Here is a 72,089-nt window from a genome sequence, read left to right as displayed (position 1 = left end):
CTCTATGAGTTTGGGGATAAATATATGACCATGAAACCATCACTATCAGCAAGGCCGTTAACATTTCCATCATCTCCCAAAGTTCCCTCGCACCCCTTTATCATTATTATTGTGTGTGGGATAAAAACACTTAATATAAGATCTACCCTGTAGCCAATTTTATATATACAATACATACTGTTAGCTCCAGGCACCATGCTGTACATTAGATCTCCAGAACTTACCCTGTATAACTGAAACTTTGTACCTTTTTTTTTCACACACACACACTGTATTTTATTTTTACAAGAGATAAATAGACTGACACCAAGCATTGTAAATGGATGACCACAACAAAAGCAACAATGATTGCAATTACCAAACATGAAACACACTCATACTGTCATAATATTGACATTCAGTTCCCTGGAGGATCTTGACAAATATAAATGACATAAACAGGAAAGCCTAGTGGTTAGGAGTATGGCCAGGAACCAGACCAACCGGGTTCAGATCTTGGGTGTGCCACCTACCAGCTGTGTGATCTTTGGCAAAGTGCTTAAGCTCTCTGTGTCACAGCTTCTTCTTCGATAAAATGGGGCTAACAACAGAACCTTATAGGGTTGTCATGAGAATTCAATGAGCTGATATTTGTAGAGCAAGTAGAAAGCGCCTGGCATGCACAGATGTATGTTAACACATGTAAGAGCTCACCATCCGGTGGAGAACATACAGAGCTCTCATCAGGTCAGCCTGTGTTCGGTGATGTAATATCAAGGTAAACAGGGCACAGTGGGAGGACAGGAAGGAGCAGTTCCTCTGGCGGTGGAAAGCTAAGATAGGCTTCACAGGAAAGAGATAATTTGGGTTGGGCTTTCAAGTATGAGTAAGACTTTAACAGAAATAAAAGGGAAGGGATGATGTTCCAGGCCTATTAAACGAGGTGCTCTGTGGTCCCGAGGCATGAGAAGGCGGGGGCCATTCTGAGAGAGGACCACAAGATTAGAATGAGAGGACACCATGAGGAGACCAGACGAGGGTCTGTGAGTGGGGTGAGAGGAGGAGAAGAACAGCAGCCACAGATGGAGAATGAGGGAAGGCCGGGGCTGGGTTTGGAGGGGGTCTTGAATGCCAGGCTATAGTGAGCATTACAGCTTTGCAATCCTGGAGGAGACCAGAACAGAGCAGAAAAAAGACAGTCTGTCTCCAAAACATAGGTACATCAGGAGGGGATCAGAATGGAAGGGAAAGTACTTTGTAAATTACAAAACACAAGCAATAGTGATTTATTAGGAGGACGGCCTGATTAAAAACTAGCAGCAGCAACCACGTTGCTTAGACACGGTCACTATTCTTGTTAGATGCATAAAATCTCGGGAGTCTGGGGCACGGGGATTAGAAGTGATCAGGCTCACTCATGCCAGAACCTGTTTTCTCCCCACCAGGGCAGTTTCTGCTCTAGCCAGGTGTTTTCAATGCCCGTCACCTCCAACCAGTCTTTCCCGGGGTTTCCAAAGGAAGCAGCTCTGCAGAGACTTTGGCAACTCCCAGTGTCTCCCCCGTCACTGGCACCCTCAGCTCTGTCATGGTGAACCCACGGCGTTTATCTGATCATCCGGCCAAGGGCCTCCTTCGGGCTCAGGACGTCCTGGTCCCCGAACCTGTGATGAGCTCCGGTTTCCCTTTGCCCTCCCCTGCGTTGGATGGTGCTTCTCCTCCTGGTTGTTTCCTGGGGCCTTTACCTCCCGTGTTGGCTGGGACTGTGCTCTCCCGACCCAGGGCCCGTTCAGATTTCTGCCTTTTCACAACCGTATTCTTGCCTCTGGTCCCAGGATTTCCAATGACCTGTTGCTGCCCACTCCCAGGAGTGACATGTAGGACAAGAATGAATTACCCTGTGTGTCTGCTTTGAAAAATTTTCTCAGCCAACCACCTTCTACTGGTTATTTTTCTCATTAGAGAGAGGGAGGGAGGAAGGACCAAGAATCTATTTCACTTGCTTAAACGAATTGTATGGTTGGTTAACTCTACATAGAATGGGGAAAAAAAAAGATTAATTATACCCTTTAGTAGCATCAGACCTGTTCCTTTTTGTTGTCATTCTCCTACCCATGAGAAGAAAAAGATGTTGGAATAAATGGCTCTTGCTAAGAGGGTGGAAGTGGTGGTGTATAGTTTGGCTCTGAAAACTAAGGAAAACCTCCTCCCCTCCATGCACCGCCCCCCCCAAAAAAAATCCTTCCCTCTAAACAAGGTTGGTATATGAACATGCCTGAAGATCATGAAGATGCCATGTACCAAGTCTTAGAAATAAATATTTCCAAGTACCCCTAAAGCAGTATCTTTTTGTCCTCCCAATAAAGAGCAGCCTCCCTCCCCTATCTGAAAGATAGCACTCTCCACAGCATATATCAAGTACAATCCCTTTTCAACCAAACACGTCAAGACACTATCCCAAGCCTTCTTAGACCAAATTCACTTGCAGCCATTAAATCGAATTTTCATGTACATAAAGAAAACTATATCAGTTGTAAAAAAAGAAAACACACAAAACAAGGCAAGAATATCAAGACTGAGGAAGGGAGGAAAGAAAGAGAGAAAGAAAGAGAAAGAAAGCTTCGATTTCCCTGATGTCACAGCCCACGCCCAACAAATTCAATTATTTATGTGTTTAGAAAATGCCAACATCTTCAATTCCTTAAGTCTCACAGCAAACCCTTTTATACAGTTAGACTCTGTATCTTTCAAAGTTTTATGTAAGGGTGGTGTCCAGTCCATGGGTGATTTGAGTCTTTGCTTTTCTGACCTTCACCCAGGCAGAGGGCAAAGAGGCGGCGAGAGGAAATACAACATACGTGATGGCAGGGAAGGATGATTTAGTCTTAAGTTAATGAGATAGGATAACCTATTAAGAAATTAATTGTGACCCGCTTTCACTGCAGCAGATACCTCAGTAAAGGACAACAGGTCATCTCCTTCCCCCACAAAGTCCCCCACCATCCACTTTCCCTATTTCCATCCCCGGGGATGGTTTTAGTTGACTTTGTTTCTGCAGATCTACGAGTGTCTCAAACTCTAACGTGAATAAAAATCACCTGAGGGGGGCTTCCCTGGTGGCGCAGTGGTTGAGAGCCCGCCTGCTGATGCAGGGGACACGGGTTCGTGCCCCGGTCCGGGAAGATCCCACATGCCGCAGAGCGGCTGGGCCCGTGAGCCATGGCCGCTGAGCGCCTGCGTGTCCGGAGCCTGTGCTCCGCAACGGGAGAGGCCACAGCAGTGAGAGGCCCGCGTACCGCGAAAAAAAAAAAAAAATCACCTGAGGGGCTTGTTACAATTTCGGGATGCCTCTCTGGACCTACCAATTAAAATTTCTGGGGATGGAGCCTGGAAGCCACATTTTAAACAAATTCCCTAGGAAATTCTGATCCAGGGGGTCAACACTCCTTGAAAAACACTAGGTCAAAAGAGACATTAAAACTGGAATACGTGGGTGTGGGAAGCAGGCAAGCTGAGGCTTCAGAGGAAAGAACCAGACCCCAGAAGCCTCCTCTCCTGGTTAGGGAGGTTGGTTTTTATCACACAGGAAGGCAAGGGCCACGTCAGGGTTTAAGCAGGGCTGTGACACAGTAAGAATGCCTCTCCCTTAAACTTCAGCTCAAAGCTCATGTGTCACCCTCTCCAAGAAGGCCTTTCCTGCCCCACCCCCAATCCGAGGCCAGCAGAGCTTCCCGCTCCTCTATGCACCCTTCTAACTCACCACCGACCTCCTTGTATGGACACTGTCCATTTACTTGTGTCACTGTTCTAATCCCCTCTCTGCCAGTAAGCTTCTGCAGGCAGGAAGTGACTTGCGCACAGTGCCTGGCACACGGTAGGTGTCCTATAAATGTTTAATCAAGCAGACTATTATTGCATGGCATGTACCACCATGTCACCACCAGATGATGATGTTTCACAAAGAAAGCGACTTCACTGCCCCCCATTCCTTGCTCACATGGCCTAGAATGCTTCCTTTCTAGCTGAAACTGGGCCCTATTTTTAAACCCCTCATTTATTAGAGGGTATTAGTCTTATAGGAGTCAGAATGAAACACCAGATGCCTGGAATTTTGGTCATGTTGTCACGGGGTTAGCTCGTTTATAATTTTTATATTTCAGAAAGAACTCGTAATTCTCCAAAGTTCACGTGTGCAGGCCAAGCCCCTGAAAGGAATTGAAGGCACAGGAAAACGTACCAATAGGTGATTACAGCACGAAAGCACATGGTGTCCAGAGTCTTTTAAATCCTAAAAGCAAAACACCTGATTTCTATTCTGGACCACGCCCCACTCCCAAACCTCCAGCACCAAGCACCTGTTTCAATCTGGCCAGCACCTCCCGCTCAAGGGCAGATGGAAGGAAGAGGCCATGAGGATTTTAAATCCTGAAATTATGTTATAAAGCAGACAAGAAACATTCCAGGAACTGGGAGTTGTAAAGATCACACCTGTGAGATCTCCCTTATGAGACGCTCCTTCGTTCTCAGCCAGAAAAACTGATATCAAGTGGGTGGAAACATGAGACAAAACTTTGACGAGCTAGTACTTTCTCCCGGCTTACCTGCGGCCTCCTGTGTGCGTGCAACTGCGTCCCCTTCAAGAGGTGTCCACTTCACCCTGCAGCCTGGGTTCTTCCAGTTCGCTTTCATCCTCGAGGACAGCTCCGTGCTCTACGGACCTTCCAATCAGCGTGGGGTCTTGGGGGCACATTAATCCTGAGGCTTGGGGAACCCTCAGCGATGCAGCTGGGAGATGGGCAACCCTTGTTAAGGGTTTGGAGCTCCCTTGATAAGCGGCTCCCCAAGTCGCCTTCCACAGGAAGGACTCTGTCTCCAAGGCCAAAGGCGCCACCAAGCCCACCGCCAAGTCCGGACAAGGGAGCCGGCCGCCCTCCCCCAGCCGAACGCCCTGGCCCTCCAGGGCGAGCCTCCCGACCGCGACGCCGTAGGCGGGCTCTCGCCCACGCCCCGCGTGCGGCCCCCACCCACCTGGGAGGGGCCGCAGCGGAGCCCGCACCTGCCCCGGCTTGGGCCTCGGCGGGGGCGGGAAGCGGCGTGGCCCCCGGGCCTCGCCAGCCCGCAGCTGCCCCATGCACCGCCCTCCCGAGTGGGCCTCGCCGGCGGCGGGGTGGGGACGCGAGCCCCCCCGGCTCACAGCTCCGCACACCTGCCTGCGCGCGAGGCTTCATTAGGCGGCGCGCAAAGGCAGCCCGGCGGCCGCGTGCTGGAGTCCAGGCCATGGAGCTCAGCCCGGAGCGCTGCCCGGAGCCGCGGGGTGAGTGCACGGGGGCCTGAGGGGCTGGGGCCCGGGGCCCAGCGGCAGGCCGAGGGTAGGGGTTGGAGGGGAGTTGAGAGGGGCTGGAGGGGTCGGGGGGCCAGGGAGCCCACCACGCCATGCCCCCCATCCTTGGCGTTCGGATCTCTGAGGATGAAGGGAAGAAAAGCAGGGCCGTGATTCTTCTGCTCTAGGTTCCCACACCCATCACCTTTCTTACCGGGGCCTATCACCCAGATACGTCGCATTTATTGAGCACCTACTGTGTACCGGGTTTGCTAGGCTACAAGCGCCCCTAAAATGCTGTAAAACCGGTGTGTCCCTCCTTCCCCATTTCACCATCCAGCCTCGGCGCTTCGTGCCGCCATAAAGGCCTGCAAACCCCCTTCACCAGCTTGTACCCTAGGAAACAATCTGACAAAGCAAGCGCCCTAGCCCATGACCTACATCTTTCTTACACATTTTTAGAAAGTCGTTTCTTAAGACAGCCTATCTCATGCAACTTTCATTAAAAAAAAAAAAAACTCGCTCTAGTAGTGAGCATCCACTTTAAAATGTTCCAATTTAGTTAGAAATGATAAAGCAGCTCCTTGAGCTGAGACGGTTTGGGATCTGGAGCTTATGAATAAGTTGGGAGGGGAATGGGGGCGGGGTTGGTGACCCCAGGAAGGACTCTGTCTCGTGATCAAGAGCGCGGCGCTGTGTGAGCTTGGGCAAACCACTCAGCTTTGTCAGCCACATTTCTTCATATTAGAATGAGCTATAAATATGCCTTCCTCACCAGGATTAAATGCATGCTGGACTAATCTTTGAAAGGTGCCTAGCACAATGCCTGGGACATGGTAAACTCCTGATGAATCAGTCATAGCTCAGAGAAGGACAGACAAGCTTGGAGAATGAGTGACAGGAGCTTTCAGTGCCAGCCAGGTCACTCTTCCTTACCTGTAAAAGGAGGGCGCTCACCTGGGCCCGAGGCCCCTGAGTGAGGTTCTGCTTTGCAGGGAGGGGATGGGGGTGTGCCTGAGGGAGAGGAGGGTGGCCGAGTGAGTTCTGTGGGAGGTCAGGGTGGACATCCCTGTTAGCTCCTTTGCTGTCCTTGCCTGGGCTCCTGGGGACCACTCAGTCCCGCCGTGTCCCTGCTCTGAGCACTGATGCCTGTGTCTGCCGCAGGAACGAGATCCAGTCTGAGAAACAGCACAGTCTCCATCGATTCCTCTCTCTCTTCCCAGAGTCCACTCCAACATTTGTCCCCTAGAAACCCCTGAATAGAAGCCTGTCCCTCCAACTCACATTCCAGGTCTCGGGGAGAAAACAGGGAACTCACAGAGAGTAAGTCCCCCCGCCAATTAGGATTGCACGCCTACTGTCTAGGTACGCGAGCTCAGGCCCCTCGTGGCTGCATCTATTTGCTTTTGCGTTTCCAATCTGTGGGATAATCTAATTTGACCCTCACAGTAGCCAAGTTAGGAAGGTACGCCTGGAATGATTACCCCATTTGATAAGTGGACAAATTAAAGCTTCAGATCAGACAGGACACCAGTTGCAGACCAGGAAGCAGCACGCCCTCCTGGTCCAGGCTGTTCCTTCTCCCGAGCTAAAGTCAGGGGGTGCTGGCTCTCCACAGGTCAGGAGGGCGGAGACAAGCCCCCGGCTGCCAGGCTAGAGGAGGAGGAGGAACCCCTGCAGAGTTCAGCCCCCCACACTCAGGAAGCCCCAAGTGAGGACGTGCCCCTCTCCTGCGCTGCTCCCGGGGAGAAGCAGCCATCAGAGGCCCCTGGAGAAGGAGCTGGGGCTGGGGCTGGGAGAGCCGGCCAGCGCCAGGGCTCAGGGGCTCTCCGCAAAGACAGAGCCCTGGGCCCGCCTAGACCCCAGCCTCAGGGGGAAGCGCACCCTCTCCCGGTGAGAGAGGGGAAGCTGGGGAAGAGGCCCTACTCTCCAGCCGCCGGGAAGCAGAAAAGGCCTCACGCTGTGGGCCTGGACTCCACGGCGTCTCCCAGTGTCGCTAACCCAGCCCGGGCCACGTACAACCCAGTGCCTTGTGGGTCAGGCCGGGGCTCCTGCCATCTGGCCAACCTCCTCAGCACGTTGGCCCAGAACAGCCAAAACACAGACCAGAAGAAGTCCCCGGAAGTGACCTGCCAAGGCCGGAAGAAGACGCGGACTCTATACCGCTCGGGTAAGTCCCTGAAGGCGAGCGGAAACCTAGGGGACCTGGCATCATCTCTGGGAAAGCTGGGCTCAGCAGAGAACGCAGCAGCCCCAGGAGAGAGGAGTGTGGTTGGTTTGCACATCACCTTGGCTGGGTCCTCTCTTGACCTGTGCAGGCCATGACCTCTGACCTCAGAGGGAGAGGTTGGGTTTTCTCATCAGGATATGAAATTGGGCCCGGGGTAGGAGGGGCAGGAAAGTAAACACCACACGGTTCCCTGCCACAAAGCCGGAGAGACAGGAGGCCCCAGCCCAATGGGGAACTTAGTCGCAGGGCTCTGGGGAGGCCCTCGGGTTGGGGACAGCGGTCCCATCTGGAGGGCATCTGTTTTTCTTCTCTGCTCCCGCATCACTGGTGTTCATCCTCAAGCCAGTGTTTTCTTCTTCCAGACCAGCTGGAGGAGCTAGAAAGGCTCTTCCAAGAAGACCACTATCCGGACAGCGATAAGCGCCGGGAGATTGCCCAGACGGTGGGAGTCACCCCCCAACGCATCATGGTAAAGGGCACTGGCCCTCGGTCTCGGGGTGGAGGAGAACCCACGTGCCGGCACTCTGGGAGAGCCAGACAGAGCCGGACAGGGGCTGGGGTGAGGCCTCAGATGGGGCTGTGTTCTGGCCTGTTTGTGCCACAGCCTTAGAATAGGGGAAGAGGCAAGTGTCTCAGAGGCCATCTCGATGAAGCTTTCCCTGCCAATCTGAGTGCTGCAGTGACCTCCTACAGTCACGGAGACATCATGGGACAGCAGGACTGAGCCTCAGGCTCTACCCTGTTTCTCAAGCTCTTCGGGTGTCTCTCCCCTACAGGTGTGGTTCCAGAATCGCCGGGCAAAGTGGCGAAAAGTGGAGAAAATGACTGGGAAGGAGAGCAAGGACGCCACTGCTGGCCCTGCCCTCAGCCCCACCAGCAACCAGTGCAGGTAAGACTTTCTCCTCTTCCTGGCCCATCCCTGTGGGCAGGAACTGGGGGCTAAGCTGGGATCCTGGGCTCTAGTGGGAGAAGGGACTGGAAGGCTGGGCGTAGGGAGTTGTTGGCTAATGGTTAGAGAGATTTTGACTGCATGGGGTTGGGAAGTTGCCCAGTGCCTTGTAGGAGGCACAGTTTGGAAATCTGGGTCCCTTTCCCTGCACTGAAGCCCCAGTCTGAATCCAGGGACTGCCCGAGCTACAGTCTTCACTCGTCTCCCTCTAGCTCTGCAGCCGGACCGCCACCTGCTGTGCCCGCAGACCGGGAGCCTGGGACCTTCGCTCAGGAGCCCCCGCTGGATCCCCTTCCAGGTGAGCTGACCACCTTCCGAGGGTTGTCTGGGGGAGTACAGCGGCACGGAAGATGGCAGAGTCAAAGGGCTGTTTCTTGAAAGGCCTGGGAGTGGCCGGAGCTCCCCACGGTTTCGTTCAGGGGGACCTGGGCTTTGTGCACTTGGACCACACCCAGCGCTGCCAAGGCTGCCCCCCACTTTCGTACTCTTACAACCCCCCTTTGACCTCTGTTCCTAGAGCCCCCCGTGCTGCTGACATCTGACCAGACTCTGGCCCCGACCCAACAGAGTGAGGGTGCCCAGAGGGTGGAAGTGACCCCACCACTCTTCAGCCCCCCACCTGTCCAAAGAGCCAACCTCCCTTTCCCCCTCGGCCCCGTGCACACGTCCCAGCTGATGTCTTTGCTGCTGGATACCCCGGGCAATGAGAGCAGCCGCAAGGATGGCCCTTGTGGGTCGTGGGGGACGAGGTATGCAACCTAAGGGCGGTGGTACTTGACTTACCCTGGGGGAGGCACGGGAGGAGGAAAGATAGATGGAGCTTGGGAGGGGGGAGGGTAACTGAGAGAAGCAAGGAGTAGTGAACGTGATGAGGATTAAAAGGGCAAGTGGATTGGGGTGCGAAGGATCTGGGACATCACAGCAGTGGCGCGGGAACGAGGAGGAGAAGCCAGAGCAGGAGAAAGAACAGGAGGCGGCAGGCCTGGGGTCGCGGAGATGGGGAGGAGAGCCTCGCTGCGCGGTGGGGATGGGGCCGCCCCCTGAGCCGCACAAAATACTCCTCTGTCTCCCTCAGCGTCACGCCACCCCCCGCCTGCTCGTACTTGGAGGAGCTGGAACCCCAGGAGTATCAACCCAGCAGCCAGCCAGGACCGTTCCAGTTCTCCCAGGCTCCACAGAGCCAGCTTTTCCAACACCCCCAGCCCCAGTTTCCATACCTGCACCCCTTCCCCTTCCACATGCCCAGCTCCCTGACCCCTCCACTGCTGGAAGACTCTCTGTCTACATTGTCCTATGGCCCCAGCGGGGGCACATCCCAGGGCTACTTCCCAGGCCCTCCATCGGGACAGATCCTGCTGCAACCACCCGCTGGGAACATGGGTGAGTCGGGGCTGGAAGAGAAAGGGGCCTTTGGTGACAGAGGACGGTGAGAAGGGAGAGAGCCTCATGAGCTGGCGGGAAGGCACGGGGGTGAGTGAATCCCTGTTACCTAAAGAAAGGCCGCTTGTCTTTGTGAAGCTCTTCTTAAGTGTCTTGGAGGTTTCAGGGCAGAGTAAGAATCAGCAAGAGAGTTTTGGAGTGAGGAAAAGCAAAGTTTAAAGTCCAGCGCAGCTCTTGGCTCTCCTGAGGTTCCTGGATTCTGAAACGGGGATGATATTCCCATATCTTAGAGGGCTTGGTGAGCATTAGGAACAACACACGTGAAATACCTGGCACGGGATAGGTGGTAGCTGATGTGAGTGTCCGATGGGCCACCTGGACCCTGAAATCCTGGAAGTGACCATCTCAGGAGGACTCAGTTCCAGCAGAAGGGGAAGAAAGATGCTGGTTCCCAGTCTCCTGCCTGCGTGAGAGGGCACTCACTTGGCCTGACCCACGGGTCCACTTCGTGTCACTGTTATCCAACCGTAGGACCTCGAGACAGGAGCCTGCCGGGTCCCGAGGGGAGACTCGCTCCAGGGTCCTAACCCGTGTTTCTGTGGAGCAGGGAGGGGCCTCTGTCACAGGCCACGTTCAGCGTGGTCGGTGCCCGTCATCCCACTTACCCTCTGTTGTGCTGTTTGATCCCACAGGTACAGTCCCCTGGAACGACCCCTGCTTGCCAGACCTGCCCTTCCCCAGTTCCTTCTGTCCAGCAGCTCTGGGGGGCCCCCCGGGAGGGGACGGCTGCTTCCTGGATTTGTTTGCAGCCCCTTGTGCTCAGGCTTCGAGCAGGCAGCCTTCCCCAGGCCTCGCCCGGCTTCCTGAAGGGACCAGGCCCGGAGCGGAGCCCCTACTCAGCAAGGCCCAAGAGGAGCTGCCTGCCGCTGCTGTGGAGCTGCCCTCGGCCCCTGAGGAGGGCCGACAGGAAGACCAGACCAGCCGTGGCCCCTAGTGCTGGGGCCGAGGCGTGAAGAGGCCACCCTGCTGGGGAGGGTTGGGACGCCCCAGAGTAGACGGCGGTTGAAGTGTTAGGAAAGACTGGACTCTGTGGATGGGGGTGGAAGGAGGGTGTTTCCCCCCCTGTGTGGACTCATCTTGCTGGACGCTGATTTGAGAAGGAAGAGGCCTGGCCCTGCCCTTTTCCCCCCACCTCTGGATGGTGGCCCTGAAGAAAGGGTGGCCTATGTCACCTCCCAAGTTTGTATCAGTTTGTGTTGTTTCCTTGCCTCGCTGCACAGATGAGCCGCAGTGTCCGCTGTAAGCAGTAAACTAGTCTCCCCTTGGGCTGCTCTCTGTGATGATGTGTCTCCCCTCTCGCGCCAGTGAAGAGCACCGTGCCCGTCACTGCTTTCCACTCGGCTGACCAGCTGTGTCCTGGGCGGCCCGGGCGAGGTCCCCCCCATGGGGCAGGATCACGGGGAGGCTGGCATCCTCCGGTCTCCTGCTGGGGGAGGAATTGGGCCACTTGGACTGCGTCTTTGCTCCTGCCATGAAACCATGTTCTAGCCCCAAACCCAGAACTGAGCCTGAGCAAAGCTGAGCCCCGGCCCTTCTCTGGAATTAGGGCCCTGCAGGGATAGGATTACCAAGAGAAGCGCAAGGCTATTTAGGTTAAGCCTCTAGAATTGTGAACCATGACTTACATTCCTAGTGGTGTTTGTTTCTGGAGTGGGGGGGCGGGGGAGGGAATGAGGGGCCACGGCTGGTCTGGTCTTCCTCTCGGACCACCTCGCTGTGCATCTGACGAGTGTACATCGGGTGCCATCCTGGACCTCCAATGCTATGATCATTGGAAAATACACAATTTTTTTTTTAAAACATGTATTACAAGCAATTATTAACTTAAATCCATCGTACTAGTTCTAGCGTCATGGCTCATGAGAACTGAAAAGGAAAAATATTTAGAAATAGAGAAGAAGTGTCTTAGCTACACAAACGCATGTCCGGGTATCTGTGTAGGGTTTTAAAGAACAACAGTATTTAGTAGCTTTACACTAGTATTCTACTGCCACAAGAGGATCCTAATAGCTGGGCTTCAGTAGCCTTAATTTAGGGATTGCAACATATACACTGAAATAGTAAGTGTCTTATATTGTGATGTAGCTAGGTCTTTTAAAATATACATCTCTCTTTATTTTATTTTATTTATTTTTTTGCGGTACGCGGGCCTCTCACTGTTGTGGGCTCTCCCCTTGCGGAGCACAGGCTCCGGACGCACAGGCTCAGCGACCATGGCTCACGGGCCCAGCCACTCCGCGGCATGTGGGATCCTCCCAGACGGGGGCACGAACCCGTGTCCCATGCATCGGCAGGCCGACCCTCAACCACTGCACCACCAGGGAAGCCCTACATCTCTCTTTTGTTTTCACATTTTGTCTCATGATGCCCATGAAATGAGCAGCCTAAAAACAGATGTAAGGGGAAAAGATTCTTCTGTGTAAGCGGTAAAAAACAACTGTTCAATTCTGTGCTATTCTTCCTCTTGCCATCAGTCACCACAGCATACTGCTGCTTTCAAAGCCCTACAAGGAGGCTGGATATTTTCTCCTCCAGATCTTAACTGATTTAGGTTCCTGCCACTCCGATAAGTAACGCCTGGTATGGATAGCAAAACAGTAGATATCTAAAGCCAAGAATTTAAGGGTGATGGGCTTTAAGATCTGTGCTTATATGCAACAATTAGATTTAAAGTGTTAGGCAATCTAATAGTATACTATTAGAATAAAATAAGTTCATTGAGAATTGAGAATGAATGATAGACCAAACAAAGAGAAAATGGTGACAACTTCTTAGAAGCATAGAATCCTCAGCTGACAAGTCCAACCACCTGGCAAACGCAGGAATGATCTCTATACCACCACTGATGGAGGATCATTCCGTCTTGATTTTCTAGGGGGGCTGCAAAGGAGGGGGTGGCTAGCTCCTTTACACAAGAGCCTACAGAATGTTTGAAAGCTTTAATTATTATGAAGTTCTCTCTTCCACTAGGAGGAAGTCAATATTGTTTAACTGATATGAGTTTTGCTTTCCACGTGCTACAAAGAATAAACCTAATATCACAAAATCTGAGGACTGTATGTCATTCCTCAGAGCCCTGGCCTCAAGTGGCCCGGTCTCACTCTTTGCCACCTTAAATCCCTCTCTTCAAATGAATATGAGTTTGTGGATATTCCTTTTAAGAGTGGTGCCAATGGGACAGGATCGAAAACTCAGAGATAAACTCATGCACCTATTGTCAATTAACCTACGACAAAGGAGGAAATAATATACAATAGAGAAAAGATAGTCTCTTCAATAAGTGGTGCTGCAAAAACTGGGCAGCTACATGTAAAAGAATGAAATTTGAACACTCCCTAACACCATACACAAAAATAAACTAAAAATGGGGACTTCCCTGGTGGTCCAGTGGTTAAGAATCAAACTTCCAATGCAGGGGATGTGGGTTTGATCCCTGGTCAGGGAACTAAGATCCCACATGCCATGGGGCAACTAAGCCCACGTGCTCTAGAGCCTGTGCATCACAACTAGAGAGCCCGAGTGCCACAACTACTGAGCCCTTGTGCTTTGGAGCCCACGTGCCACAAGTAGAGAGAAGCTCGTGCTGTGCAAAAAAGATCCTGCGTGCCGCAGCAAAGACCCAATGCAGCTAAATAAATAAATTTTAAAAAATAAATTCAAAATGGATTTAAGACCTAAATGTAAGGCCGAATACTGTAAAACTCTTAGAGGAAAACAGGCAGAACACTGACATAAAAAGCAATATCTTTTTGAATCCACCTCCTAGAGTGATGAAAATAAAAATAAAAATAAAACGGAACCTAATTAAACTCAAAAGCTTTTGCACAGCAAAGGAAACCATAAACAAAACGAAAAGACAACCCACAGAATGGGAAAAAATATTTGCAAACAAAGCAACTGACAAGGAACTAATCTCTAAAACATACAACAGCTCATGCAGCTCTATATCAAAAAAACAAACAACCCAATCAGAAAATGGGCATTGAGAATGTAAATTGATACAGCCACTATGGAGAACAGTACGGAGGTTCCTTAAAAAACTAAAAATAAAACTACCATACGACCCAGCAATCCCACTACTGGGCATATACCCTGAGAAAACCATAATTCAAAAAGAGTCATGTACCACAATGTTCACTGCAGCTCTATTTACAATAGCCAGGACATGGAAGCAACCTAAGTGTCCATCGACAGATGAATGGATAAAGAAGATGTGGCACATATATACAATGGAATATTACTCAGCCATAAAAAAATGAAATTGAGTTATTTGTAGTGAGATGGATAGACCTAGAGTCTGTCATACAGAGTGAAGTAAATCAGAAAGAGAAAAACAAATACCATACGCTAACACATATATATGAAAAAAAAAAGGTCATGAAGAACTTAGGGGCAGGACAGGAATAAAGATGCAGACCTACTAGAGAATGGACTTGAGGACACGGTGAGGGGGAAGGGTAAGCTGGGACAAAGTGAGAGAGTGGCATGGACATATATACACTAGCAAATGTAAAATAGATAGCTAGTGGGAAGCAGCTGCATAGCACAGGGAGATCAGCTTGGTGCTTTGTGACCAGCTAGAGGGGTGGGATAGGGAGGGTGGGAGGGAGGGAGATGCAAGAGGGAAGAGATATGGGGACATATGTATATGTATAGCTGATTCACTTTGTTATAAAGCAGAAACTAACACACCATTGTAAAGCAATTATACTCCAATAAAGATGTTAAAAAAAAAAGGGGCAGAGGATCTAAATAGACATTTCTCCAAAGAAGACTTACAGTTGGCCAAAAAGTACATGAAAAGATGCTCAACATCACTAATTATTAGAGAAATGCAAATCAAAACTACAATGAGGTATCCACACCAGTCAGAATGGCCATCATTAAAAAGTCTACAAACAATAAATGCTGGAGAGGGTGTGGAGAAAAGGGAACCCTCTTGCACTGTTGGTGGGGATGTAAATTGATACAGCCACTATGGAGAACAGTATGGAGGTTCCAGCAATCCCACTCCTGGGCATATGTCTGGAGAAAGCCATAATGCGAAAAGATACATGCACCCCAGCATTCAGTGCAGCACTATTTACAATAGCCAAGACATGGAAGCAACCTAAATGTCCATCAACAGAGGAATGGATAAAGATGTGGTACCTATATACAATGGAACATTACTCAGCCATAAAAAGAATGAAATAATGCCATTTGCAGCAACATGGATGGACTGAGAGATTGTCATACTAAGAGAAATAAGTCAGACAGAGAAGGACAAATATATGATATCACTTACAGGTGGAATCTAAAAAAATGATACAAATGAACTTATTTACAAAACAGACTCACAGACTTTAAAAACAAACATGGTTACAAAAGGGGAAAGATGGGGGGAGCGATAAATTAGGAGTTTGGGATTAAGGTATGCACACTACTATATATAAACTAGGTAATCAACAAGGACCTACTGTATAGCACAGGGAACTCTACTCAGTATTCTGTAATAACCTATATGGGAAAAGAATATGAAAAAGAATGGATATATGTATATGTATAAATGAATCACCTAGCTGTACACCTAAAACTAACACAACATTGTAAATCAACCATACTCCAATATGATAAAAAAAAAAAAAAAGAATGGCACCAGAACTGAACCTTACTTGAAGTTCTGGTCGATTGCATTGTGCAGTATGACTGTTTACCTCCATCAAATAGGACTTTCTCTTCAATTAATGCTGTCTGGAGAGAAACTGGCCTTTATTTATTTTTTTAGCCAGTTCATATTCTTGATCCAAGACAAACTTTTTGTCAACTATGACCCCCTAGGTCATTTTAATAGAAGCTGTTTTAAAGCCGTTCTCTCTCATTTTGTATTTGTAGAATCGACATTTTGAATCTAAATGTGCAAACATTTATATTGCTTGTTTAGTTTCATTTGGTTAATTTTAACCCATTATTGACACTGTTAAGACGGTTTGGAGTCCTTATATAGATTAGCCATATTTTTGCAATTTTTTTCTCCCTGTAAGTTTGTTCAGTATGTTTTATGAATTTTATGAGCAAGTCATTCAAAATTAGTAAACAGGATACAAGCAAGTACAGAACATTTTGACATAACTCCTTGAAAATATTAATGAGCACTTTTTTGAGTAGAGAGTTAAACTAGCTAAAATCCACCTTCACTATATTATCATTCAGGGCCATCCTTTGCTGTTTACAGGATTTTGGAAAAGGATTTTGAGAAAAAAAAAAACTTTGCTCTATGACTCACTAAAATCAAAACATATTCTCTTTATAGCACTCTAATAATTTAATGTTCTTGGAAACCTAACAACATAATAAATAAGATTAGTTTGGCATGGCTCATTCATAAGGAACACCTATTGTCTTTTATGATTATTTTAATCTAAATGTTCACAAACCATCTTTCAATAATCTCTTCCAGTAATTTATGAGAATTTTACATTAAATTTATTCTCCTTTAGTTTCTACAAATCGTCTCTTTGAAAATTAGGACAACTGCCTCTTTTAAATCTTAGAGATAATCTTTTAAATCTTAGAGATCCTCTCCTGTTCTGCTCTGGAAGAAATATAGAATTAAGTATATCTATAATTAAATATAAATCAGCTATAAGACTCCTGTTTGGGTTTTGAGACCATCCTGTGTTTTTTACCCAACGCTTTTAATTTCTAGAATGTTGTCCTTTCTGGAGAAGACAGACTAAAATAAGAGTCATATGTTCTCGGTATTATATGTTGACGTTATAATGTGTTCCTTGAGAAGTACATTTATCTTTTCCCCGTTCTTCCTGTTGCAAGTTTGGTTTTATTATTATCATTGCTAGTCTTACTGTTAGTATTGGTCTTTAACATGTTTTGCAGCACTGAGTTTCTGGGCTCCACACTTTGAGATATTACCCTTGAAATTCCAGGATGTGCCTCCTTTTAACTTGTACATCTTTTCAGCCCTTTTAAAGTCTGAGCTTGTAGCCACAGTGTTACCTTTTGGATGACTTCTTCCATTGCTCATAATAATCACCTGGGATTAGACCCGCAGAATGTCATAGTTCCACATGCCTCTGAGCCAACCCCATTTGGAAGGATGCTGAGCTAGAGTTAGCTATAGCTTTTGTTTTGGATTTGGTGGGAGTGAGGGAGCAGACACTGCATGCTGGAGGGCCATGGTCAGGCGACTTCTCTCCTTACATCACAGGGCATGCACATTTCAGCACTCCTCCTACCTCACCCTCCCCTCATCCCCCCTCCCACCAGTCCCCATCCTCTTGATGTGATCACCCACCAACCGTGCAACAGTGTGCAGTTGGCGGGCATAGAATCCTTCCTTGCAGACTCCAGGAAAAAAAACCCTTCTATGCCTCCAACTTAAGTTTGTACTCACAATTTTTCCACTAGATGGCGGTCCACCACCACTTTAATTGTGGCCTTAAAGTATTCTGGCTGTTTACAAGAAAGCCCATAATAATTCTTTCTCTCAAACGCCCTAGAGCCACTGAGATCAGGTTCAAAGATATTAAACTCCCTTGGGTTGCAGCTTAGTTTGCCAGATAAAATATAGAGTGTTCAGTTAAATTTGAACTGCAGATAAACAACAAATAATGTTTTTAGTATAAGTATGCTTCCTGCAGTATGGGGGTGCCCTGTATTTTTATTTGCTAACTTTGGTAGCCCTAGTTGCAGCACTTTGCTGGGGACAGCTACATCCACCATAGCTTCGCACTTCAAACAGATTGTCCAGGAGCCAGGAATTGGGCTCTGCATCTCTACTCAACTTTCTTGCATTTCAGGCTCTGAACAGCCCTGTTCATTTAGTATTTTCCTCCCTCCTGCCATTATAACCCTCCATTCAGGCTCCACACTTGTCTAAAAAAGTGCTCTAAAATCTGTTGGAATCCTATTATATTATCTGTTCCTGTTAGCCACATTATTAATTAGTTACTTATATATTTCTGAGATAGTCCATTAGAATGTATTTTGAAATGCATATTTTAACGTCATTTGCACTGACAGAACATAGAAAAACAGGCTGCAAAACCGTATGCTAACACATATATATGGTATTTAAGAAAAAAAAAAGTCTTGAAAAACCTAGGGGTAAGACAGGAATAAAGACACAGACCTACTAGAGAATGGACTTGAGGATATGGGGAGGGGGAAGGGTAAGCTGGGACAAAGTGAGAGAGTGGCATGGACATATATACACTACCAAACGTAAAATAGATAGCTAGTGGGAAGCAGCCTCATAGCACAGGGAGATCAGCTCAGTGCTTTGTGACCACCTGGAGGGGTGGGATAGGGAGTGTGGGAGGGAGGGAGACGCAAGAGGGAAGAGATATGGGAACATATGTATATGTATAACCGATTCACTTTGTTATAAAGCAGAAACTAGCACACCATTGTAAAGCAATTATACTCCCATAAAGATGTAAAAAAAAAAAACAAGAAAAAGACAATTTGGCTTTTGTTGATTCCACTCCAAGTGTTAAATGGTCTTGATTGATTAAGTCTGATTTCCTGGAAGTGAAGAATCTCCTTCATTCACCCAGAAGTGGTGTCATTTTAGGGCCCAGGGAAAGTCTGGGTTATTTAGGGTTCTTATATTTGTAGTTTAGTTTATAATGTTCTTTCAAAAATACCCTCTCATTTGAGTTTTGTAACAAAGTCCTGAGACATGAAGGCAGACACTCATTCCATCATTCAGTGGGGATTTACAGGCAGCAACAGCACTGGGTGAACACAAAGATAAATAAAATGCCTTTCCAGGCTTCAGGGAACTCAGTCTTGCTGGGGAGTCGGACAACACAAATGACCATTTACACTGCAGGAGGGGGATGGTGTGCAGGACCAGCCATGAGAACAAGGTGTGACGTACATCTAAAAGTTGCAGCAGCCATGTCTGCTGGGGCTAAGAAAGCTTCAGAGTCCAGGGCATTACTCATAAAGGAGAGTAGAATTTGGATAAGCAGAGAAGGGAGGAAAGGGTATTTCAGGCAGAAGGCATAGTGAGTGGAAGGCCATTGAGACTGGAAAGATGATTAGGGAGAAGGTCGGAGTGGCTAGGTTTGTACGTAGAGAGGCCAATGGAGGGACTGTCGTCATTGAGGCTAGTAAGGGACAAAGGGAAAGGCCCCATATTCCATGCTAAGATGCTTGAGCTGTATTCTTTGGGGGATTAGAGAGGCACTGGCATTTTTAACTCAAGCATATGACTTGCCCAAATTCAGGTTTCAGAAAGACAAATGGAGAACAAGATTGGAGGGCTTAGAGAGGAGGCAGGGAGACCAGACAAGCCTACTGAGTTAGTCTAAGTGAGAGATGATGAGGCTAGAGAAAAGTAAAGAATGAAGAGGGCCGGATCTGAGAAATATTTAAGAGTCAGAATCACTATGAGCAAAAACTAGCTGAAAGGAATCAAGGAGTACGGGAAGAGGACAAAGACTTCGGTAATTAAAAAATGCTGTTAATTGAGAAAGGAAATAATGGGGATGGAGCAAGTATGGGGAAAAGGGAGGCCGTTTAGTTTGTGTGTGTTGAGGCTTTAGTTTCTGTGTTCGTCTGGGTGGACGTGTCTAGGGAGACAAATATGGAGCTAGGGTCTGTGAGAGAGGTGAGGACTAGAGTTACTACTGGGCTTCTTCAGCATAGAAAATGCTAGTTGAGGTCAAGAGACCATACAAAATGGCTCAGACAGAGAGCATGTATAACAAAGGAAGTGGTCTTAGGATGGCCTCAGGGAAACACCAACAAAGGAAAGGCGTGTGGGGCAAATAAAAGGCGGCACTGAGATGGATAAGGAATGGCTGAGTAGAGGTGGAAGGAGCTGGAAGAGGTGCTGGATGGGTCAGTAGACCTGGAGAGGAGGCTGGACAAATAACTGTGCACGTTAGATCGCATTATCTGAATGTATGAGGTTTCAATGATTTCCTAAGGATGCCTTAACCGAGAGGTCTTTTGAGTTTATTTTCCACTTCACCAAATGCAGATAGAGGAGTCTTGCTTCCTGAATGTCAATATATCACGTAAAAAGCTGAAAGATCCTTAATAGGTAAGAGGCTCTCAATGATAGCCAGTTTTGTGTATGTTTTATGAGACCACAGGAGGAACGGAAAGAGCTTACTTACTTTACTCAGAAATTGGTCCTCGGACAATATATTAATGGTGGTGATAACCATTTATTTAGCATTTATGGTGTATCTAGCTCTTTAATAGGGAATTTCATTTCACAACAACCCTATAAGGTATTATTCATTTGACAGGTGGAAATCTGAGATGCAAGAGAGGTTTGCAAGAGAGGTTTACGAATTTGCCCGAAGTTGCAAAATAAATTTTGGACAGGATGTCAACTCTGTCAGGAGGTGCCAACTTCAAGAAGCAAAGGATTTTGCTTTAGAGGGAGATAAGAAAGAAGGTCAGAAGGAGGGGGTGAGTGTGATAAAACAATGGGTGTCATCTAGATTAGATTTAGAATAAAATCCCTCCAGAGACCCTCAGTCTGTGCTTAAATAACTTCAACACTCAGTACTGTTTGATTTCAAAAGAAGGAGGGACATCATTGTGAGATGTAAGAGGGAGAAGAGAACACTGGTAAAAGGGAAGAGGAAGCTGCATGTTCCAAAGATGGAAAGGGAATTGGAATGCATGAAAGGAACAGGTCTGGAGGGGAGTCAAGTGTCTACAAGGGGCCACGTGAGAAGAGGGAGGTGAGGCTGGATGGCTAGGGTCGGTCCAGGCTTATTACCTGGTAGCTAATGAGAGGGGTAAAGAGAATAGTCAAATCTGAGATCGTTATAATGCACTCTTCCAAAAAGATGCAGGTGGTGAAAAGACTGGGAGTACAGAGACCAGTGGGGACATCATGCCAGTGTCCCCAAATGAGGTGTTGAGACTAAAATAGTGGTAGGGGAACAAGAGGGAAACCATCAATGAGAGTGATGCTAGGAGGAACACAACAGAATGTGACTGTCTGGGTAGGAAGGAGAGAATGTCAAATTGACCTCAGGTTATAGAGCCCAGGCATCTAGGAGAATGATTTATAAAATATGGAGCTGGCTTCTGCCTCAGCCTTATAGCTTCTGCATCTTCATGTGTAGCTTTCACACTTTGTTTCTTAGTCTCATTACTCTGGTCAAGTTGCCTCAGGTACATTCATCCATGCACAGTTTTATTGTCTGAGAATGGAATTTCCAACCACACAGACTCCATGGTCCTTTCTCACGTACTTTCGCCCTATGGCTGCTGTGTCATCCTTTCTAATTCTATCCAGGGCACTCTTCTCTCCAGCTTGGCACCCTTGTCCCAATCCATATTCCTGTAGCCACCAGGGGTGCAATCTGTCATTCAGAGCCCCCCTCCAAGCCACAACAAGCATTGAATCTTCCCAAGTGACCCAATTTGCCCACTTTTTTATTTTACCTTCTTGCCCGTTATTCATTTTGGTTTGACTTTTCTGTCACTTACTATAACTCTTTGTTATTTGGATCAGTGAAATCAGGTACATTTTCATACCCAGTGAACTAAAATGTCTCCCCAGAATCAATTTAAAGGACTTACTGTCAAATGTTTGAAAAATATTTTATACATCATTTTCTTTGATTTCCAACTGGAAACTCCTTCATCTTTTTTTCCCTTTTTTTGTTAATGCCAGTATCATTTGATTTCAAGGAGGAAACCCAGTCTCTCTGCATAGATTCCATCTTCTATTACAGATCCTCTTGTCCTTTCCTCCCCTAAAGCTGAACACACAGATACATACACACACACACACACACACACACACACACACACACCTGAGACTCTCCAGTTCTTAGGGCCCTGCTGTGTAAGGATGATGAATGGCTGCAAAAACCAGTCCTTATCTTTCTTTCCAGTCTGTTGCCTGGCCAAGCTCAATCCAATCACAAACCTGCTTCTTAATCATCCCACAAGTCTGTCCACCAGCTCCTCTCACTTTCTCGAAAGTCATCTGCCTCCACATGTTCTGTTTACTCAATCTCTGCATTTTATGGCAAGTCACCCTCAGCCCTTTGTGAGCAGCACAAACTCAGCAGATCATGTGCTTAAATCCTAGAGGTAAAGAGCGGGCAGCTCTGATTTGCAGCTTACGACTCACGGGCTGTGTGGCCTCCTGCAAATCACGACCCCTCACCAGGCTCCACCTTGACAGTGAAGGGGTTAAACACAAAGACCTTTAGGGTTCTTTCCACTCCAACAGTGGATGACTGTCTCATCCCCACGGGTTGACCTCAATAAGGAAACGCTCTAGAACTGGCTGGATGAGTCTCACCCACGGATCCCTCTTTTCCTTCTGCATTTTCCTTTTCTCCCTGAGACTGCTTCTGTGATGGCTGAAGTCTCTTGTTGGATTCGTGACTCTTGTGGACTCTCCCATGGTCTCCCACGGTCAGTCGCCCTCAGCCACTTTTCCCAGCAGAGTCTGAACTTTCTCCCTGGAGCCCTGTGGCCTGTGAGCAGATTCAGAGCCTCCACCTCACTCAGTGCAAACTGACCCAGCTCCTGCTCTACTTCTGGCTTTCCATCTGCATTGTTCAGAGATAATTGCCTCTCCGAATCTCTCAGGTAAACTGCCAGGAAAATATCTGTCTGCCCATTGGTGCTCCTGGGGAGCTCTGTGGGCCAGACTCAGGCCCCTCCCTGTAGCAGGCTCTAGCCCTCAGGGCTGTGACTCATGCACCAAGCAGCTGGGATCTGTAGTCACTCCCTCTGCGCTCCCTCACCAGCTTGGAAAAAGCTTACAGCTCACACCAACCCAGCTCCTTTCCTTCTCAGGCTCCCCACTCACCTGTACTCCCTGAGTCTTCTTTGTGCCGTAGCCTCGCTTAGGGGACCTTCCCTGAGAATTCTGCAGACTGAAGGCATGCTTTGCTTCTTCTTCTTCCAAGGAGAAGTGAAATTTCCACTCCATAATTGTCATTGAAAATGGGTGCGTTGGAAGAAATGCGTCAAAAGCCATTAAGTATAGAGAATGTTCTCAGTCTATTTGAATCATGACTTAAGTCTGGCACCTGTTTCCCTTTAGCTCATTTGCTTGTAACCTTTGGCCCCCTGGCACACCTGATTTCAGAGTTAGAAGATTACATTAAACAACAGGCTTTGAGCTGCTGTAATCACGCAGCCCCTGAGTCATGTTAAGAGCAAATGCGCTCTAAGGTAACTGAACTATGTGAGCCATAGGGCAGTCACCACCACCAAAAGGTATTTACGCAGAGGTTTGGAAAACCATGTACAAACACGCACAAGTCTCAGTCATGTGTCTCGGGGTAGGTGGGTGAGGAGCGGTTGTGTCTATAAAGGGCTACCGTGCCAAAATATTGCATTTCTAATTTGACCTCATTAATAAGAAGAGGTTATGATAAGGGCACTAAATACCTTAAAGCACGCAGACAATTATGGGTAGAGCAACATGGGGTCCAAAAGGATACTGGGTTTATTTCAGGGAGATAAATATGTGTGTAAAAGAAGGAGAGCCAGTGAATGTAATTTCTTTACATTTTCAAAGACTTTTAAACAACTTCTATCCCAAAGGCTAATTAAAAGAAAAAAAAATCAGTCATCCTAGGACCAAAATCCATTTTACCTCGTGTCATGGATATAGAAGTTGTTTAAGAGAAAACAAAATTAGGGAGAATAAACACATCTCAAACTGTGAGCCTTCTGGGTACTAACATGCAAGCTGATCTTATTAAAGTCATTATAAATGACTGACAGAGCAAGGACTGCACAATAACAATCTTAGGATCACAGTTAAGTCTAAGTGAAAAGTTGATGGTGAAAATAAACTTTACAGGGCTTCCCTGGTGGCGCAGTGGTTGAGAGTCCGCCTGCCGATGCCGGGGACAGGGGTTCGCGCCCCGGTCCGGGAGGACCCCACATGCTGCGGAGCTGCTGGGCCCGTGAGCCATGGCCGCTGAGCCTGCGCGTCCGGAGCCTGTGCTCCACAATGGGAGAGGCCACAGCAGTGAGAGGCCCGCGTACCACAAAAGAAAGAAAAAAAAAAAAAAGGACTGTGGTTTATGTCTCCTGAAGACATTATTCCTACCTGGTTTAGCTCAAAAAAACCAAGAAAATACTGTATATTCATATATGCCTCAAATACAGTCTGTCCAAAAAGTGTTACTTAATGGTTGTTTTCACAATTTCTCACAAAAAATTGCTAAGTTTCTAACACACTGATGCCAAGCAGGATTAAAGAAAAAAATTGAGTTAAATTCTGGAAATCTGAAGAAGGAAGGGACAATAAGTAGAACTGTGCCCAACTTTCTGAAACCTAAAGTATAAAAAAATTAGTAATTCAATTCAGGAAAGATTACTCATACCTAAGCTGTTGTTGTTGTTGGTTTTTGTTTTTAAAACCAAGGATCTAAAAACAAGTTGAAGCCAATTGTCTCTTAATTTCCCAGATTAGGTGAGAATAACCTGATTAAACAAATATATATTAAATTCCTAAAGACAGTTTCGGTCTTATAGAAGTCAGCTCTAAAGGTGCTCAGAAAGTCTTAGCAATTTCAAGCAAGGAAGCAGTCATTCAAATAAAAAATTTTTTTTACATGTGTATCATTCAGACGTTGATATTTTACCTCTCTGGGAAAATAAGGGAGAGTTTGCCTGGAAAATATAAGGTTGGATATGGCTCTGTTTGAGCCATGTGGCCAGTGTTCAAATACTGGTGTGAACAAAAAATTTGGATTATAATTACTGTTATTGCTATTAAGAATCAGTTGTTATTTTACTTATAATACATACATATTAATATATCATATATTAATAATAAAAAGCTAGCTTTATGAAGAGTGAAAAATCTCAATCGAACTTCTCTAAAGTCATCCCTATTTTCGATTTTTTTTAGCAGTGTCAGCCTGTTTAGGATAAATTAATATTAACCCAAACTTAATTACTATAGTGATAGCTTTTCTAAGGATTAAGCAAGCTAACTTATATTTGAGGGTGGATTAAAAACAAAATGTCTTATCAGAAGTGATACTATTGTGTCGTATCATTAATTGGGTATAGGACAAAGTTTACCATATTATTCTTACCTTTGTACAAAGCTGCAATGCAATGCTACTTTCGAGGCCCCCTAAAGATAAACCAGAGTGGTGGAATGTCCAGGGAAGAACCATAATGAGCCCACTTAAAAGATGATGCTATGGGCTTCCCTGGTGGTGCAGTGGTTGAGAGTCTGCCTGCCGATGCAGGGGACGTGGGTTCATGCCCCGGTCTGGGAAGATCCCACATGCCGCGGAGCGGCTGGGCCCATGAGCCATGGCTGCTGAGCCTGCGCGTCCGGAGCCTGTGCTCCGCAACGGGAGAGGCCACAACAGCGAGAGGCCCGCATACAGCAAAAAAAAAAAAAAAAAAAAAAAGATGATGCTACCACTGCTGTATGAGGGCTCAATATGAGAAAAAAAGGTAAAGGGTGACGTTCTTCAACTGAGAAAGGCAACCTGAGGGGAGACAGAGAATCATATATCATAGAGTTGGATGCGAGTCTGGAGGCTACTTGGTTCGATCCTGCATTTTACCTTTAAGGAAACTGAGACGTGGACAAGCTGCATCGTGGCCAGGCGGTGACTGGAGTTTAGGTCTCGTGACTTGGATTCTCAGACTATTTCCTAGAATCTAGGATTCTAGGACTCTACCCCATGCTGCTTCTCACAAAGAGGATGAAACTGTGGTAATGATACCTTCACTATAACTCAAGTCAAAATATAAACTCATGAATGGTCAGAGTAGGATTTTCAAATCTACCTAAACTAGCTTAGACCTTAACTTGTGGGTTCAGTAAAAAAGGAGGTTTGAATGGGGTATTCATCACCCATCAACTCATTTTAATTCCTTATACAACCTCTGAGGCCATAACAAGCAGAAAAACTGTCCAAACTCTGAGGAGTCAAAGAAAGAGTCGACTACTATCGTAACCCAGGCACCATCGTGGTCTTTCATGACACCTAAATCAAATAGCCTAGAATCCTCATAGGATTCCACGATCTGAACCTTGTTCAGGGGTCTGGGGAGAAAACACTTGGAGAAGTGCCAAGTTTATTAGAGTGAGGGAGTATCGCCCTCACATAGCCACCGATGGATCTCAGAGACGCAGGCACTGACCTCGCCCTGATAATTATGGGGTATCTCTAGGGTTGGAAGATACCTTAAAAGGTCACCAGGTTAACCTTCCCAACTGATGTGTTCATCCCCCTTAAACAGCTTCCTCCAGTGGGCTGAGGTCAGATTCTCTTTAACACATGGCCATGATGGAAACTCTGGTCACTGGAATTGGTACTCTGGAAGCAGAGAATGTTTAAGTACTGCAGGGTAGTAGAAGTAAAGTTCCTTGGCTTAGGCCCCATTGGTCCCTTTTCCTATGAGAAAAGGTTCCCAGAGTCCAGTGCAAAGTCCCTGAAAATCCCCCCACCAAGCACAAAGCACAAAAAAAGGAGGCCTGGGACTAGCAACTGGCAGCTTGGTGTTGTCCTTGGGTTTCAGAAGGTCTAGTTCCTGGTGCACAGAAGGCCTCTGTTGCCAGATTCTGGGGCCAGCCCTGTCCAGGAACATCTTGTCCTTAAGCTCAGGGGATTCCTCCCAGAAAACAGCTAGGTCTGCTGTTCCACCAGCTGTAGTTTGGCAGTCTTGACTCGATGGGCTTCCTTCAGGTTCCGTGCACGGACCTCTGGGTTGGAAATGAACTCCACTTGCTGTACAGGGAACCAGCCTTGCTCCCCATCGGAGAGTCTCACGCCCTCCAGCCAGCCTATGGGCACAGGGTGGGTGGGAAGAAGAATTACCTGGAAAGGGCCCACAATTATTTCCCCCAGACCTCCTTCCCAGAAATTCTTCTGAACTGTAAGGCTGAAAGGACTGGAGAGGCTGCAGCCTGGGAAATCCAGCCGCCCCGTGCACTCACCCTGGCTGCTGTAGGTCTGGCACAGTCCACAGCTGCCTGCTCCTGAGCCTTCTCCACTCTTACCCGTTGCATTGTATTCTCCCCAAATATATGCTGAAGTTCTAAGCCCAAGTAACTCAGAATGTGGTCTTATTTGGGAATAAGGTTGTTGCAGATATAATTGGTAAAGTTAAGATGAGGTCATACTTGAGTAAAGTGTGCCATTAATCCAATATAATTGGTATCTTTATGAAAAGAAGGAAATTTGGACACACACACACAGAAGGAAGAGAGAGAGCTTGGAGTGATGCTGCCACAAGCCAAGGAAGCTGGGGCCACCAGAAGCTGGAAGAAGCAAGGAAGGACCTTCCCCTAGGGTCTTCAGAGGGAGCATGGCCCTGCCAACACTTTGATTTTGGACGTCTAGTCTCTAGAACTATGAGGGAATACATTTCTATTGTTTTAAGCCACCCAACTTGTGCTACTTTGTTAGAGCAGCCTTAGGAAATGAAGACATCCACCCATAGTGTCCCACCTTCAATGCCCAGCCTGCTCCTCATGGATTCTCCCTCTTACCATCACTGCTTTGCTGAGTCACCATCACCACATCTGCCTTCTCTAGTGCCAACTCATCATTCTCTCGGGGTTTGTAGGCTCGAAGGCACTGTACTTGTGGGGAATCTTTGGAAGAGAAGAGTGTGAGAGAGGTTAGGAAAGGGAGGCGACTAGAACATGAGAAAGGACTTGCAGGGGGAGCTTGGGAGGACTTGGGAGAGAGAAAGTTTGGGCTGTTGAAAGTTACACACAAGAAAGACAATTGGAAAAGTCTTCATCTTCTACCAGGGAACAAAATGGTTGATAAGGAAATAGAAATGCCAGACTTGAAATGAATCAAAAATTCTATTTCCCCAGCGAAGATGGAGAAATAGGTTGTGACCACCTTTTAGTGACTCATTATTACAAATAATTGATATTCTGCTAAAGACCCATCTTCCCACTGAAACCTTCCCTGATTGTCCTCAGTGGATTCTAAACTCCTTTAAAGTGACTGTCTATGGCAAACCATTTATCTTTTACCTAATTGTTTCATGTTTGTGTTCTGCCTCTCCAACTAATTTGCAAATTCTGAGTCTGTGACTCATTCTTCATTCTCTTCATGGTACAAGATGTGGGATTAGAAGAAACTTATCCAGTGGGGTTCCAGGTATGATCTAAGCAAGGCACTGAACACCCTTCCTCATCTATAAATGACTGAGTTGATCAAGGAAATGCTGGATTTTTTGTATTTCTATATCTTCGTGAATGAGGAGAAATTTCCACAGATTTGAAGCTCCAAATAAGATGCCCCAGAGTATGCCTGACCCACAGCCTTCTATCGTACATGGGTTTATGGCTCTTTCTACTCTACCACACTGCACTGGCTCTCTTAGAAAATAAACAGAACACTGCATTGTTATCTGTACTTATATTTCCAAAGCCCATCCATATCTGCTATTCACAAGATCACAGTAAAGGAGGAAGAATTATCTTGCCTTCCTTACCTACTGGGGAACTGAAGCCCAGCAGACGGATTGAACACTGAGCATAACTCCGTTTACAGCCTGGTTCTCCTACTTCCTTTTACAAAGTTCCTTGTATTTGTTTGTTCTTTTGAGTCACTAAAGGCTCAGTGTTCCTTTGAATTCAGTTCCTCTCGGATATGAATTAGAGAATCCTTGCTGGAGGACAACTGTGGGGCTTACATGAGACCGAGAAGTCCATTCTTAGCATGAATGCAGACACTTTCTAATGTGTGTGCCTGTGGTTGCCCATGAGTACCTGGAAGCCTGGGGTAAAGGCAGTGTCTCAGGTCATCCTGTACAGGAGGGGTTGTGGTCAGGACAAATCTACTGTGTTGCTATCCTCCCCAACCCCTACTCCAGATGGACTCTCTCCCCCTATTTCCCCAAGACCTTCAAGTCAGTAAAATCTAAATATCTATCTAATCTACAGATATTTTAAAAGAGCAAACTATTGCCCAAGGCAAGGAATGTATGGTGCTGGGGAGGAGGCACTGCCATGGTGATGAGCAACTTTAAGCAGATGCGTCTCAGGTGTTTAAGTTCCAGTGACCAGCCCTCCACTCTGAAATTCTGGACAAAAGTAATAAATAGAAGCCTCCCTGAGTTACTACCCAGGGTCCTAAACTCCTGCATCTAAAGGAGACTTCTGACCCCACCATTTTTCTCTCCCTCTTAGACCTTCACTCACCATAACACTCCAGAAGGTCCAACTCCTCTCTTGGCATGGCCAAGGCTGAGATCCAGCGAAGCTTTTCACTTCTAGAAAACAAAGCAGGGTCATAGCTTCAACTGCAGCTCTGGGGGTATAGGACAGGGGCCAATGATAGGGAAGGGAAGGGACCGTGGAAAAGACTTGTCTAGTTCAAAAGGTTGTCTAGTTCAATGATATCCAGGACAAAAGTCAATGGGACTCCACTTGGATGGAAATTTGACAGGATCATATGTTCATGTGTCTTATAATCCTTTATCTTTCCCCCTCTCTTTCCAAGCTTATCTTCTTAATGGCATCTTGTATCCTTCAAGTAGGGGCATAAAGTCAACTGTCAATTATGCACATGTAGATTTTCCATTTTGGGAAGTGTACTAAGCAAAATGTTCATCTCAGTTGAGATTCCCGCTATCACGTTGCATACTTTTTGACACTCTTCTGCCTACCTTCCTTCAATCAAATATCTCAGAGATGAAAATTATTCTGTAATCATGATTAGATCAGGGAGGTATATCTACTATTGTTTTGGTCGTGTAATAGAATCCAAGCCTAATTTTGTAATTATCTGAAGGTTTTTGTATTATCTTAACCTCTGCTTCCAAACATCCTGGAGTAATTGAGAGCTGACACTATTACCGTTCCAGGAAGATGCTGCCCAAAGTGCTAGACAAAGAACATGAGCCTGTATCTGATTACTTGACTTAGGTGACATTTTGCACCTGTACCAGCCCCTCCGTTCCATAAGTGAGCGCAGGTATTATTGATCCTACCCTGAAGTGTCTTCTAAGGGACAAAAATGCAAAGTGTCTACAACATGAGGATGTTCAGACCACTAAGTATCTTGTCAAACTTTTTAAAGAAGAGATTTCTTATATCTTTTATAACAGCAATAATAGCTACAATTTTTTATAATGGTAGATACTGTGTACCAGATTTTATAGGTATTATTTTCAATACTCTTCACAGTGTTTATATGTGTGAATGTATTTTATTATTATTAATATTAAAATCAAAAATTCTCAACACTATGGATTTCTGCTCAGCAGAGGACTGGGTTGGAAGGTGGGAGCAAAGAAAGCTGAAGGCACCCCAGTGCTTATCTTTTTCATGTCTTATTCACATATATGCCCCACCAGCCTTGGGCACTGAGGAATTTCTGGCTTATACACATTCAATTGTGGACGTCAGTAATCCAATAGACTTTGTCCTTCTTAGCATAATAGACGCTAAGCCTTGGTAGTGACAGTGACTTTACACCCTCTCCCACCCAGTCTCCTGTAAGTCATTTATTAGCTCTAGGAGCTTGGGTTCAGGATGCTCTATAGGTGCTCCCCAGTCCAGAATGGACTAAGCAGTACTGTGGCTGTTTTCTGGACACATTTTCTGCCTTGGTCCCGCTTCCTCGCCAGGCATCCCTCCCTCCCTCCCCCCAGCCCCCCTGCCCAGCCCCATCTCACTGAGTCTCCGTGCGGAAGAGGTACTCAGCCTGGGAGCCCTGTGCATTGTCCCGCAGGAAGAGTCGGAAGAGGTTTTTGTGAGGTCCATGCAGCTTCATTTCACACTTTTCCCCTCGGACGGAGGAGAAGGGAGCGTGGTCAAATACCAGGAAGCGGCTACCCCTGCAAAATACAAGGCTTTTCAGCCTGACTCTAGGGTTATCATGCTTCCTCCACCCTCATACCTTGCCAATTCAAAACCCCTGGCCTTAGCATCTGCAGCCTGCAAATTCTCATAAAAACCATAAGATGGTGTCAACTTGCTCCTAGGAGAGATTTGTCAATGGCTTGGCAAAGCACATATCCAGTGCAACGGATGCTTTACCACTTCAGAGTTGAAAAAACAGCCAATATAAAGTTTCTAAGGCCCTCAGGACAAAAGAGTTAGGATCTGGAAGTGGCTAAGTATCGATGCTAGGCTAGTAGGCTGAGTCCAGCCCAAAGAAAGCACAAACAGACTGAGCTGAACATGTGATAAGCTAATTTACTGCATTTTGCTCTGTGTCTATAACACGGTCCAGGTCCTGCCAGGTGATCTCGGGATATAATTCGGTGAGATCCCCTTTTTGGCTTTGGACCATTTTTCTCCTCTCTGGGTCATGACCTGGCCTCCGTGGGGTGAGCCAGTGAGAAGCGTTCCTCTCTAGGAACATGACCCTTCCCTGTCCCTTTAGTCCTTCCCTCCCGCCTCCTCCCATTTTCCCCTTGTGCTCTGGCCTCCCATTCCAGTCACTGACTCTCGGGGCCGAGACAGCAGCAGACAGTCATTGAAGAGGTGCAGGTGGACTGGGCGTGCGCTCAGCTTCCTCCGCAGCCCTGGGGAGACACTGAACTCCAGGGCCGTCAGCTCCCCGCTCTTCACCAGCCAGCGGGACTGTGAAATGAGCGGGAATATCTACAGAGCAGGGAAGAGAAAGAAGATGGTGTCACAGACAGGACAAGCATGAGGCTTTCTCCCAGGCCTGCCCTCCTCACCATCCTCTTCCTCATAAGTCCCACCCCCGACAATCATCTCTTTCACATCTTCCTCCTTGCTCATAACCCATCCACTTAAACTCTGTTTCTCTCGGAACCGTCTAACTACCACTGTCTACTGCTGCGTGGCTCCCATGTCCCCAGCTCAGGCAAATGGAAGGTGCCTATGGTCCATCCCAGGAGAGTGACTACATGAGAAAGCTCAGCCCTAGAAGCTGGAACTGAAGAAGAGATGGGAGAACCCAACTGGGGCATGTGAACAAACAAAGCGGAGAACAGTATGATATGCCTCTTAGAAGTTAAAAGTTTAGGGTGGTTCTGACATCCGTTCTTTCTTCGATTATTACCAGAGACAGGAGAGGAGCAGTCGGAATCAGATGTGGGGATGAGAATAAAGAGAACCAGGTGGGCTCTGCCTAGAGCTGGAGTTTGGGTAGTGATTAGGGCGTTGAACAATGATTAATATGTAGATAAGGGATTTTCCCTCTCTTCTTGGGAGGTAAGGATGGTATCTGTTCTGAGGTGAAATTTGAATGTGGAACTTCTATTTTAAGTTTGTATTTGGATGAGAGATTTTGGCTCTATATTTGGATTTAATTTTATATTGCTTTGGTTAGACTAGACGGAGACGTAATAAAATATTGAATAATTCAAGTACCAAAAATATATCTTTATAAAGGCTTACATTGAAAAGCTCTCTCTCATCTGCCCAGTTCCCAAAGGCACTCTCTCCCCCTCAGGTAACCACTGTCCTTTATTTCTTATGTATCTTTCCAGAGTTTCTTTCTGTATACACAAGCAAATGCATATACAGATTTTTACCCTACTTTTTCACCAAAGGTAAGATACTATATGATACACATAGTGCTGCATTTCCCCTTTTGCACTTAACCATATATCATGGAGACTGAAGTCGGCATTTGGGTATCCCAGAAACAGGGCAGAACAGGTGTGCAGAGATGAGGTTAGAGACTGGGATACCATGAGCGAGATGGTTCTGTGGTAGAAGGTGACCTGTGGGATCTGCTTCCCGGCAGGGTGGGGACCCAAGGGACTAACTTACCCTGCACTCAAACTCGATCTTCTGGCTCAGGTAGATCAGCTCCTCCGTCCGTCGCATCCGCTGGACGTTATTATTGCAGTCTCGGATCAGCTGCGTGTTCAGCAGGATGAAGAGAGAGGAAGAGATCCCTGTTAGAGGCTTTGGCTTTGCGTCCCCTGCGAGAAATCTGGAAACTGGTTGTGATAGCTTTGGTCTTTCCACCAGCCTGGAAGTGAGCCAATACAGCAAGACGCTGAAGCTCTAGGACTGTGGTATACTTTGTAGAGACCTGACAGAACATTCCTGGGCTGCGTGAAAGTAAGATTTAATCTGGGGATGGTGGTAGGAGAGCATAGCCCCTTGGCATGGAGTGTCCTTGAGGCTGTGGGGTGTGAAGGCTTGGAGGTTTGGTGGGTGCAGTGAGGTAGCTGAGCAATCCCATTACCAGGGGCCTGTACTTCCTGGAGTCATGGGCCAGGGCAGGGGAAGAGTTCTCTGTGAAGGACAATCACGGGGTCCGAGCAGGGGTGGTAGCTGCCTACCTCCTCCAGGGCGTGGTGTGCCTTCGTGGCCTCTGCTTCCTCTGAGGAGCCAGGCTGTGTTCTCTTCAGAATGTTCTACAGAACAAACCGTAGGCGGGAGCCGGATGGAAAGAAGGGATGGGCACACAGGAAGAGGTGATGAGGGTGGGTGAATGGAGAAGATCAGGAACAAAATTTTAGCGGCAAATATTTCTGAGAAAGGAGAGTGGGGGTGGTGATACGGGAGACTGCTCACACTGTCCACAGGGGGTGGGACAGTGGCAGGAGAAGGGATAGTCCTTTGGATTAAGGGGGCGGGCTGAGGTGGGGTCTGCTCTACCTGGAGCAGCAGCTTGAGACGGGTGATGCGCTGGAAGGGCAGGATGAGAAAGGACTTGAGGGAAAGGCGTTGGCAGATGGGGTCACTCTCCAGCTTCTCCAGGACCTCTCGGAAGCTGCTGTTGCTATTCCTGTGTGGGCAGGGAGCCCTGGGTGAGGAGGGGTTGGTGAGTACTGGGGGACACAGTGACGGCATGGGGGGTGGGGGCTCGGTGGAACGCCTGTGGGTTGGGAAAGAATGGTGGGGTCCAGTGTACAGGAGCCCCAGATGTGATGGCTGAGGGCGTCTGATCTGGAAGCGGGGTGGGGCTTGAGATCACAGAGCAGGCACAAGAACATGGGCACTCGGGGTAGCCCTCTGGGCTGGGTATTGGGGGTCTGGTGCAAGGTCATCGGAGGGCCCATGTGGGGACGGGATGGGGATCGGGTCTCACAGCAGGCTTTGGAAGGTGCGTTCCTGGTAGGTCTGGTTGGTGACATAAGGCAGGTAGACCCGGCGGAAGTTGGGGGCATGGCTCAGAACCACATCACACACTTGGAAGGTGAAGATGTTGCCCTCAAAGTTCTCTTCCAGGTCTGAAAGGAACCTGTACAGGATTAAAACAAGTCTCATCAGACTTGTGGGTCTCAAGTGAGGAGTCGGCTGACCCCTGCTATAGCTTGAGCTTGTTACTTCTTCCCTCCATTCGTCAATAACTTCTATTGACTGTCCTTAGCTCTGTGCTGCTCGCCATGCACTAGAGTTCTCTCCAAGGCTGCCGCTCATTTGCCCCTGATCTAACTCTCTGGTCCTAATATCCCATTTCTTGCTCTTCTTTTCATCCTGTTCTGGTTTTCTGATCTTCAGATGTTTCCCACGTCATCTCCAATGCTCTGCATGCTCACAGCACATCCAAAACCTCAACCCAGGAAGCATTTCTCATTCGTTTACCCATTACTGTTCCCAACCACCCACTCACATTCTCCTCTCTTTGCTCTCTCTATCCCTGTAGCCACTGGGAATCATGGAGGGAGCAATGAGAGGGTTCTGAAAAAGGAAAAAGCCAATGCGAGGTTTACAGACTAAAGAGAGTGAGGCTGACTGAGTGGTATTTGGGAGAAGGGGAAGCTCACATGGTGCTGACGTCACGCACATCCTGTAAACGAGAGAAGAGCCATTGATGATCCTGGTTGGAAAGGGTGGCCCGGAGCTGCTCTGAATGTTGGAAATGATCCACGGCTATATGTAGACTGCGCAGGTAGGAGGCCTCTGACACAATCAGCTCAAATTTGGCCTAGGAGATTAGAGAGGAGGAAGACTAATTAAAAACATTTATTGAATCCCTGGCGTATGTTAGCCACTGTGTAATATTTCAGGGGTAGAGCGGTTAACAAGACGGATCCTTTTAGAGCTCACAGTCAACACCAGAATCCAACCTGGTATCTGGGAGGAGAGAGTAAGAACCTTTGAAGCTGAGGGAAAAACATGTGCAAACCCTCAAAGGTGGAAGAGACAAAGATGCTTTCAAGAAACTCAAATAAACTGAGTATCCTTGGAACCAAGGGTACGAAAGTAGTGGCCGGAGATGAAGCTGGAGAGGCAGAGAGGAGGTCTGGAGGATTATGTAAAGAAGGTAAAATAGCTTAAGACAGTGGGGAAATGAAAAGAGGCTTTATGTATGGGACTAACTTGATCTAATTTGTTTCCTATTGTATAAAGATATTTCTGAGCACAGTATGAAGAAAAGATTAGAGGGGGCAAGAGAGCCATGTTAGGGAAGCATCATAGTAATTCCAGAGGAGAGATGAAAGTCTAAATAGCCATGGGGATGGGGAGAGGTAAGCCAATTTCATAATTATATAGGAGAGAGATTTGGAAGGGCTTGTTTATTTGCTAGAAATAGGGGCTGAAAGAACAGGAAGAGTCACAGCTAATGCCTCAGTTTTTGAGTTTGGTAACTGGGTGAATGACAGAGTTCCTTACTGAACTAGAGAACCCTGGAAGAGGAACAGATTTAGGGGATGAAGGTAATTTGAGGTTTGAGGAGCAATGGAAGGAATCAGGATGTTTGAGAAGGAGATGGTGCAATTGTGGTTTAATGGGAACAGCCCAGTTATTGGGAAGTTCCAGCAGGAGACACAATGACTCAGCCCTATTCTCTAGCTGGCCTGGTCATGCTCTTCATCGAAGTATGCAAGACAAATGCATGGACAGGAAAGAGAAAGAACACACACACACACCGTGGTGGTGACTTGGATAACTAATGACATGGCTGGAGGCCGCTCACACACGACAACACTGAACCAGGGCACTGAAGGTTCATTTGCGTCCTGGCTCTAACATTCGCTGAGTTTATCACTTTGGGTGGCTCATGTACCTCTCTGAACCTCAGTTTTCTTATCTGTATAGATATAGTGACCCTCTCCTCACAAAGATGTTGTGACAGTCAAAAGAAATGGAGTCAGTGAAAGCACTTTTCCCCAGAAGTGCTAATTCAGGAAAGGAACATATGTGTATAAGTATAGAGGCTTTTCTTCTCAGAAACGTGAGACCAGGGCTGGCCTAGGAGCCCTGGTGGACTTCCTTGAATTCTGGAGTTGGTGAAAGAGAGCTAGGGTTCAAATCATCTGCCCACTGTTTGGTCCATAAATATGGGCAGACCAGTGATTTTCTAAATATCTTCCATATGCTTTAAAAGTTGAGGTCAGCACAGGGCCCCCAAGTGTGAGCTTCAAAAAACCTAAAAATGTATACCTGTTTGGCTTGGTAAAAGCACTGTTTATCCATAAGTCCTTATGGCCAAAATTTTACTCCTTCCCATTTCTGAAAGAGGGAGGATATGGCACTAATGTGTGTATCAAACTATATACCAGATACCATGCTAAAAGCTAAATATGTGTTGTTTCATTTAAACCACACAGCAACCCTGAAAAGTAGTTATTATTATCCTTGATTTTTAGATGAGTAAACTGAGATTTAGTGAAGTTATATACCTTGCTTAATGTTACACAGCTAGTAAATGGTGATCCAGGATTTAAACCCAGGTCAGCCTGATTTGAAATTAAAGTAGTAAATGTTTTGTATACAGTGTGAGGAAATGTTCTAATCTCATTATTTTACAAGTAGCTGTCCAGTTTTCCCAGACTTATGAAGAGACTATCTTTTCTCCTTTGTATATGCTTTCCTCTTTTGTCAAAGATTAATGGACCATAAGTTTATACATTTTTTTCTGGGCTCTCTACTCTGTTACATTGATCTATGTGGCTGTTTTTGTGCCAATACCATACCATTTTGATTAGTATAACTTCGTAGTATAGTCTGAAATCAGGGAGCATGATACCTCCAGCTTTGTTTTTTTTTCTCAAGATTCCTTTGCAATTTGGGGTCTTTTGTTGTTCTGTATAAATGTTAGGGTTATTTGTTCTAGTTCTATGAAAAATATAATGGGTATTTTGATAGGGATTGCATTAAATATCAACTCAAAATGACTTAAAGGCCTAAATGTAAGACCAGAAACCATAAAACTCCTAGAAAACATAGGCAGAACACTCTTTGACATAAATTGTAGCAGTATTTTTTTTGATCTGTCTCCTAAGGCAAAATAAATAAAGGCAAAACTTTTTAAAATGGGACTTAATTAAACTTAAAAGCTTTTGCATAGCAAAGGAAACCATCGACAAAAAGACAACCTATTACAAATGATATGACCGATAACAGTTTAATACCAAAAGTATATAAACAGCTCATAAAACTCAATATCAAAAAAGCAAACAACCTGATTAAAAAACGGACAGAAGAACTGAATAGACATTTTTCCAAAGAATATATACAGATAGCAAACAGGCATGTGAAAAAATGCTCAACATTGCTAATCATCAGAGATATGGAAATCAAAACTATAATAAGATATCACCTCACACCTGGCAAAATGGCTATCATCAAAAGGTCTACAAATAACAAATACTGGCAAGGATGTGGAGAAAGAAAAGGGAACCCTAGTACACCACTGGTGGGATTATAAATTAGTGTAGCCACTATGGAAAACAGTATGGCAGTTCCACAAAAAACTAAAAATAGAACTACCATATGATTCAGGAATTCCACCCCTGGGTATATATCAAAGAAAATGAAAACATTGATACAAAAAGACGCATGCACCCCAACGTTCATACCAGCATTATTTACAAGAGCCAAGATATTAAAGCATTATTTACAAGAGCCAAGATATTGAAGCAACCTAAGTGTCCATCAACAGAGGAATGGAAAAAGAAGATGTGGTGTATATATATATATATATACACACACACTGGAATATTACTTGGCCACAAAAATAATGAAATTATGCCATTTTCAACAACATGGATGGACCTAGAGGGTATTATGCTTAGTGAAATAAGTCAGAAAGAGAAAGACAAATATTCTATGTTATCATTTGTATGTGGAATCTAAAAATAAAACAAACAAATGTATATAACAAAACAGAAACAGACTCGCAGATATAAGAACAAACTAGGGTCACCAGTGGGGACAGAGAAGATGGGAGGGGCAAGATAGGGGTATGGGATTAAGAGGTACAAACTACTATGTATAAAATAAATAAGCAACCAGGATATACTGTACAGTACAAGGAAATATAGCCATTATTTTATAATAACTTTAGAGAAAAAATATAAAAATATTGAACCACTATGTTTCACATCTGAAACTAATATTGTAAATCAACTATACTTCAGGAAAAAAAATAAAGTGGTAGACATTTTTTGATTGATTACTATGTACTAGGAACTTACCTTTTCTAAAATATTTTTTTAATTGAAGTGTAGTTGATTTACAGTGTTTCAAGTGTACAGCAGTGATTCAGTTGTACCTATATATATATACATGCACATACAGGTATATACACATATATACTCATACACACACACATATATATATATTCTTTTACAGATTCTTTTCCATTATAGGTTACTATAAGATATTGAATACAGTTCCCTGTACTATACAGTAGGTCCTTGTTGTTTATCTATTTTATATATAGTAGTGTGCATCTGTTAATCACAAGCTCCTAATTTATCCTCTCTCCCACCCCGGGTAACCATAAATTTGTTTTCTATGGCAGTGAGTCTATTTGTATACATATACCACATCTTCTTTAGCCATTCATCTGTTGATGGACAGTTAGGTTGCTTCCATGTCTTGGCTATTATAAATAGTACTGCTATGAACAGGAACTTACCTTTTTTTGATTCTCCCAGTAGCTCTTTGCAACCCAGTTTTACAAATGAGGAAACAGAAACTTAGAAAGATTAAGTAATTTAGCCAAAGTTAAATAGCTAGCAAATATTAAAGTGAGCTTCATATCCAGGTTATTTAAGCCAGAACCTAAATACTTAAACGTTGTTCCATAATGCCTTTCCATCGTGCCATACTGTCTTCCCAGGAAGAAAAGTTTTAACCCACATTTTAGATTGATTATTAAGATAAGCTCTCCAAGTAAAACATATTAATAGTAGTAACTTAACATCAGACCAACAGCCTTTCCTATAGTCTTGCTATTGGAAGTAAGGACCAAGCAGAGACTGACGGTCATTCAAAAGCCTCTAGAAGACCAAAGTCACAGGACAGCTGCAAGGGCCACTCTTCAAGGGACCCAACAAAAAGCCCCTGCATGCTCCTTGGTTGAAGAGGAAAACTTTAGTGTAGACTGAAACCCTGGTTGACGAAGGAAAGTTTAGTTTAGCCTGAAGCTAGACTAACTAGATTAACTAGATTAACTCCACACTCCTCCCAACAAATTCAGGGGCACGGCCACTTTGTAGGAGCTCAAACCAATAACAGGGAGGAGTTCATGGGCAATGGCATGAGGAGGTGGGAGGAGGGAGAGCGGTGACATTCAGAAAGCAACTCAATGGGGATGACTCACTGTCACGGTGTGTACGTGTGCATGGTGAATACGTGTGTGCGGTGAGTATGTGGTAGGGACAGTCCACTCGTGGTGGTGGTGGTGGTGGGGAGCAGGAGATAAGGACGAGAGCAGTGAGCCTTTGCTTTCCCTCCTGTAGCCTCTCCCCCTGCCCCACCCTGCCCTGCTAGGTACCTCCTGGAGTTTTTGGTCTTCGTGGGTCATGGAGAGCAGCACAGTGCTATTGCGCACCACGGGGATTTCCTGCCAGAGGGAGCCACTGGAGGCCATGGAGAGGCGTTGCAGGTAGGACTCCGAGGACACCAAGGCCTTTCGGGGCTGCCGGGGGGAGGCGGGCTCCGGTGCCTCTGTCAGGCTGTCCAGCCGCTGCTGGCTCTGGATCTCCTTGTTCAGAAACACATCGCTGTACTCCTGGTAAAGCAGCTGAGCTACAGGGGTGAAGAAACATGGGGGAGGGAGGGAATTAGGGAGCTGCAGAGTTGAGGCACACAAACAGAAGCCACCAAGCTGCTTCTGGCTCTCCGGGCATCTCTCTCTCCCTAAAGATATCCCCGGCCCACTGCTGATAGCCAGGAATCCCTCTCCGGTCTTGGGCAGAACACGCATGTGGGTCCACAGTTCTGTTTCAAGGTACTCACAGGAATTGATGAGCTTGGAGCAACGTCTTGAAAAGCCTCCCATCACCTCCTTTGGCTTTTTCTCCCTGTGGAGTCAAGAAGGGCTCCGTGGTGCTTGCTGGCCTTCAGACACGGAGAAGCCCCAGGTGACTACAGATAAGACAGTCTCTAACCACTGAATGTCAGGGCCAAATCCCCTGGAGAGGCAAGTTGTAACCTGACCCACTTTTGGGTAGTTTGAAGCTTTTTTGGATGTCAAGCTTTTTTTACGGGAGTGGGGTTTAGATCATGGGGCCAAATGGCCTATATAGGGATGGGAGATTTGGACTCAGTTGATGGAAACAGATAAAAAGTCTCCCTACACCCTGGAAACCTGGGGTCTGTCTCTTCCCCTCCTTAACCCTGGAAAAGACAGGGTCCCAGAACCTTTGTCAACTAATGAACGTCTCAGTATCCTAAGAAAAAAAGAGTAAAACCGTATCCATTAGGAGAGAGGGTGACTCACCGAAAAACAATGGCGTCTGAAAGGCTAGGGGATTTTTCCACGGCTGGACCTCCTGTGTCAGAAAACGGAAATGGAAATGAAACTGGGACTTCAGAAGGGGCATTCAGAGAGAGCCAAAGAACATAAGATCTAGAGTGGGAGACGCAGGCATCAGTGTGGGGCATGGGGGGTGGTAGGTGGGTAAAAGGGCCCAACTGGGAACCCGTGAGAGAGGAAAGTGCTGAAGTCGAAAGCATTTGAGGACATTAGTACCAGGTCTGCCCCCGTCCCTCGTTTCAGAATATGAACTGGACAAGTAGAAGATGCCTTCTCTTCTACTGGAAGGACATCAAGCAGGTCTTTGTAACTGGAAAGTAGTGGTGGAATGAGGGGGGAGGTCCAGAACAATCTTGGGGAAAAGAGATAACACAATAAAAGCACACCATGGGGCTTCCCTGGTGGCACAGTGGTTGAGAGTCCGCCTGCCGACGCAGGGGACGTGGGTTCGTGCCCCAGTCCGGGGAGATCCCACATGCCGCAGAGCGGCTGGGCCCGTGAGCCATGGCCGCTGAGCCTGCGCGTCCGGAGCCTGTGCTCCGCAACAGGAGAGGCCACAACAGTGAGAGGCCTGCGTACCGCAAAAAAAAAAAAAAAAAAAAAAAAAACCACACCATGGTTGGGTGATGGATGGGCATAGAGGGGAAGGAGAAGAAAAGGCAGCACCATGAGCTCAGAGAGGGGCTCAAGGACTTTCCTCTGCGTTGGGGCTGTGTATGTGGGTGAGCGAAGCCAGCAGGAGGCTGGGGGACAGAAGGGAGAGCTGGAGAGAGCTCGGCCCGACACGCATGTCACCGTGGTCCTCGCCGCTCACTCACCTGAAGAGCCCTTGGGTAGGATGGAGGGTCTGCGCAGGCCCTGCCGGTGCCAGTCCTTCTGCTTACTCGACCCCTCAATGGGGACCTCCGCCTGTCCACTGCTGCCCTCCGCTGTTCTCCCTGGGTCCCGTCTGTGAGGCCAGCTGGACGCCTTCTCCAGCTGGGGATGGCCGAGCTTTTCTGGCTGCCTTGCTCGGCCTACATCCGACCTCCTCAGGCCAGTGGCTCCTTCCTGGGGGGCTGTTCTTCTGAAAGATCTTCTGGCAGGGACCTCAGACTCTTCTGAGATGGGTCCCTGGACCGCCAGAGTCCAGGGGGTGGTCAGGAAAGGGGGGCTTACAAGATCTGTCATGTTACTGAAAGCCATGCCAGGGGGCACCTCACTCTTACTCCTACCGGCGGGAGGTGAAGAGTCTGTCGACCTGCCCGTGGCCGGAGGCCAGGAGACACGTCCCGCAGCATGGGGAGTGGAGACGGTCCACTCTTGACAAACTGGCCTGGTCCTGGCCTGACCCCCTGAATTTCCCAGTCCCCCCTGAGTGTGCCTGCTCCTCTCCCTGGACTTTGGGGGCAACGGTGGTGGTTCAGGAGGAGGGCTCACGACAGGGACCGGAGGGAGAGGCTTGTAGATCCTTGAGCTCCGCAAAGAAGAAACAGGGAAAGGGAGTGGCTGAGACAAATCGGGGGTTGGGGGTAATGGCTTGTTGTACCTTTGCCTGGGAGAGACAGAGGTCTGAGCATGGTCGGGGCTGTCCGGGGTGGAGGGCAGGGGTCGGTGCTGCCTTGCCACAAGGGGGTCAGGAACTCGGGGCAGTGGGCCTTTGGGGTGGCCGTGTAGCCCTAAACCTCGGGCCAGCAGAGGAGGATGGCTGTACCGTCTCGGCGTGGGGACCGTGGCAGAGCGAAGGCCGTCTCCCTCCACCATGGAGTGGACGCGCCTCTTCTCTGGGGCAGGAGGGGGTGGAGGCTCACGGCTCCTCTTATCTACGGAGACGGAGACGGCGGGTGGGGAAGGGCCACGGGCAGGAGATCCTGGGGCCAACGCTGAGGGATGTGTGGAGGCCCGCGGCTGACTGCTTGGGGGGCTGCCAGGCCCTGCTGGATTTGAGGCCAGTTCTCGAGAGTCCTGCCCTGGAGCGGGGAGTGAACTTGAGGATTCCGGAACGACGACACAGTCCCTTCCGCTTCTCCTGCCCCTTCTTGGGATCACAGAGCCATAGATGGCAGCTTTGGGGGGTCTCTGGGGCAACTCTGAGTGGGAGGAGGAGAGTGATACTCCCGCCAGGTCCGGAGTTGGTTCTGTCCCATGAGAGCCCGGGAAGGAGTTGCCCGTCGGGTGCTGGGCCGCCCCGGTTTGGTTGCCTGGGGGACCGTGAGGGCTGGCCTGGCCTGCTGAGGGGAAGCCGTGGAGGGCGGCTGCAGGGCTCTCAGAAGCCCCACAGGGAGATGGGCTGTCGGTGGGTCGAGAGGCTCTGGAGGTTTCTGGAGAACATGCAGCAACCGAGGGCTCCCTCCTGGGGAAGGCGACTTGGGGGCCGGCAGAGGATGAGGCAGGCATGCCGGGGGAGACTTCAGGAGGGCTGGGAGGGGCTGACGCCGCTGTCCTCGGAGGGGTCACAGAGACCCCCTCCTCTCCCGGGCTGGATGCCGTCCCTTTCCCCAGCTCAGAGCCCACTTGCTGGTTGTACTGAGCTGTTTCTTGGTCAGGCGACTCCGCGGCAGGAAAGGAATGAGGTAAAGAAATGAGCTGCTGGGACCATCCTACTAGCTCCAGGGTAGGAGTCAGAGCTACAGGGGACGGTTCCTCAGCCCTCGGCTCTGTCTGAGTCCCGGGGATCCTGGCTGTGGGACAACGGGCATCTGGAAACAAGTCATAGGGAGAAGAGACCTCGGGGGCTACCAGAGCCAGTGTGGCAGGAACATCGCGCTCTCCTCCGTCCTCTGTATCCCTCTCTTCTCCCCCTCCCCCCAGGGTGCCCCCATGCCCACCGCCAGGCTCCTCCTCGCTTGACCCTGCCTTCTCCTCCTGCCCCTCTACTGGCATCACTTTCCCCTGTAGACCCTGATCTTCTTGCTTTCCAGTGAGTTTCACTGATTTCCCCACTAAGCTTTGATTCTCCTCGTACTGAGCATCCACCTCACTCTCCTCTGGCCCCGTCAACTCCCCGCTCTTCCGTTCCCCTTGTTCTAGATCCCTGTGGCCCTGAGTCCTCCAGTCCCACGCACCAGAACTCAGACCTCCCACTTCCCCACTATGGCCCTTGCTTTCTCCTTGTTCCGCAAGCATCACATCATCTTGAATCGGCTGCTGTTTTTGTCTCTGTTCTTCCTCTGTGCCGTTAACCTGCTCTCCCATCTGCTGCCCCGAAAGCCCATCAGAACAAACATCCTCCCGCAGAGTTCCCTCCCCCTGAAGTCTCTCTTCCTCTTGTCCCCGTCCCTCCAGCTCCTCGGCCTTCTGGAGACACACGGCCCCTTCTCTCTCTGGCCTTTCCTGCCTGGCAGGTCCACTTTCGGAGTCCTGTGGCCGGTCGGCCTCTGCAGGGTGCTCTTCACAGCAAGGCCCACATCTGGTCTGGGCAGAGGTGTCTGGGGAAGGTTCCTCCTCTTCTTCGGCTTGTCCGGTTTCCAATATCAAAGCAGTGAGTTCTGGTTTAAATTCCACCTCCATGCTGCTGCCCAGTTCACTGGATATTGAGGCCGTGTCTAGATATTCACCCTGGTTGGGGCAGGCCCACAGCTCTGGGGGAGCCGGCGGCCTTGCCTGTCTATCAGCTGGGCACTGGGGCCCTGCCTCCTGGTGCTCTGGAGGGTCACAGGCCTCAGCCGTCAGGTTTTCCTGGTTGGTCTCCACATCTGCAGAGGCTTCGATGGGAAAAGAGGTCATGCTCTCAGGTGCACAGTCATTCACATCCCTTACGTGTCTCTGCTGGGTCTCCAAGAGCCCGTGTCTCTCTGCCCACTGATAGGATGCGTCCTCACCCTCTTCAGCTTCAGGCTCCAAGGCAGGGGTCCGCCTGCTTCTCATGGGAGCTGCCAGGATAACAGTGAATTCCACTCTGGCAGGAATGGGGGTCGCCGCTCCGTGTTGGGGCCCCTCGGCCTCCATCAGGGCTGAATCCTAAAGAGGAATAAGAGACAAATTTTCTATCCCCTCTTCTGCTTTTATTTATCAGAGGGACAGACCATAAAGAACAAGTGTGTGATGATTTCTTTGGTTCCATTTACTGTCATTCTCTGAGACAAAAAGTACTTTGCAAAATAAGCAAGAGCCTCTATGAAACTTGTCACTGATTTAGTCCTTTAATAAATATTTACCAAGTGACCCTCTCAGTAGTGCACAAGGCACACAAAGACTGTGTCCTCATGGAGCCTGCAGTCTTGTGGGAGAGACAGATGGTAATTAAATTAGAGCACAAGACCGCTGTCAAAGGGCACCAAGCATTCCCAGTGGTCATTACCCTCTAGATTGTGTTATGTCATAGTGTCTCCCTGTCTACTCTCTGGGCACCAAGAGTGACTCAGGTCCATATAACTCCCAGACACTCTGAGTGACACACCCTAGATCTAAGAGCCCAGAGAAGCAGTGTCTGGAGGGGTATCCTCCACCTAAGCTGCTGAGGGGACTAAAACAGGTCTGGCCATTATGGCCAGTGTCTGAGGTACTACAGCATCGTGTAATCTCCTTTATAGAGGGTCTGGATTTCATTCATCTTATTTTCCACCATGTCTGGCAGAACCTGTAACTAATTAACAAAAAAAATTGTTTTTCAATTATAGAGGCAGCTGTTGGAAAGTGGAATGATAAGTAGACTTGTTAGATGAGAACCAGAGCAGATGCAATGGGTACCCACTTCAATGAGGCCCATCGAACTGTGTACCCCTCACTATCTTACTCTCCCGTTCCCTCCACCAACCGTGTGAACTCTTCTCATGACTGCCCACGTTATTGACCTTCCACCTCTCTTTCCCACCTTGCAAAGAATTTACAAACCAGCGGAGAGGAACTACTTCAGTTTCTTGCAATTCAGAGAGACCCACACTTCACTGTGTCCACCTTCCCCCTCTGACAATGCAAGAGCATCCCTCCTCTCTAAGTGCCACCTTCTTTAGCCTGCCTTTTCAGGACCTGATGCTATGGATTATCTCATTCGTTCATACCTTCACCTTCTTTGTTGGAAGCATCCCACCAGAATTTAAGCATGTTCATGTCTTTCTCATCTTTCCAGTGTGTAAGTGGAATTCTTCACATCTGCTGTCTTCATATCCTCACATCTCACCTACCTCTAGCTGAGCTTCAATAGCACCACTGTGCCCATCTCTCCTACAATCTTAACTTGTTAACTCCAAACAAGACTCTATGGACGCTTATTTTGGTGGTTCTTGCCAGCATGACACTACATTGGACACAAATTTGATATCAGAAATACTCTTTCTTGTTACTTGTGAGACTACATTTTCCTGATGTAACCCCTTAAGTGTTCCCCAATCCTCTAACTGGGTTACTGTGCTACTCTTTGTAGCACTTATTAACCAGAGTTCACTTTACTTCTCCTTTGTAGCATTTATACAATTATAATTATATAGTTACGTGCGTATTTTGATTTATCATCTGTCTCAAACAAGAGGCGGTAAGCTTCACGAGATCAAGAACAATACCTGTCTTGTTCAACTGTCTACACCTAATACACGATACCTGGCCCATAGTAAGCACTCAATAAATATTTTTCCATCACAGAATAAAATTCTTATTTCCCTCCTGGCCCGCATTCCCCGTATCTAATCAGTCACCAAGTCCTGTGGACCCTGCCTCCTAAGTATCCCTCAAGTCTGTCCACTTCTCTCCATCTCCGCTGCTACAGCCTGGTCCACCCTGCTGCCCTTTCGTACCCAGGCCACTGCACACGGGGCACAGCTGGCCACTGGCCTCCACACGGCTTCTCTTCCCCTATTTCCAAGGCATTCTCGCCCCATCACCTGAGTGATCCTTAGAAGCCCCACTTCTAGCTTAAATTCTTCAGTAGCCTCTTGCCGCCATTGGAATGAAACCCAAATATCCATTGTGGGTTACATGCCCTCCACATCCTGGCCTCTGCCTTCCTCTCCAGCAGACTCAGCACCTGTCAACACCTGTCGCTTTTCAGTCTCCTTGGCTCACCTCCCTCTCTCACCTGTAGGCCTTCACACGTGCTGCTTCTCTACCTGGAATCCTACTCTCCTGCTCAGAGAACCCTTTACTTCTTCTCACACTCACTGCACTTGTAGTTACAAATTTAGTGTCTATTTTCTAGGTTAAACCATGAACTTCATGAGAACACAGACACTGCCATATTTAACTGCTCAATCCCCTCTGCCTGGGGCTTACCTGTCCCTCAACAGAGATTCACTGCATGGATAAATGCAGAAAGGAAGAACACAGAGTTAAAAGAGTGTTGTCCAACTTTTAGTTCTACTTTTTTTGCATCTTGATAATTTTCACACAGTTGTAGAAATCCTGTAATGTACTTGAACATTCATTTTCTTACCTTTAGAAAGGGGATAATACACTCACTTTCCAAGGACTTCTAACAAAGATTAAACAGAGCAACGTAAAAAATAAAAAAGTGCATTGTTAACACTGATGGTAATAGAAATGTCAGGGATTGTATTGTTGGAGAGAGAGAAAGAGAGAAAGTGTAGGAGAGAAATATAGGATTTCGGAGCTGGAAGGACTTTTAGAGACACATAGAAAACTTTGCCTAATTTACAGATGAGGAAACTGAACTCAGATAACCTACTCACTTGCTCAAGTTTCCTAAGCAAATGTACAGGTGAACTCAAACCAGGGCCGTCTGACTTCAGTCTACCATAAGCAACCAGAAGTACAGCTGTAAGAAAGCTGGCCAGTCATTAGTCCAGAGAAGACCCTGGGGGCTTATAGAACTCACAGCTGCACCTGGACTCACACCTTTCCTGTGTGGTCTAGGCTTAAAGCAGAAACCCACTGCCCCAAATGCCTGCTGTCCTGTGATAGTGCACGTACATACACACTTGCATAAACATACATACATACACGTGCACACTAAACCACCCTTGCAGGGACTTCCCTGGTGGTGCAGTAGTTGGGAGTCCGCGTGCCAATACAGGGGACGTGGGTTTGAGCCCTGGTCCAGGAGGATCCCACATGCTGCGGAGCAACTAAGCCCGTGTGCTGCAACTGCTGAGCCTGTGCTCTACAGCCCACGAGCCACAACCACTGAGCTCACGTGCCACAACTACTGAAGCCCACATGCCGCAACTACTGAAGCCTACATGCCTAGAGCCCGTGCTCCACAACAAGAGTAGCCCCTGCAATGAGAAGCCTGCGCACCGCAGCGAAGAGTGGCCCCTGCTCACCACAACTGAAGAAAGCCTGTGCGCAGCAGCGAAGACCCAACGTAGCCAAAATAAATAAAAATAAATAAAATAAAAATAAACCACTCTTGCAGGTTCTACGCAGGAGAGCCTGACATCACCACATGGGTACTTCCCTAGCCACCCTGAAGCTGTAGTATGCGACAAGCTCCTGGTCACCTCATAGACACAGATACCCATCTCTATGGGGTAAAGGGCCGTGTCTAACACAAGCGTAATGTGTAGAAGGGCTTTTACGTCCTTTTCCAGTTAATTGACGCAGTGTGTGATGTGGCCCCTACATCCAACCCTAAGTACAAAACACTATAATCACTACAGATGATACTGCTGTGACGTGACCCTGTTTTCCCAACCACAGGTTAAATAATATACTTGCTGGGGCTTCCCTGGTGGCGCAGTGGTTGAGAGTCCGCCTGCCGATGCAGGGGGACACGGGTTCGTGCCCCGGTCCGGGAAGATCCCACATGTCACGGAGCGGCTGGGCCCGTGAGCCACGGCCGCTGGGCCTGCTGTCCGGAGCCTGTGCTCCACAGCAGGAGAGTCCACAGCAGTGAGGGCCCGCCTACCACAAAAAAAAAAAAAAAAAAAAAAAAAAAAAATCCACATGCCACCACAACTAAGAGGCCCATATGCTTCAAGGAGGATCCCGTGTGCAGCAACTAAGACCTGGTGCAGCCAAAATAAATAAACAAATATTTTAAAAAAAATAATATACTTGCTCACCGTAAACACTTTCTGAAACTTGGCTCCCACCTGCCTAAGGAGACCTTGTGATTAAACCTGTAGCCTCCCCTCACTGGCACGCGTACTGTCCCGGCCCTATACTCATAGACACTCTCATGTCCTCAGAACGAGCAGCCTCTAAACACACAAGTGTATTTCTGCTATATTCAGGTTACATCTACAGACAGCATGTGCTACACGAACATCTTCAGTTCCACTCTAGTGACACAATGTGTGTCTGTCTCCTGCAACCCCACTGACACTATTTCTAACATTATCTTTACCCTTTTGGAAATACTGGTGGTCACCGGCTCAGCCCCCATGTCCCTATACTTGGTCCTGTCCTATAATCCTATGACAATCAGGCATGACAAGTCTAGAACGTGACAAAGCTAAAAGAAATCTGTAAAACATGGTTTTGCTCACATAAGGGCATCAGGAGAGAGATTTGTTTTGCGCTTCCCACTTTGTAAGAGTCACTTCCTCATCGCCTTCTGCACTGGGGGTGAATAACCATTTTTACCTGAGCACAGGCAGAGACAGAGCATGGCACCATGGTGAGCTGGCCTCCCTCCAGACCAGGGTCATTTTTGCATCTGCTGCCCCCGTTCACATGCGACTTCTTTCAAGACAAAGCTTCAAGTCACCCCATTGACACAGCATGGGATAGAATCCAATAGAGCCCGCAATACCTTAGGTCTTGTCCATTTCAATTCACCAGACATCAGTTTGTATTTCAAAGATATCCCTCCTCCTTATCTTCCACCCCCATTACACTGCTTCTTCTCCAATCCAGTGTCAAGTGCCATGTGTACTTTTGAGGACCGTGCTTCCTGGATTGTCTAGCAGTGTCAGTTTCAAATATTCTGACTTACACCACAAATCACTGAGATACTCCTGAGGTCACAATACTTCTGCATGTACACTGTATCACCTATACGCTATTTTAGGAAAATACCCACCAAATCAAAAGAAATGTTCTCATTTTGATTTCAGAAAAAAGATCACCACATAGATGGATGCCGCTAGTCACTGTTTCACATTATTGCCCTCAGTGCTACAAAGACATCAAAATAAGAGTAGCTTTCTGGACCACTAACTGCTAAGACCTGTGTTCTACCCGTTTTAGGAAAGCCCCATCATCCAAGTGAAAACTGTAATAAACACCTCTATCTACCCCTAAGGTCTGAAAATATCACATCATCCACTGCCTTGTAGCCCTGATGGGCTCACACAGCCCATCATTAGTGGCAACGCTGAAATATACCCCACAAGCCCACCTGTGGCCCTGGTGCCATCCACACAGATGTGAGTGTGAGTGACCTGTTTGTGTCCTTAACACAGACCCTGACGGTCACCTTGTTCTGGTCCACCTTGTAGACACTATACACGACCAGCTCCTGTTCACTCCACAGACGTGGTGAGTGACTCACCCTTGTCTACACCAGATTCTGTAAATCATCTGTTTGGGTTTACACCACTTGAGGGACACTTGAGTAACACTGATCCTGTTCTTGTCATACCGCATAGTGACTGACCACACCAGACACCATGAATGACATGGTCCTGTCTATCCCACAGACACTGTGCTTAATGCAGCCACAGGCAACCCCAGAGAGACCACGTTGTGGACAGCCATACGCTCTAGGGACCCCTAATCTATAAAGACTCTTGACTATATTTAGAATCACTGTATCCTTCTGATAAAATGGATTCCCTCCCCCACATCCTGACTTCTCTCTCTTTCCCACCAAGACAATGACAGACCTTCCTACTGCTGGACAGTCTCACTCAGAATTGACACCCCACATCCTTTCCCCTCCCCAGCCCCCCAAGAATCCCCTCAATGGACATGGCTCCAGTTTCAGGCCCCCAGGTTGGTTAACAAATGACCCCCATTTTGCCAGGGCCCAGGTGTCGATAAACCAGGAAGTCTGAACAAGGGGCCACATCAAGAGCTGTTTAGCCAGGAGCTGAGATTTCTGGGGGAGCCAAGGATGCAAGACCCAGGACTGCAGTGGGGGAGCAAATGGGGGAAGAAGCTAGAAAAGAAAGTCACTCTCCCTCCCTTGTCTGTCGGACACACCTTTCCCCCTCAATCTGACAAGAGTCCCAGCCAGAGTTCACTCCTCACTCCCTGGGAGACAGGAGGGCAGATCTGTCTCGGGAATCCCAGATCCAGGAAGGAGACCAGGGGCTGAGATCTGAGAATCCAGTGGCACCCACCGGGATGGGCTCTCCTAGGACAGTCTTGCTGGAGGGAAGTTATGAATGATGCTAAATACTAGACCTCAGCAGGGTGTTCTAGCACCCCAACTCTGAATAGCTCTCTCCCCACTTCCCCAAGTTCTGAATGCAGTGTTGTGATCAACACGAAGCTTTGGAAGCATTCCCCATATGTGAGGAAACCGGGTGGAGGGCAGGGCCGCAGCGGTTGTTTACAGGTTAAAGCACCTGGGCTAACAGGGAAGCGCTATGTACTTAGACATAACGCAGTATGCGAACCCATAGGAAGATAAGGGAAGGAAGGCCCAGGCCTGGTTAAGAAAACAGGAGACAAGAAAACGTCTCCAGGGAGGGGGTACGTCCACAAAGGGAATCTCAGTTATTCCTTACGATAGGGGTTAGCTTTCCCCAGGGCCTAGCCTTTGAAGAAAGAGCCCTCATTACCGGCCCGCGGAGCACCTGGGGGCAAGGTGCCCATTTGCGAGGCGGGGACCAGGCCGGAAGCGAATTTTTCCAGGCAAGAACCTTTCGTCCAGCTTCCCTCCTCTTCCAGACCAAGGTACTCGGTCCTACACCCCGAGCTCTGCCTATCCGCCCAGCCGCCCCCGCCTTTCCGGAGCCTGCGTCCCCGGACCCAGCCGGGGCTGTGGCCCCAAGGTGAAGGCCTAGATTCCGGCGCTTCGCGCCACTCCCTGACCTCCGCCGGGGCTCGACAGCCGCCCGCCCGGACACGGGAGCTGCGGGGGAGGAGGGCACCCACCTGGGAAGTGTCACATGCTGTCCTGGCCCAAGAGTCCCCTCGGGTCCCCGGCGCCGGCCGGCAGTCCCCAGCGCAGGCCCCGGCTGCCCAGCCGCCCCGCCCGGCCGGGAGGGAGGGATCTGGTTCTCTTCGGAAGTTTCAGGTGAGGAAACCAGGGACACACCTTCCTGGAGGAGGGCCGGGGCCCCTCCGCGCCGCAGCCTCATTGGTGTGAAGGGAGCGCCCGCGTCAGAGCTGGGAAGTGCCGGCCGGGCCGGGAGGGGAGCCCGGGGCTGGCGGGACAGCGGCCGGCGGGGGCCCCCCGAGGGCGTGGGACCAGGAGAGCGGAGAGCGGGGCCTCTCCTGGGCCCGGCTGGGTCTCTCACACCTGCCTGGGTGTTTCTTCTCCCCAGTATTTCTTCAGGTCTTTACCTGAGCCGGACCCATGCCGATCTTTTCTCTGTTGATGTTCATCTCTTGGCCAGTCTGTGTCTCTGAACTTCTGAGTTTCTGTGTCCGTCTGTATTTGCATGAGTATCATCCGGCCTCCATGTTAATTTCTCTGCCTTGATGGCTACCTGTCTCTCCCTTTATGAGGAAGGGTGTATCCTGCTCCCTCTCCGCCTTTCTCCCTGCCCCGGCCCCTCCCTCTTCTCTTTCCTCCCTCTGACTCCCTAAGAGGGCGTCTCTTAGGGCCTGGGAACGTGCATCTCTAAAACAGCATGCCCAGGTCTTTCCTCCATGCATTATCTGAGTTCATGTCTCCCAAGGTGTGTGTTCCTCCTGCATTCTCCCCAGGACTTGTGTGTGTTTGTATGTAAGTATCTAAGCCTATGTCTCAGGCCTGTGTGTTTTCTCACGCCTATATATATATTTTTTCTGATAGTTTCAGGGAAACCTTGTGTTCTCTTGGTCTCTGAGTCCAAGGCTGAGTGGGTCAATCTTTATGCCTCTCTGTAGACTTCAAAGAATGCCAAAATATTCTACGCTGCAGAGACAGACAGACAGACAGACAGACAGACACACACACACACACACACACACACAAAGAATCCCTCACGTAGGGGACAGAGATTTTTGGTATGTTCATTTCAGTTAGATCAGTCCCCAACCTCACTCATTACTCCAGTCAAGTAGACTCTTAATGGGCTTTCTGGCTGTTTTGCTCTTAGGACTGCCATGATCTATAAGCCCAAACAGCTATTCGGTGAGACCATTTCCAGATTACTGTGCCCATTGGCTGCTGCACTGATCCCAGCTGAGTAGGCCTAACAGAACTTGGAAGGGGGCTTTAGGATAGAATGTCATTAAGGTAGAATGGTTTCTTTTCCAATAGGGTCCTGAAGCAACTCTATATTCAAAGAATACACTACTTTGGCTATACTACTCCAAGGAGTTAAGCCCTAAATAGTCCAGCAGCCTTTAGCCTACTCTGAGCTGCTGTATAAGGTGTGGGAAGCCATGGGGAAAACCAGAACTAGGAGTTCGGGTATGTGAGGGCAGGCCTCACACATGTCATTAGCTCAGCAAGAAGATAGAATGGGGAGTGCAGAAAGTCAAACATTTAAGCTAGAACTGTCTATCTCTCAGTTGCGAGAGAGAATTCAGTCCAGGGTGTGAGAGAGCCCTTGACTTCTAATGGCTGAGCAAAGTAAGCAAACTCCTGATCTCTGGACAGAAGTGACCGATCTCTGCTGTTTCATACTGCCTCCTGGGAGTGGGTACTGTGGTCACAGGTGCTGGAACTGCCTTCTAAACCATCCTGGCTATTCTTTCTGCTCCGCTGTGGCTTCCCTTGGTTCTCCCTCTAGCCCTTTGTTTTCTCTGAATGTCAAGTCTCATAGACTTGACCTCCTCTTGTTCTGCCAGCTCTGACCTCTCAGCGTTTTTGTTTTTTAAGTCACCACCCCTGATTCAATGATCTTGCGGTCATTGAGAGTTAGGCATACAAGGCTTGACCTGACTTTTCAACTAGTAGTGACATGTAGGAAAGTTAAAACTTACCACTTAGGGAGCTGATCCTTCCCACGGAGCGTCCCTGTCTGCAGGGTGTTTGCACGTGCGAACCATCTAGGGCCCCAGCCTTCTCTTGCCTTCACTTTGCACACTGGCATTCTCTTTTTTCTTCTTTTCCATTTCTTGATGCTTGCTCTTGATGAGTGGGCTTCTTAATCAGGCCTGTCATCCTATACCAAGATCTTGATATCTTATTTGGGCCATTTCCTCTATAAAGACCAGAGAGGAGAAGAGAATGATACAGTAGAAAGAGGATGGGATTTAGATTCAGATGGGGTGCTTTGGGTCAATTTGAATCCCACCCTCACCACTTACTTAATGCAAAAATCTGGCATATTAACTTCCTGTGCTTCATCTTCATCTTTCTAGGCTTCATTATCCTACTGTCTTAAGTGGGGATAATATTTAATAATCGCTGCCTCACTGGGTTGTTGTGGTGAGTCAGCAAGGTAATATATAGAATCACCTTAATACATGTGTAGAAGGTGATTGATATGGTTTCCTTTTGTAACAGTGCCTGAGAGTTCTGTATGTTGAATGAATAAATTTACAATATCAAGGTGATAAGAGATGGGAAAGGTAAACCAGTTCAAAGTAAAGTTATTTTAAAATGAGAGCTATATTCAGTGGGGGAAAAAAGTAAAAGGTTCTCGTTTGGGGGGACATGTTAGTTGCAGACAGTGCCTTTGAGATCCAGCCATGATGGAGGAAGGACAGAGAACTGTCCTCTGTGGTCCTAGGTATTGGGAGCAAAGGGATTACAGTGACCTTCTTTGAAGCAGGAACTCCTCAGAGTTCTCCCTGGGGCTGTCACTGCCCTGGACCAGATGTCACCATCCCATGTTATTGGCTGTGTGGCCTCCCACTTGGTTAACTGACCCTCAGCGGATCCAGCACTAGTTCTTTGAATAGTGCTCTGGCCTTTCTGATTCTGCTTTTTACCTGATCCCGTGACCCACCTTTGAACCTTTTTGAAGTGATTTTGAACTCAGTTCTTTTCTTAACTTGGCCAACCATGGTCTATCTTTCTCCTTTAAATCCACCCTGACTTTGCCAGTGTGGTTCTTAACTATCCTGTTCTATTCTGATGAACATGTTTTTCTTTCTCATCCTTGGTTTCCCTTTATGTCTTTCCTTGGTTTCCCTTTATTTCTTTTCTCAACTTTGTACATTGGTGCTAGCCTAAATGTAACGCTGTTCAAGGTATAAATAGTAATTGCCTCATTCTTTTTTTCATTCGTTTACTTAATATTCATTTTTAGAAGTCAATATACAAAAACCAACTCTCTGCCCCCAAAGAGCTCTCAATCCAATTGAGGAGAGAAACAAGCAGCAAATAATGAGAGCAGAGTGTGATGAGTATTATGCTGATATCTACACAAAGTGTGATGCATAAAAGAGAGAGCACTGCTTGGGGAGCAAGAGAAGGCTTCAAGGATAAGGTGATGTTTGAGTTGACTTGCCTTTAAAAAGTACACTGTTACATGGTGGAGAGGAGGCTAGAGTTAAGTTGAAGAACGGGATCAGTGGGAGTGGAATATGCAAAAACAGAAGCATAAGCACATTCTGTTCAGGGAAGACCAAGTAGTGGGCTTAACATGAAGTATGATAAAGAAATGGCAGAGAAAAGAAAAGAAAAAAGAAGTGGTAACTATGTAAGGTGATGGATGTTAATTAGCTTGATTGTGGTGATCATTTCATGATGTATATGTATATTGAAACATCAAGTTGTACACCTTAAATATATATAATTTTTATTTGTCAATTATCCTCAATAAAACTGAACAAAATCCTTTAGAGGAGACGCATCTCTGGAAGCCTGAAGTCCAAACTCAGTAGCATGTTTGGCCTTCAAGACGTTTCATGGCCTGACTTCTCACGCTCCCCAGGTCTCTGGAGGCTCATAGTTCTTGAAATTTCTCCTATAGGTATATTTTTCACTTGGGCACATATATCATAGGAACATATATATGCCTCTGCATCTTATTCAATTAAACCTCTTCAAAACGTCTGGGAGATAGTGTCTGAGAATGACCACATCTTTCCACAGAATGGTTACAGCCATGGAGAGTGCCAACCGTTGTAAAGTGACAGCAGGATCCTATCCCATATTGCAGTAAGCAATCCCTGGAAGGGCTATTATTCATATTGTCTTACTTTTTTTGAGTGTTTCATTTGGGGATGTTTCAGAAGTTCTCCCATCCCCAAATCTTGGAAGGTAAGGATGGAGATAAAGATGGTGATGATCCCTGTTGGCAAAGAGACTAAAACCAGTGAAGCCCATTTAGTGGCATTCTGGCTCTATTGGCAGTGGTTCCCAAACCTGGCAAATCAGCAAAATATTTAGGGAAGATTTTTTTCTTTGTTATTATTCGTTGGTTTGTTTTTAAGTGTCCCATGTGATTATGATGAGAAGCCAGATTTGGGACTCTTGATATAAAAGCAATGGTTCTTTACCAGAGGCTTTTATCATAATCACCTGATAAGTTTTATGAATTGACTGTTGCCCCAAATCTATGGAGTTTCAATGGAATGGGTTCAAGCAGAACTATTGGAAAATGGCTCCTTGCTGGTTTGGATGCATGATGATAACAGAGGCTCTCTGATCTACAGCAATGGTTTTAAAACAGTTTTTATCTGACTTTCTATCAATAAAAATATTTCAACATGTATTCCCAATATGTTTTATTCATTTGTACAATATACATGTACTTCTTTATATTAATGTGAAACAGACATTTACAATAATGAGATGAAAACAAATATAATGAAAAGTTCAATATTTTCATCCCATTCTCCCAATAGATCCACTGAGCATCCTGTTGTGTGGACCCCTGACAGAAAGAACGGGATCAGTGTTTCCTTAACTGGACCTCAACTCTTATTTAGATTTTATCATCTCCTGTAGCTGTCTAGAAGCAGAATCACCCCTGCCCAACCCAAGTAAGGCACTCTCACTCAATTATTTCATTCATTCAGTCATCCAACATGTATTTCTTGTGTTCCCATTATGTGAAAGGCATTGAATGAGAGGCTGGGGATATCGTGGTCCACGTGGTCCATATAATGTCAGCTTATATTACGACAACACATAAACATTAGACAAGTGATTACTTAATAATTATGTTATTATAGTTGTAATGGGTACAGAAAGTATATATATTTAACCTAAGAGAATAACTTTATCTGGAGAGTTAGAGAAATCAATAGTTTGGAAGTAATATTTTCAGCTGAACTCTGAAGGATGAATACAAATGAACTAGGAAAAGAGGATGGGAAATAGGGTTTCAGGAGCAGGTAAAGGATTTGAAAACCCTGAGGCAGGAAGGTCATGGCCTCATTTCAGGAACTGAACAAAAGCTAGAGCGTTTCAGATCTAGGGGTCAGGGTGGAGGGAGGGACATAGGCACAAAATGAAACTGATGATGTGAGTGGAGACCAGAAATTCTGGGGGCCTAGGCGACCACATTAAAGATTTGAGTCTTTATCCTCAGGGCAAGGGAAGCCATGGAAGGATCTAAAGCAGGGAGGTGACAGGGCTAGATGTGCATCTCAAAATGATCACTTAAGAATATAATAAATTATCTGTAATCTTTCCCTTCTTATCTTTTGACTGTATTTAGAAACCTCTGCTTTTCCATTGCCCTTAGCTTATATTTTCCCTGTTCCTACTTTCTGCAAACTTTTACACACCCTTCAAGATCCAACAGTGAGGTTACTTCCTTGGTGAAACCTTCCCGCTTCTCTAGTCCAAACTTCCTCACCATTTGGAGCTAATCTCCATAATGGCACTTCCTAGGTTTTATTATAATTTACCTGCTTGATTTTTATTTGGGGAGGGCAGGTACAGAAAGTTGGATTGATTACAATCTTCAGGGCACACTGTCGTCTCTGGTTCCTTTGGTTTGTTCAAGTTTCCTCCTTTGTTTTGCTCATTTACTCCCTTTGTACTATTAAGAAAAAAACTCTGTATTGTTTGCATGGGCATATTTTTAATTTAATTTACATAAATGCTGCTGTGCTATCAATCTTATGATTTTCACTTTTTCCAATCAGAATAAATTTTGAAGGTCTAGTCATTTTTTTGTGTGAACCCTTATCCCTTCTATTTTTATTTTCCTTTTGCCCTATTTTCTTCTTCTATCCTCCTTTAATTTTATGTGTGAATATGTATGTGCAAATAAATATTTATGAGCCATATTATATTCTTTTTGGTATGAGAAGTACACACACAGAGATACATATTGATATATACATAAATGTTTATACCAGCTCTTACATAAGCAGGAAGAGGGAGTTAGGGTCTCAAGAATTCCTCTGATGGGGGCTTAAAGTCAAATATTTCTTCTATCATTTATATATATATGTATTTTATTTTTTTCTCTTATTTAGGAGAAGCTGGAAAAGTGCATTATGTCTTTTGTGTGTCTGTATTTTGTCTTTCTTAGACTAACATCTCATCATATTATTGAAAGAAAAAGTTGGGTCTTTGTGTATTGCCTCTCCTGATGGCCATGATAAAAGGCAAAAACTGATAACCACGTGCTGGGTATTTTGAACACAGAGATGATCTTAGTTCTGAACTTATTAGGTAAACACTGTCTTTCCCTTGTGCTAGTAGAAAGTCATTGGCCTTATTCCTAATCTCAAGCCCTTGATGTCTAATTCTGGAAGTATCTTGTTCCACCTCTCAAAGTCCCCAGGATTGTCCTTAGGTACAAGTGTACCTCTTCCACCCTAATCCATATTATCCCATTCTTCTTCCAAATGCAGCCACAACTCCCACAGCTGCACAGCAGGGCTTCTGTCCTACTCCTAAGAGCAAGCCCATCGTACCCTGGTGTCACCGTGTCCTGAGAGGTTGTGGCAGCAAAGGGAGAGGGAGTGACCAGTCATGTATTGCCATGTCACAGTTTTGATTGTCAAGGCACAGAATAGGAGACAGAAAAATAGAGACAAAAATAAAGATGAACAGAGAGAGAGAGAGATGCCATTCACTTCAGCAGAAACATCGTTCTAGTTCCTTATGATACAAATATTCCTGCTTCCGTGGCTCCCTCAAGACAGGGATACTGGAGCCATTAAAGAAATAGAAGCAAAATATTTAAAAGAGTTAGGAGGACAGTTCAATCCTATCCTTTTTTGATGTTCAAAGAGTTCCAGAGAGGCTGTGATTTAAAAGATCAGACCCCTAGCTCCTAGGTAGTGGCCAAGTGGGGTTAGCATCCTCTTGATTGCTCAGGCTACCAAGGTTACTGAGCCCTTACTCTAGATTGTCTGTGTTCGTGATATCATGACTGCATAAATTCAAGGTAGGGTGCTCACTGTGGTGGGATATACAATGGCAATGATGACATGGACTGTGTCCCTGAAGAATTTGGAAAATGTAGGTGCAAATGGTAACATTCTAAAGCAGGCTCTGAGAAGCCTAAAGAGAGGTAAACATCAATGCCAGGGAAAGTTAAAGGAAGGTGTGATTAAAGTGGTAAGGAAAGGCTCCCCTGAAGACGTGAGTCTTGAGGTGCCCCTGGGTAGAAAGTGTGGGCAGGTGTGGGAGATACATTCCCATGATGGCTGACACTCTGCGCCACTCCTGAATACCCAGGTTCCATTCCTGACACGTGCCTGACAGTGGTAAAAGCAACATTTTGGAGGAGTGGGCAGCAAGGTGAGCATGAAGCCTTGAGACATCAATTCGAGTATGTGTGGAGGTGGTTGAACCATTATCACCTGAAATAACCTTCACCCGCATGGCCCACATCAACCTCCACCAGAACGTTTTTGCACAAAGTGCTTCTTTGAAAGAATCATCCACAAATTTGGTCCCCAGTCAAAACATGTTTTGGATTTCTAGTTTCTGAAGGAAATGTGAGTTTTCTGCTTGGCAGAAGCCATAGCACCATCTTGTGGAAATAAACGCTTTAGGTCACAAGCCTTTTTGTTCTGAAAACAGTAGTCGTCTTTGCAAAAATCAATCTTGAAATGTGCCCTTGGCTCTAAATCATGCTTGGAACACACAATTTACAAGTAACAAAAGGTTTCTCATAGATTCTAAATCTTGATGGCTGAGTTAGCAGCTCTCAAGAAGTGGCAGCTTTCTTATTTTCAGAATAATCCCGTACACTTAGGATCCAATATCTCTCACTTTAGGATTATTTCTTTTAGGCTCTGTGTCCTCAGGTTTGGGTTTTAACCATGTCCCAAGGGACCCCATCTTCTTTGAAGTAGCAAAGCAACTCTAAATCCCCAATGAAAATAAAGGAAAATAAAGGAAGAAACACTGGCTGTCATGGCTCTTATCAGAGCAGTTGAGAAAATGAGGTCCTTTATATTTAAGGAGCTAAAACACTGTAATGGGGAGCTCAGGGGAAAATTCACACCTTCCAGGACCTTACAGAATCATTTTCTAGAAATTTTATTGGGTCCACTAAAAAAATGCCTGGAAATATAGATTGTTTTATTAGATTTTGTTAAATTCGATTTTTAGTAGTTAAAAATGGCTCAAACATCTAACATTCAAAAGTTTTCTTTCACATTCTCTTTCCCCTGCTTGTCCCAAGAGGTAGATTTACCACAATGCTGGTGAAGCTTAAGCTTCAGAGCCCCTACCAAGGGCCCCTTCCAAGGCCAGAACTAATCTTATAGTCATAAATTCACATTCTTTTTCTTAAAGAAGCTGCCCAAAGTTTTATAAGCTTCAGCCTAGTTATGCTGTTGCTTGTCATCATCATCCCAGTCTCCAGCTCCTCTCTTTGGTTCCTTATGTATCCCTCCAGAATTATTTTATGTGCACATGAGCACATACAGATATAGATTATCCACCCCTCCTTCCATTATACTTGCTTTTCTCAATGTAACTCAGAAACTTTCTATGTAAGATATAGAAGAACATCCATATTGTTTTTTGTTTGTTCGTTGCTAACTTCATGACATTCCATTGCACAGAGGTACTGCTCTTCACTCAGTCAGCCCCCACTGGTGGAACTTAGTGTGTATTTTTCTTAGTTGGTATTGTTTTTGCCATTTTCTTGTCTCCTGGAGGGTTTCAGAGACTTAGATGGTAGCTAAAAATCTTCGGTGGCCACCGGTTTCAGAAGAGGTAAGGATTAAAATAGGTGAAATTGGCAGAGGGAGTGCCAGCCTTGTTAGGTATCTAGGACTGTAACTCTTATCCAAACAGGTCCCCTAGTACCTACTATTCACAACCGAGCATGAATATGTGCATCTGCATGCTTATTTATGATTGTGAAACAAAGGATGGTTTTGCTAAAGAAATTCTGAGTATCTGAAGACAAGAGGAAGAGATAATTGTAAGCCTAGGGTGCCTCTGAAATCATACTGGGTAGGCGTTGACTTCACAAAAGGACAAATAGCCCATGAGGTCAGTAATACTCTATCAGTAACATTGCTGCAGCCCACAGAAAGATTCCCATTGCACACACAATAACAATTTGTTCTGCTAGATGATGGAGAAGGGTCAAATAACCCAGGCATGGAGCGCTGGACGTCTGCCGCACACCGGAAGATTCAATCACTTACTATCTTGACTCTTCACCAACTTCAGCCACTACTTCCTTTCTCTCTTCCAGTTCAGTACAAACAACATGGGAATATCATTTTGGATAACTGGAAATCCAGCCTTTTTACCCTCTGGTGGAGGTAAAAGTTAAAGTATCAGCTGTTCAATCTCCTATTACATCCTACTTTCTGGGAAGAAAGGATCACATACCTGTCTAACAGGTCATCCCAAATCTAACCCTTTGCCCAGTTATAACTTTTGTTCAGACAATTTTCTTTGGCTCTTCCCTAATATCTGTCTTCCTTAGAACTGAACTGTAGTGGGTTTTAGTTAAAGAGAGCACGTTTCAAATCCTCTCTCTCTTTTATAAGGAGTCAGGTAAAATATACATAGAGAAAGTAGGGGAGGAGTAAAGAAAGGTGAGAGAAGAGAGATGATGAATCTCTATGCTGTAGTACTAAAAATAATGTTCAGTACCTTTCAGCTTAAAAATTGTTGACATGTATATTACCATCTTGAAACTCCCAGCACCCCTTTGGAACAGATAGGGTGGGTGGCATCTTATCATCATTTTATACATGGGGAAGCAAAACAAAGCAAAAAGACTGATCATGACATACCTGAACTCAGGTCCCTGGGATCCCCTCCTATCTAGAGATTTGATGATCAGGGCTGACACTGGCTGGGTCCCTCAGGAAGTGATTGGGGAGTGTTAGCAGTTCAGAATATCTCTGCTGTAGTGGGGCCTAGAGGATTTGTCTTGAAGCTTTATTTGGATTGTATTTCACATAAAATTGAACACAAATCCATCGTATGTATCAGTGGGAGTGCTCCTGCTGAGGGTCTGGGAGGGGGCTCAAGTCTCTCTATTCCACCCCTTAGTACCACCAGTTCTCTCGAGTTTCACTGCTGTCCTGAAGAGCCAGAGAGCTAGGGAACTCAGAGCCTCTGATTACTTGTGGCAGAGACTGCTAGATGTTTAACAAAACTGTTTCCTATTATTCCTGGGAAATAACATATATAGGCCACATATCCCAGATTTCCTTGTGGTTTTGTATGACCATGTGACCAAGTTTTAGCCAATGAGATGTGAGCAGAAGTGCCAATCACTTTTAGGCCAGGCCCACTAAAGCCTCCATGCTTTTCCTCCTTCCAACACACATGAAAACCTTGGGAACCACATGGACATGGTGACAGATCCACAAGGTGTGAGGACCCTGTGTCTCTGAATCACCAGTTGATGGCTAATTGCTTACTGGTTGGGAACTCCTTCCCTCAGCAAGAAAAAAAAATTGTATTATGTTGAAAAGAATACCTTGGCACAATTTAAAACAGTCTAACAAAATCCTAAATGATATTAATCTTTGCTTATTTTGTCCTGGGTTCAACTGTAGTGTGTGAGCAAATGTGTGCTGATATGTATTTAAGAGCCAGAAGGTCAAGAGGAGATCAGAATAAGGTAACCTAAATGAACTTTTTCTTTTCGTTTTTTAAATGGCAATACTGACCCTTGTTTACTTTAAAATTTTCTAAAAATGCAGTATTATTTTTTGCAGTACACTTTCCATTTTGAGAGTCATCTTTTTAAGCCTTTAATGTTTATCATTTTGAATATTTTCCTGTACCTTAATATATGTCTGCACACACATACAAACACATGCACACACACACATAGGCTTTTCTCTATAAGAATGAGAAAGTACTATATCAATATGACTTTTTTTTCCTTACTAGAATCTTCCAAACATTACATAGATAAAACTTGTTTATTATAATAGTTGCATTATATTCCACAATACAGATTTATGTTTTATTTAACAACCCCACTATTGAAGGATATTAGGTTATTTGTGACATTTTGCTATTGCAAATGTTTCAATTTAAAATAAATTTACACATACATATTTTTTACATATATATGTGAATATTTCTATAGGATGTGTTCCTAGAATTGGAACTGCTGCATCAAAGGTATGCACACTTTAATTTTAGAAGAGATATTCCCAAATAACCATGAAATCAATTTATATTTCCACCAAGACTGTGAGGAAATTCCTATTTGCCCACATGCTCAGCCATGCTAGAAAGTATCAATCTTTTTATTTTTGTCCACTTGAGGGGCAAAAAATGGTATCTCATGCTTTAAAATTAATTTCGCTAATCATTAGAGAGTCTATACATCTCTCATCATGTTCATTTGTGGCTTTTACTTGTTCTACTGTGTGGGGTTCATTTATCTCTACTGTATCTAGGAATTTTTGCTCAGTTAAAAAACTGGTTTTTGTATTACTATTTTTTTCATTATACATCTATTGAAACTCTGTTAGCTATATTTTTATCTTTTTCTTAAAATGGATTTTCAGAATATTCAGGCTGATTTTTTTGAGTCTTACTTAACTGTAGGCAGAAAAAGATTCCAGAAGTCTTGGCTACAGAAAGGAAGTATGCTTAGTGATTATGGGTATGGTCTTTGGTGTCAGGCTGACCTGGATTAGAACCTAGGTTGTGTCATACACTTTCCTGTAACCACAGGAAAGTTCTTATCATCTCTATGCCTCCATTTCTTCTTTTTAAAAATGACTTCAGTAAAAGTACTAGACTCACAGAATTGTTATGAAGCTTAGACAAGATAATACTGCATGTATCTCACCACAATGCCTGAAACTTAAGTGCTCAATAAATATTAGATAGTAAATTATTATTTATAATGTGGGCAATAGAGATACAGAATTGGACGTTTAAGTTTTATTCCAGGTCCTAGAACCTATCCCAGTGAAGTTACTCTTAACAAGCTCCAAGAAGGCTAATAAAACTTAACTTTTCTTAGAGTGGGCATTTCACCTTATGTTTCAGCCAGCCTTATGGAATTCCTATTTCCTGTAGAACTAAAATATTCAATTCATTTATTAATTCAGCCACTACTCTTGTGTTCCTACCATGTTTAAAGACCAAGATATTCAATTATTTTAAGAATCCATTTCATTTTCTCTGCCTGGAACTTATTCTATATTCCTTTGGAAAAAGTGAAAATCCAAATTCCAGTGAAATGTGAAGAAACCAGCAGACAGAAAATTAGAAAATTAAGAAAGAACCTTAAAGATTGTCTAGTTCGACTTCTCATTTTATAGATGAGGAAACTGTAGGCCAGAGGAGTAAAACAACTTTTCTAAGGTCATATAGTGATTTAGTGGGGGACCTGGGATGGGAACCCAGATATCCCAAGTCTAAGCCAGCACTCTGTTGACTGAATCATGCTGTGCTCAAGGATCCACCTCTTCTTTTGGCCCAACATGATTTCAAAAATTAGAAACAAACAAAGAGAAGCACAGGTTAAAAAAAGATCAAAATGAGTCAAAGCTCTTCAAAGTCTGTCAAGAAAGCAGGAAGTATAAGACACTTCCCCGCTGGTTGGGAAAACATAGCTACATTTTCACCCAGTGGGACAACATTCCAATTCTCCTTTCATTTGTTTTTGCCCCCTCACACCAACCCATACTTAACAATGATACTCTACATTCACAGTAAATGGTAAACAACAATTCTACAGGTCTGTGGCTGGCAATCCCTTGTCCACATGCCAAAGATGCTACAGGTGCCAATATCAGCAAGTGAACCTGCTGCCACACGTGGATTCCTGTTCCTATCATTTCTGGGAGCTTCTACCCATAATTGTCTCCACCCTCTTGCCAGGTTTTTAGTTTTTAGTTTTTTATAAATTTATTTATTTATTTTTGGCTGTGTTTGGTCTTCGTTGCTGCACACAGGCTTTCTCTAGTTGTGGCGAACAGGGGCTACTCTTCATTGCGGTGCGTGGGCTTCTCATTGTGGTGGCTTCTCTTGTTGTGGAGCACCGGCTCTAGGCACGCGGGCTTCAGTAGTTGTAGCACATGGGCTCAGTAGTTGTGGTGCATGGGCTTAGTTCCTCTGTGGCATGTGGAATCTTCCAAGATTCCAATGCAAGACTCTTTCTTGCACTGTTTTCAGTTTCACTATCCTGCTAGTTGAGAGGCTCTTCCTCCATCCCTGACCCTTGGAGTCACAGTCCTTTCTTGCTACCTCACTCTCATTGTCACGCCAGTATACAGTGAAACTTCTTTCTTCAGCAAATTTAAGTACTATTTCTATATGGAGCTCAAGGCCTATCTTTGGCTGGACATTGAAAGCTTTTTCTTCTCTCCTCTTCCTTCTCCTGAAACATCACAATCTTTTTGGTTTTTATATATTGGTTGTGTCTTGGTAATTAGATTGCCTTTGTTTGATCCCAGACTAGGTACTCATTATCTATGAGGCTTTGGTTAAGTTACTTAATCTCTTTGTGCTTCTGTTTTCTCATAGGGCTGTTACAAAGATTTGAAAAGCTAATACTTATAAGATGCTTAGAAGAGTGCCCCACCATAGTGAGTACTCAGTAAGTATGTGTGCACATGTGCACATGCATGTGTATGAACACGTGAGTGATATATGTGAAAACAGAGATGTCCTAGTTCTGGGTCTTAACACCATGCTCAGGTCTAAACCAAACCTCTAATTTCAATGAGAACAGCCTCCGTTCCCACCCTCTCTGTGCTGCTCCAAAACTCTGAACACCTTTAGTGACCATGCCCACAAGACTCACTGACCAGGACCAGAAGGCTTCAATAAGTAATATCTGGCTCTCCCAGCCTCACTGTGGCATATATTAGACTGAGAAGGAACCCACACTCTCCTAACATATCTTATGTTGGGATAGGTTAGCCTTATTCTTAATTTAATAACATTGATAGTGATGTACTACATTGTCCTGTTAAGTAGAAAAGGCTTGGGAGTCAGATTGTTGGGGTATGAGTCTCACATTTGCCATCTGCTTAATATTTGCATCTATAAAAGGGGATGATAATGAGAAATGGATTTGTTATGATGATGAAATGTGTTGATCTCTGTAAACTAGCTATCAATGTGCAATGGGTGGCACAGAGTAATTAATAGTACTATTAACTATTATTATTATTAACACCCCTTTTTCCATTCAGTTGCCTCTGCATAGGGCTTTCCATTCATATGCAGCGATTGAAAGTCGGGCTGTAGCACTTGCTAGCTCCTCCTAAGTGAAGAGTGTATGTTTATTCAGAGAGAATCATAAATATTTTTCTTGAGAAGATGAAAAGAGTTTGGAAACAAGTGGCCATCAAAAGCCCAGGGCAGGCTGGACAGTGGATTTTGTTGGGTAATTCCCTGGGATGCCAGCTGAATGTGTGTGGACTCACTCTCTGATCTCAAAAATTTTAAGACAGATGATAGGATTAAATCAACAAAATCCATTTCCCCTAAGCCTAAGTAGGCATTTAGGTACATTTACTATTTGTAAGAGGATTTACAATTGAGAGGAAACATCCAAATGTGGGGTAAAAATGGACAAAGTTATTAATGGATTCTGGGTCTCTACCTGTAGCTACAGTATTTTAAAAAATTGTTATTGATGTGGCTACATCAGTAATGCCTGCCATTCTGCTATTACTGCACACACCTGATGAAGTCAGAGGTAGAGCTTCTATTTTAACATTCTCGGCCCCTTAGTAGTGGATGGAGTAAATTTTTACCTCTAGATAGTCTTAATGCACCAAGCAGTTAAATGAAAAAATAAATATGTTTGATAGAATTAAATATAACGAATGCAGCAAAACTTAAATACTTTATGGGGAGGAAAAGAGAATGCTTTACAGAGTGTCTTGGATATTTAGTCTCAGACATAAAGAAAGTGATGAGCTTAGGTGGTATTCAGTACCCAAGGCTCCAAGTAGACTACTGAGGGCGGTGATTCAAATGTCACTCCAACTGGAAATGACTTTCCTTGAACAGGGCTCTCCGCAGGGCACCCTTGACCTCTGTGTTCCTCAGGCTATAGATCAGTGGGTTCAGCATAGGTTGAAAAAACTGTAAAACAGGAAAAGGATCTTCTGCTGGGTGGCTGGATTTGGGGGCCGTGTGCATGACGATGGCACTGCCAAAGAAGAGCCCGACCACACAGAGGCGGGAGCAGCAGATGCAGAAGGCCTTTCTGAGGCCCTCACCTGACTGCATCCTCAGGATGGCAACCAGGATGCGTGTGGAGGAGACCAGCACCAAGCAGAGGGGCCCAACTAAGACAAACACAGAAGCAACAAAGATGACAACTTGGTTGAACCAGGTATCAGCACATGCCATTTTGAGGACAGACAGGATTTCTCAGAAGTGGTTGATTTCATGAAGCCTACAGAAGAGCAGTCTCAGGATGAGACCCACATGGACCAGGGCCAGGAGGGAGCCACATGCCCAGGAAATCACCACCAGGGTGATGCAGATGCTCCAGCTTACAATGACAGAATATTGGAGGGGGTGGAAGATGGCCACATACTGCTCATAGGACGTTACCGCCAGGAGAAGACACTCGGCGTAAGCAAAAGTCAAAAAGAGAAAGGTCTGTGTCGTGCAGCCAGCAAAGGAGATGGGCTTGGCTGGACTCAGGAGGTCTCCCAGCATCTGGGGCACCGTGTTACAGGCATAGGCTACGTCAACAATGGCCAGGTGTGAGAGGAAGAAGTACAGTGCAGCCTGGAGTCCAGTGAGATGAGCCCCAGGATGACCCTGTTCTCCAGCAGGGTGAAGGTGTAAGACAGGGAGAAGAGCCCAAAGAGAAGCATCTGAATCCTTGGGCCAAGACAAAATCCCAGGAGAATGAATTCTGTAACCACTGTCTGATCTTCCCCCATTTCACTATGAAAAGGATAAAATGGGATTGCTTGGGACAGAGTTATCGAAAACATCTAGACATTATTTCATAAAAATAGTCATTTTTAAAGGACAAAATTTTAGGGTGACGACTAGTTTTTCATTAAGTTAATCACTTAATCTAACATCCAGTTTTATAGGAAGGGTATTATGTCACCCATGATAGGTTACCTAGAGCCACTGACACTTGTGATGGGGAGAGACGGTCCAATCAAAAGAGGAAATAAAATAACCATGAAATAGGGATGATCTTGGAGCTGCACGTGTCAACATCACAAAGAGAATTTCTGGGATGCAGAAGTCATCAGTAATGGAAGAACTCCAAATATGAGAATTAGAGTCATCCTAGAAAAGAGATGTAATTCGTTTCTCAAGAGAAATATCAACTGCATCACTTTCAGCAGCTGAAATCAACCTTTGCCCTCTAAAGCAGCTTACATGATAACAGGAGGAAGAAAAAGATAAAATGAAACTTTTATGACAATGTGATTGTTTAAGTTGTTAAGAAGGAATCAGTGGATATGGAGCTCTCATGAGTGATGAAGTCAAACCAACCACTAGGCATTTAGCAATTAATGTATTGATGGGTTCACAGTTACTGATTTACCAAATAACTTTTTTGAAAAACAATCCTTACAATTTGTAGGAACTGGATTTGGGGGGCTGCTCAGTGTTCATGTATTGTGAATCTAGACTTGGGTGCAGGGGTGTGAGTCTGAAGTCAGGCATTCACACATCGTGTTGAAGGCTGTGGTGAGTGTGGATGCAGGTGAAACCACTTCAAGACGTAGTTCCCCATGTGCTACTTGTAACCCCACTACTCTACTCCTATCAAAAGAGAAAGTCTAGGTCATAATCTAACTGGGAAAGGCCATACCTGGAACAACAGTGTGTTGCAGGCCTCCCCATTTGTGTGACGGCTTAACATTTGCATCACGTTTCATTTGTGAAATTCAGAAAGACAAGAAATGACAATTCATTAAAAAATCAACTCTGCCCTACTTCAGCAACACAAGAATTGATATCTGCTTTACAGATAGCTAATTTCTTTTCGGTAAAGAGAAAATTTAGTGAATTTGTCATTTTACAGATTTATATAGCATTAAATTGGTGGCCCAGTATTTGATGCTTCTGTGAATTGGTGATGTTCCAAACAATAGTTGGCTTGTCCTTAAGTCCTGGATAACAGCTGCCTCAAAATACCATGTAGAAATCTAGCATCTTTGCTGGTGCAAACACTTAGTTGCACCTTTTTTAGGCAAAAGTAACCTGGGGCTGAGCTACTGAATTTGTGCCTGCTTGCTGCTAAAGAAAAGACTTCTCCAGGGTTAATGTATGGAAAGGTGTTTTTGTTGATAAGATCCTGGTCCGGTTGTCGTTATACCAATGGAGACATTAATGAGATGCTCCCTGAGGACCTTGGAAATAAGAGAAACAATACTGATTTTTGAGAAGGAAAACTTGTAAAATCCATTCATAATGGATGGGAAGAACTGGAGCATGAAAACAAGAAAACCTGTGTAGACATATAACTGGAGAGTTCTGAGTGCATCCGAAAACTCCACTCAAGGAGCTTTGATGCTATCTCACGGAAGAGGCCAAGGAGGATCTGAGCGTGACTCAGGAATCCAAATGTGACAGTTGCGTGAGATACTTGTCTACAGTGAGACTGAGGAGTAAAAAAGAGGGTTACCCATGGGGCCAGTGGCTATCAGCACGTCTTCAGCACTGTCCAGGGGAGTCTGGGCTGATGGTATGAGAGTGCTGTCCTCATGGCAGGTCTATGTCTACAGCTCAGATGGCTTGAGTGATCAGGGATCAATAACCCTCGCTGGTAAAATCTCCAGTTAGCTCCCCCTGCCCCGATTCCATGCTCACCAATCAACTGGGAAGTATTAATTTACCTTCTTATGCAGATATTTTGACAAAGAGGGAAAGTGCTTGTAAGCAAAGTTCTTGCCAATTTTTTTGTAATAAATAATTCCATTCAGGGTTATTCATGGTTCACTTTTTGATTTTGAGTAGTATGATACAGATGAGAAATGAATAAAATTTCCGAAGCTAGATCTACGAAGTGAGGGCCAGGCCCTAGACAGAGATAATCACATAGAAATACAACCCAAGGAAAGCTTTTCTGAGAAGTTAATTGAAATCCTGAAGGACATCCCCACTAGATCCCTCTCTAGAAGCAACAAATGACTGTTTTTTAAATAAGTATTAGCAATAAATTATTATATTACCAAGACACAATAGAATCTACCATACTATGAGCTCCTAACATGCAACTAAGGCTTATTTTTTTTCAGGAGTATATAAAAAACTACTGTGCTGGGACAACCTTTTAAATTTATTTGGAAAACATATTAAAATATTTAGTTGTGAAAATGAGCTTGAATCTGCATCTTATGAAATGCTTAATCTCTTTATTCAGTCCTCCTTTATTTCCTTCTGTAACTTCCAAAATGATTAGATAAAGGAAAAAGAAACACTACTTACAAAGTATGAATCTCTTGGAAACCTAAAGGGAGAGAAAAGAGAAAGAAGGTCCTAACAAGTACATGAAGTCTTTACAAAAACAGTTGACATATTGACAACTGGATTGTAACCCACTCCTTGTGAACAAGGAACAGGTGTATCTAGTTTTGTAATTTGGGCACTTAGCAAATGTTTACTGAGTGAACAAATGAATGAATGAATACACATAAATGAGTGAATGCCTAAATATTGAAAGTCTGGACCATTCTTGGACTGGGTCTGTAATTTCTGACTTGCTTAAATCTTCTTGACCATAATCATACCCAATTAAGGACATTCATCCCAAAGCCAAAAAGAACACTGACTGAAGTTTGATAATAACAACTGTAGAATCTCAAAATGTTTAAGCCCTGAACACTTGAAAGACACTTCTATTTTCTTTCTTTTTTCCCTCATATTTTATTTCATTCTACATGTTATTAAAAGCATCTTACCTGAACTCAAATGGATTAAATTTGCTAAAGGACTAACAGATGTGAAAGACTAAGAAAGGAATTAAATATATTGCAGTTCCGAATGCAACATTCAAGCATTGTTGGATGCTATAAATGATACATCTTATATGTATGTACAAGTTAGCATTTTAAAAATTGGTAAATTGTTTTATGACTAATATGTTATCCATGATCTCTGTGGTTTCAAAGTAAATATCTAAGATTGAAATCATTTCTTTATACACGAACAAACCTGTCAGCACTGGATGCGGCCTATGTTTCAAAAAGTAAAATTGAAGACCTGATGCACTGACAAACTCTTTTCCAATGTTGTGGGCATGAGTCACACAGCATTCCTAAAAATGAAAGCTACTTTTAAATCCTCAATTCAACTTAAGTACTGCATGTTTTACTTTCCAGTTATAAGAAATATTTGTTACAATTAATATACTCAATAGAACCCTTCTCTGATTCTTTTCTAGATCAAAATATTTTAACATTTCTCTTGAGTTTTTTTCCTTGACCCATGTGTTAGAAGGATGATGTTAAATCTCCATATATTTGGGGGATTTTCCAGCTATCTCTCTGTTATTGATTTCTACTTTAATTCCGTTATGATCTAAGAACAGACATTGTATGATTTCTATTCTTTTACATTTGTTCAGGTGTGTTTTATGGCCCCAAATGTGGTGTATCTTGGTGAATGTTACATGTGAGCTTGAGAAGAATGTGTATTTTGCTGTTGGATGAAGTGGTCTATAGGTGTCCATTATATCCAGTTGATGGATGGTGTTGTTTAGCTATATCCTTATTGATTTTCTGCCTGCTGGATTGTTCATGTATGATAGTGTGGCACTACAGAGTACTAATTAAAGATCATAAGCTTAAGGACCAGAGACACATTTACTACTTGTATGACTGAGTATAGTTCTTAACCCCTTAGTCCTAGTATTAACTTTTTTTTTTTTTTTTTTTTTTGCGGTACGCAGGCCTCTCACTGTTGTGACCTCTCCCGTTGCGGAGCACAGGCTCCGGACGCACAGGCTCAGCGGCCATGGTTCAAGGGCCCAGCCGCTCCACGGCATGTGGGATCTTCCCGGACCAGGGCACGAACCCGTGTCCCCTGCATCAGCAGGCGGACTCTCAACCACTGAGCCACCAGGGAAGCCCTGTATTAACTTTTTTGAAAGGAGAAAAGTGATAGTACCTATTTCATGAGGATGTTGTGAAGACTGATATAATACGTGTTAAATAGTTAAATGATTTAACTGAGACAAAAAACTGAGCATATTCCTGCCACACAGGAATTGTAAGTATTACAATGTAAGTCAACAATGTGATTTTGTGGATAATATACAGTTGAAGGATCAGGAAAGCAGGTTTTGGCTTCTGACCTTTCAATATTTTTCTTGG

The 72,089-nt window shown here is 45.7% G+C and overlaps 2 protein-coding genes across 2 annotated transcripts; both read right to left on the bottom strand.

Moving 5' to 3' along the window:
- Positions 1-25,751: 25,751 nt before the first annotated feature.
- ARHGEF5 (Rho guanine nucleotide exchange factor 5) lies at positions 25,752-44,456 on the bottom strand (the record flags this gene model as incomplete). Its single annotated transcript, XM_079711724.1, has 14 exons — positions 25,752-26,692; positions 27,401-27,505; positions 29,075-29,145; positions 30,553-30,714; positions 31,329-31,486; positions 32,630-32,719; positions 33,151-33,225; positions 33,470-33,599; positions 33,903-34,055; positions 34,582-34,742; positions 39,546-39,799; positions 40,010-40,074; positions 40,494-40,545; positions 41,348-44,456. The coding sequence occupies 14 exons, from the start codon at positions 44,454-44,456 to the stop codon at positions 26,535-26,537; spliced, it is 4,743 nt and encodes a 1,580-aa protein (XP_079567850.1). The 3' UTR covers positions 25,752-26,534.
- Positions 44,457-66,765: 22,309 nt separating this feature from the next.
- Positions 66,766-67,688, bottom strand: LOC307057654 (olfactory receptor 2A1/2A42-like; the record flags this gene model as incomplete). Its single annotated transcript, XM_079710858.1, is given in 3 exon segments — positions 66,766-67,164; positions 67,168-67,523; positions 67,526-67,688. Coding segments are annotated over 3 exon segments (918 nt in total).
- Positions 67,689-72,089: the final 4,401 nt, after the last annotated feature.

Source organism: Hyperoodon ampullatus (genome assembly GCF_949752795.1).
Source record: "Hyperoodon ampullatus genome assembly, chromosome: 9".
Taxonomy (NCBI): Eukaryota; Metazoa; Chordata; class Mammalia; order Artiodactyla; family Ziphiidae; genus Hyperoodon; species Hyperoodon ampullatus.
This window is presented reverse-complemented; position numbering and strand designations above follow the sequence as displayed.